The 72,089-nt window shown below is 39.8% G+C and overlaps 1 pseudogene; it reads left to right on the top strand.

The window, feature by feature from the left end:
* Nucleotides 1-15,443: 15,443 nt before the first annotated feature.
* On the top strand, nt 15,444-66,597 carry LOC142167988 (S-adenosyl-L-methionine:benzoic acid/salicylic acid carboxyl methyltransferase 3-like; annotated as a pseudogene).
* Nucleotides 66,598-72,089: the final 5,492 nt, after the last annotated feature.

Below are 72,089 nucleotides of genomic sequence, written 5' to 3'. Positions count from 1 at the left end.
AAACTTTGAGGTCAATCGGACGTGATTTGATAGGTTTTGGCATCGATTGTAGAAGTTTGAAGTTTCAAAGTTCATTAACTTTGAATTGGAGGGTGATTCGTGTTTTTAGTGCTGTTTGATATGAGTTGAAGGCTCGACTAAGTTCATATTTCGTTTTAAGACATGATAATATAATTGGTTGAGGTCGCGAGGGCGTCAGGTGGATTCCGGGTAGTAAACGGATCGAGTTTGGGCTTGGAGGAATGCTGGAGCTGATGTCATCTGGTGTAACCGCACCTGCGAGGTTTTGGCCGTAGGTGCAGAGTCGCAAAAGCGGCCAGGAAGTCGCAAAAGCGAAAAGGGAGTGGGGGATTGGCAGTCCGCAGGTGCGGACGATTTGCTGCAGAAGCGGATGCGCACCTGTGGGGAATTTAGCGCAGAAGCGGGTTGGGCAGCTGGGGGACTTCCCCAGAAGCGGAACATTTTGCCGCACCTACGAAACGGCAGAAGTGGTCCAATGAGCGCAAGTTCGGAGGTCGCCTGGGCAGAATACATAAGTTGGCCAAATCGGGTTTTGGCTCATTTCACCTCTTTTCTCTCGTTGGAGCCGACCTTGGGGGCAATATTGGAGTGCCATTTTGTCTTCCTTCATGAGGTAAGTGATCCCCACATATTGTGAGTTAAATATATGGTTTATGCATGAATTTGAGCATGAAAATTTGGGAAATATTATAGGGTTTTTTGTAGAAAACCTAGAATTGGTATTTTTGGATTTTGACCACGAATTAGGGTATGTAATTCAGAACAAATCATATATTTGAGTTCACGATGTTATGGGTAGTGGTTATGTTCGAATATTTTCGGAATCCGGGCACGTGGACCCTGTGGTGAATGTTAGGAATTCTTCAATTTGGGTTGGAAAAATTACTTTAATAGCTAAGATGTGAACTCTTGCGCATGTATTGACTATTTTATATAACATTTGACTAGCTTCGATTGTTTGGCACCGAGTTGACGATTCAAAGCACAATTTTGGACCGGAAAGTAAGCGTTGAGACGAAATAAGTCTCCTGTCTAACTCTATGAGGGGGGAAATACCCTTAGGTGTTTTATGTTGATCTGTGATACTTGTTGTGGGGGATACGTACGCGCAAGGTGACGAGAGCCCGTACGTAGCTACATTCATGTTATTGTTCGGGTAGGCTTAGGTTCACATCATGATGTAGCTGCACTATTTGAGCATTTTGTCGCCTATTAAATTCCCCTATGTTACATTTCTACTTGAGACTAGACTTGCTATTGTAGAGACTTCAGGAGTTCATGAATAGTCACCAAATAACTTTACTCCTCTTACGGCATGTTTCCGTGATATATATATATATATATATATACACACACACTTCATTGAAAGGTTTTCGTTAAAGAAATTACAACTCATACATTTATTCGTGAGTGGGGTCAAGGACCCATCAAAGCTTCTTATTCTAATGGGATCGGGCCGTTCGCCTCGACGGGATTATGTATTTCACTCTTATGTGATCGGGATGTTCGCCTCGGCAGGATTATGTATTTAACTCTTGTGGGATCGGGCCGATCTCCTCGGCAGGATTTATGTACCACACTCTCATGGAAGCGGGCCGTTCGCCTCGGCATTTCCTAAATCATATCCTAATAGAATCGTACGTAATATTTGGCAAGAAGCCAGTGTATCTGTGAGTTTTTCCGATTTGAGTGATGACAATCTATCTGATGAGATCCACAATATCTATATATATGCTCCGGTTAAGGAGGGAATTTTTAATGGAGAGCTTGAGTTCCTCGTAAAGAGGGGGATTTGTACCACGTGATTTATCTCATTTATTTACTCTGCCTCGTATTTACTTACCTCTTTACTGTACCTGATGTTATTGGACCACTAGTGAGTGTCGATGTCGACCCCTCGTCACTACTCCTCCGAGGTTAGGCTAGATACTTACTGGGTACACGTTGATTACGTGCTCATACTACACTTGCTGCACATATTTTGTGCAGGTACATATGCGACTAGTGGCCTTGTGAGAGCAGAGGCATGTATGCATGCAGGGACTTACATGAGCTGGATTCCATATTACGACCCGCAGCCGGCAAAGTCTCCTTTAGAGTATTTATATTTTTTCTGTCCAAATTTGTATTCCGGACAGATGTTGTATTTTATATTACATTCCTAGTTGATGCTCATGCACTTGTGACACCGGGTTTTGGGGTGATTATGGGTTGTTCTATATTGAAATTGTTAAGAATATTATTATTTACACTGTGAATTCCATCTTTTACTATTTAATTGAAGGAAAATATGACTTCAAAAATATTAAAATGAGAACTAAATTAAGTATTTATTTTTAGCTTGCCTGACAGCGGTGTCCGGCGCCATCATGACCTTTAATAGATTTTGGGTCGTGACATGAAATGCAGCAATAATGAAATCAATGTACCCTTTCAGAGTAATAGTCAATCAGTCCCCCCCATTCACTCCAACCTCACAGTCATTCTTTCCTCACAATCACTCGTTCCTCACAGTCACTCATTCCTCTGAATCACTCAGCACTCGTCACTAGACACTCACACTCAGTTGGTACATGCGCTCATTGGGGGTGTGTACAGACTCCGGAGGGACTCCTTCAGCCCAAGCGCTATATCAAGCCAATCATCGCAAATAACAATGAAACATGCTGCGGCGCGCAGCTCGATTCCATAAATATCCTCACAATTAGGCCCTCGACCTCACTCAGTCATCAACCTCTCCAGTCTCTCGGGCTCAAGATGTCATGAAAATCAGCCCAAAAATGATAATATGATGTATCAATAAATAGCAACAGAGACTGAGATATGATATGAAATGAATGAATATGACTGAGTGTGAAATTATAATTTGAACATATAATTCAACCACAGAAATGACCCCAGTGGGTACAAATAATAACAACATATGTCTAAGCATGATTTTTAATACGAGTCTCAGCTCAATTTTCTCAAACACGTAGAGAATGTACGGATATCAACAGATTATTCAACTACACAGTTCCATGAAATTTGACCAAGTCACAATTCCTATGGTGCACGCCCACACGCCCGTCACCTCAAAACCAATCACATAACACATAAACAGGGGGTTCATACCCTCAAGACCAAATTTACAACTGTTACTTACCTCAAACCGTGTAATTCTTTATTTCGCTATGCCTTTGCCTCGTGAATTGGCCTCCAAACGCCTCGCATCTAGCCACAAATAATTCGATTCAGTCAATAAAATTTATTATAATTAATTCCATAAGAAAATGCTAATTTTTCAACAAAATCCGAAATTTAGCTCAAAAATCTCCCATGGGGCCCACGTCTCGGAACCCGACAAAAGTTACAAAATCTGAAAGCCCATTCAACCACTAGCCTAAACATACCAATTGTACCAAAATCCGACTTCAACTCGACCTCCAAATCTTCAAATCTTATTTTCAAATCCCTAAGTTCAAATCCCTGATTTACCTCTCAAAAACATGTAATCTAGTCGGATTATTCGATAATAATTTAATATTATGGAGTAGAAATAATCACAAGTGACTTACCTCAAGATTTCCCGTGATTTCTCGCTCAAAAATCGCCTCAACCCGTGTTGGAAATGTTAGAAATGACAAAAATCTCAAACTCCTCTGTTTTTAACATTCTGACCAAGATTTTCGCTTCTGCGGGCACTTAGCCGCTATTGCGGCACCGCTTCTGTAGTCAAAATCGCGCTTTTGTGGGTGCGCATCTGCGCGAAAGCATCCACTTCTGCGGACCAGCGGCTCCCAAGCCAAATGCCGCTTCTGCGATCCTCCACGCGCAGGTGCGGACTCGCACCTGCGAAATTCCTTCCGCATCTGCGCTCTCCGCTTCTGCGCATGCCAGCTCGCACCTACGACCAATGTTCCGCAGGTGCGATTGCACCAGAAGGCTTCAGCTTCTGCAGTCTTCCAAATTCAAAAAAATCTATCCGTTAATCATCCGAAACTCACCCGAGGCCCCCGGGACCTCAACCAAATATACCAACAAGTCCTAAAATATCATACGAACTTAGTTGAGTTTTCAAATCACATCAAACAACACTAAAAACATGAATCACACATAGATTCAAGACTAATGAAACTAATAAATTCTAATTTCTACATCCGAAGCCAAAACCTATCAAATCAAGTCCGATTGACCTCAAAGTTTGCACACAAGTCATAAATAACATAACGGAGATATTCGAATTTCCAGAATTGGATTCCGACCGCGATATGAAAAAGTCAACCCCCCGGTCAAACTTCCCAAAAATTTAATTTTTACCATTTCAAGCCTAATTCCACTACGGACCTCCAAATAATTTTCCGGACACGTTCCTAAGTCCAAAATCACCATACGGAGTTATTGGAATCATCACAATTCAAATCCGAGGTCGTTTACGTATATGTCAACATCCGATCAACTTTTCCAACATAAGTTTTCAATTATGAGACTAAGTGTTTCATTTCACTCCGAAATCCTTCCGAACCCAAACCAACTAACCCGATAAGTCATAAAACAACTGTAAAGCTTAAATTGGGCAGTAAACGAGGGAACGGGATTGTAATACTAAAAACGACCGGCCAGGTCGTTACACCTATATAGAAGACCACCACCACCTCCCACCACCAACACTAATTCTATTGCCGCTAGCTTTTAAAGTATCTTAATAAAGCATATAATTTTTACAATGAAGATATGAATTTAAATTCACACATCTTAAATTTAAGAAAAACAAATGAAACCTAAATTAGCATTAAATCAAGGGAACTTTACATAAATAGCCGGTCATATTCATTTTTTTACTTTGTCTAGCCAAATACATAGGTTATATTAATTATACACAATCATACATATATAATACACAAATTACGCATATAATATACCTTCACTTGCTATTTTAATTTAAGTGGTTGGGTGAATGGCTATTTGGATTAATTCTTCTTAAATTATCAATATATTATTTTTATGCCTACCGGAAACAACCTCTCTACCTGCACAAGGTAGGAATAAAGTCTATGTTCATATTACCCTTTCTTATTTTTACTTGTTGGATTATACTGGATATATTGTTGTTGTTGCTGTTATTGATATTCATAAGTAAAATAATGAATGCGGGGATCAATAGAAGAAGAGAAAGTGGTTGCATTCAATATTCCTATATACCACCCATCTCCTGAAGAAGTGAAGTATATAGTTGAAAAGGAGGGATCTTTCACCATTGATGTCTTGATAACTTCAGAAATTCATATGGATTCTTCTGATGAATACAATGTGACACAGTGCATGAGAGCTTTTTTGAGCCTTTACTTGTCAGCCATTTTGGTGATGAATTGAATATGGATCAAGTGTTCCACAAGTGCAGAGAGATCTTTGTCAATGGCATAGCAAAAGAGAAGACTACGTGCACAAATGTTATTGTATCCTTGACCAAAACAAACTAGGGCAATTAGTTCATGCCCTCCAACCTACCCTTAATTATTCTCTTTTATAATCTAAATAGTCGTCTATCCAACCGCTTAAATTAAAAATAGTTGGCGATATATATATATATATATAATCCATGTATTAGTGCATAAAGATATGTGTATGCCAGCTAAAAGGAATAAATATTGAATCAATCCAGTTGTTTCTGTAAATGTTCCTTATATATCCTGAGTTCCTCAAGTGTGGAGAGATCATTGTCAATGGCATAGCAAAAAGAGAAGACTACATTTACAACTGTCGTTGTCTCCTTGATCAAAACAAACTAGGGCAATTAGTTCATGTCCTCAAACCCTACCCTTAGTTACTCCCTTGTTTAACCTAAATAGACATCTATCGAATTACTTAAATTTTAAAAAATCCGGCGATACCTAATATATATATATATATAATCCATATATAGTATGTGTATAACTGTTTACAATTGGTGCACAACGATATATGATGCTGGCTAAAAAGAATATACAGTGAATCGAGCCGGTTATTTCTGTAAATATTCCTTATGCATCCCGAGTTCCTCAAGTGTAGAGAGATCTTTGTCAATGGCAGAGCAAATGAGAAAACTACGTTCACAAATGTCGGTGTCTCCTTGACCAAAACAAACTAGGGCAATTAGTTTACGTCCTCGAACACTACCCTAATTTAATTCCCTTAAATAACCTAAATAGTCGTCCATCCAATAACTTAAATTAAAAATAGCCGACGAATATATAATATATAGGTATAATCCATGTATACCATGTGTATAACTATTTACAATCAGGGCACAACAATATATGTATGCTGGCTAAAAAGAATAAACAATGAATCAAGCTGGTTGTTTTTGTAAATGTCCCTTATACATCTTGAGTTTCTCAAGAAGAGATATCTTTGTCAATGGCATAGCAAAATAGAAGACTACGTTCACAAATGTCATTGTCTCCTTGACCAAAATAAATTAGGGCAATTAGTCTATGTCCTCGAACCCTACCTTAATTTAATTCCCTTAAATAACCTAAATAGTCGTCCATCCAATTTCTTTAATTAAAAATAGCCTTCAGATATATAATATATATGTATAATTCTAGTATATATATAACCATATATAATTAGTGTATAACTGCATATACCGGTTAGAAAAAGTAAAAAGTGAATCAAGCTTACTACTTCCGTAAAGATCCCTTACACTTTTTGAGTTTTAATCACTTGCCATTTAATGGTAAGAATAACGAAATATTTGTGTATTAAGAAAGCTTTTCGATTTTGTTCAAGTGATAAGGATCCTCCACCTTTAACCTTAATATTGCGGATTCGAGTCCCAAGGGAGCAAAAGTGAGGAACTCTTGTGAATGATTAAAAAAACACATTTCCAATTTTACAACATAATTTGAGCCTCCTTTGTATTAATCAACGAAATTTTGGAACTGTTACATTAACAAGTATAAAATGATTCAATATATAACATGTATCTAGTCCACCATTAAACTATTTCTTCAGCCCTCAACCATGTGCCTCTTAAAAGAATAGTAATTTTCAGAATTAGATAGGAACTTTTACTCTCTGAAAAAAGAGGTTATGAATTTATGTTCTATACTCCAATAAAATTTATTTCAAAAGTAATTAAATTTTTTCCTATGAAAAATATTAAATGTAATAACATGATGAAATAGTAATTAATCTGCTCTAAAAGCTTAAATTCCAGTAACAATGTAATAGAAACTTTTTTGCCAATATATAAAACTTAAATCAAAAATATTTGCACAATACTAGATATACTTTATATTATACTAGTATCTATTAAGAGGGAATAAGCACGCAGGATGTCCAGAAGCTTTCAAAATGAAAATATACTAATCTCTTTTTTGCTTAACGTGAAGGATTAATAATAGTGGGCAATGGTCAAAGTGTGTGCGCGAAAGATATTGAATATGTATTTAAGAATAATCTGGATCTTATTATATGCAGCCATGAAACGATTTAATCAAAGGCGGAACTAGAATTTTGAGTTTATATGTTCTGGATTCTAAAAGAATAGTTTATTGGATTCTGAATAAATTATTTATATATATTAAATAAATTTTAATGTAAATCCAGAGTTAGAGCCAGAGCTATTGGGTTCAACCGAACCCGTAAGTAGGCTTGTGTGTCCGACCTAGAGGCGAAGGTAGGGAATCATTTACGGGTTTGGTCGGACCCAATAACTTTTGCTTACATCTTTTATTTGTATTAGGAATTTATTAAATTTATATAAATAATTAATTGTCAACCCACTGACTAAGACGTGCTATAGGTTTGAAGTCAAGTTCAGAACCCATAAACTTCAAAGAAAATATTACACGACACATCAAACATATATACCGTATTTACCATTCATAGTTATACTTTCAGGAAATTATCATTCATAGTTATTTTTGAATTTTATAGCAAATTCACGTGCAGTACTGAAAGAAGAGATCAATTGTTTTGGACTGAAACAAGAGAGCTAAAAGCTCTCGTAGCTCATTTGGTTAGAACATTTTCTTAGTAAGCGAAGGTCTTGATTTCGACTCTGAACGAGAGCATTCTATTTTTTTGTATTTATGTATTTCTCCTTGGTTGTATTCGTTGTGAGAACGAATATAGTCGTTACAGATTGTATCTGTATTTTGCCTTGGTTTCGATACAGGTTTTATCTATATTTTGCCTTGGTTGAATACAATTGATACAAGTTGCATCTATCGGTATTTTGCCTTAATTGGTTGTATTCGTTGCGCGAACGAATACTCGATGCACGTATGAATACAAATGATACAAGCTCATAACAATTGAACAGTAGCTACGGAGAGTAATTAGGTAAACTATAGTCGTGTATGGTAATTAGACAGTAAACTGTAGTGCTTTATGAAAAATCATCAACTTTAAGTGCAGGCGACCCAGCTGAAGTCCCTCAAACTGCTTGTGATACTCCTCTCTCAGGGTGACCGGGATAAACTTCTATAGAAATAGCTGTGAGAACTGATCCCAAGTAAGTGCAGGTGACCCAGGAGTTCCCCTCCACTCTAATCGAGGCAACCCCGGCATGGCTAAGTTCACTGTCTTGGCGTGACGGTCCAATATAGCATGATAAGGTGACAACCAATCCATACTCAAGATGACTGTCACGACCCAAAATCCGATTAGTCGTGATGGCACCTAACCTAACCCGCTAGGTAAGCCAGTTAACCACTAACCAATTCCAACAAAAATTAATAAAGCAATTAAGTAAATAAATATCTGAATCTAATACATTTCCAAGAACTGGTAGTACAAATCATGAGCTTCTAAGAATAGAGTTTACAAAGAGAAATGAAATATATACATAGTCTGTTTCAAAAGTACATAAACAGAGTTTTATAGATCTAAGGCTACCACGAACAAGAGGAAGCTACAACCGGGACGCAGGTATGTCTTTAAATCCAACTCTCGTCGATCACAGAAACATCTGCATCCAATATCTGCACGAAAGGTGCAGAAGTGTAGTATGAGTACAACCGACCCCATGTACTCAATAAGTAACAAATCTAACCTTAGGTTGAAAGTAGTGATGAGCTGGAACACAGGTCGGGGTCCAACACCAATAGCCAACAATAATTCATAACAACATAATGGAAGTACTAAAAGAAGTAGCTCAGAGATAAATTGCTCAGCTCATTCACAGTTTCAGAAAAATAAATATTTTCTTTTCAAGTATAACAGTAAACAACCCAAATCCTTTACCGAAATCACCAATTTATAAGTAAATTTTAAAACTGTGATTTTTTCCAAAACCCTCAACAGGTAATTGTTTCATTTTTAAATAACATGAGGAAAATACATCTCTATGCCTACGTGTCAATATGTAGGAGAAGTCATGAATGACGCAACATCGTACATCATGAGGAAAAATGCATCTCCATGCATGTATGTGAAGTGTGCATACCAATGTGATGCAACTCAGAAATAAAACCATATGCATACTCTCAGAGTATCATTTCATTCATTCCTACCAGTCACCCAGTCCTCACAATCACTCAGTCCTCCCAATCACTCAGTCTTTACAATCACTCAATCCTCCCAATCGCTCGGCACTCGTACTCAGTAGGTACCTGCACTCACTGGGGGTGTGTACAGACTTCGGAAGGGCTCCTTCATCCCAGACGCTATAACAATCCAATCATAGCATAAATCAATAAAACATGCTGCAACGCACAACCCGATACCATAAATATCCTCACCATCAGGCCCTCGGCCTCACTCAGTCATCAATCTCTCCAGTCTCTCGGGCTCACAATGTCATGAAAATCAGCCCAAAATGATAATATGGTGTATCAATAAATGGTGACAGAGACTGAGATATGATATGCAAATGATTGTGTATGACTGAGTATGTAATTGCAATGTAAGCAAATAATTCAACAGTAGCAATGACCTTGGTGGGTCCCAAAAGAATAAGCATGTTTTCTAACATGTGTCACAGCTAAGTTTCTCTAACACATAAAATGTCACGACCCAAAATCCCGCCACAGGCGTCGTGATGGCACTTAGTCTCTAAGACTAGGTAAGCCGATTACAATTACATTTCAAGCCATTTTTTTAATTAAATAGGTAATCAAAACTAATAGCGGAAACAACTATGAAAACCTCCCAAGACTGGTAATACTGAGTCACGAACTCTAACTAAATACATGAAATGGTCTCAAAGATAGAATACTCAATACTGTTTGAATAATATTTAACAGTACAATAAAATAGAAAAACTCGAAGGAACTGCGATGACCAAGCAACTCTACCTTGAATCCTTGAGATCTCACTTTAACTATGTCCGAGTCCGATGCCTCCAATACCTGGCTTTGCACAAAAATATGCAGAAGTGTAGTATGAGTACACCATAGTCGGTAACCAGTTGTAACGACCCGATAGGTCATTTTGTATATTACAACCCCGTTTCCTCATTTACTGCTCAAATTGTACTTTACAGTTGTTGTGTGAATTGCCGAGGTAATTGTTTCGAGTCCGGTGAGGTTTTAGAATGAATTGGAACACTTAGTTCCAATGTTTAAAGCTTAAGGAAATATTTTGCCGGAAAAGGGTCATTTCTGCGGCTCACTATGCAGTCGTAGAATCACTCTGCGGACCGCATAATGGCCGCATAGTGAATCAGGAGTAGGGAAAGTATGGAAGAAAGTTTGTGGCGCATTATGCTATCGCAGATCAGTTTTGCGGTACATTTTGCGACCACAGAACAGGTTTGCGGACCGCAGACTGAGGTAGCCTTGCCCAGTTTCGGAGGCCACATTTCACGGCTATTTCGTGAGCCGCAGAAGCATTATGCGACCGCACAGTGAGTGTCAGGGCTTCATTTTTCAGGTTTTATAAACCCGACCCTATTCTTATAAAACACTATTGAGGGTCATTTTGAAGGGTTTCATATGATATTTTAGAGAGAGGTGAGAGCATTTTAGAGAGAGAAATTGAATACTTAGTCATTTATCCATCAATTCTTGTTCAAGGTTTGAAGATTTCATAACGATCTTGCTAGGGCTTCAAAGAGGTAGGAATTTCTTTTCCCAATTCTTCAATTTCAGGTTTGGAGTAAAAGATGGGTGATTAAGAGTATTATTTATACATACACATACCAATAAGGTTTGTGGAAAGATTGTTGAGTTCAAATGGGTAAAGATTGAGTTGAAAATGGTAGAAATCTTCAAAGATTTTAACTTAAGATTTGAGGGTCGAGTTGGCGTCAGAATTTGGTGAAATATATATGGTTGGACTCGTGGTTGGATGGGCATTCATATTTTATAACTTTTGTCGGGTTCTGAGATTGGGCCCCACGGGTGATTTTTGAGTTAATTTCGGATTTTTATTGGAAAATTAGTATTTCCTTATGGTATTAATTACAATAATTAGTATTGACTGAATCTCCTCAGGTATTGTATTCCCTGTTGCTATTATTTGGTACTACTTATCTTTTATCTCTCCCTTTTTCTTTTCTCTTCCTTCTTTCTTCCTTCCTTGCTTTCGTCTTCTTCTTCTTGCCCTTCCTGAGCCGAGGGTCTATTGGAAACAACCTCTCTACCTGCATTAGGTAGGGGTAAGGTCTGCGTACAGACTACCCTCCCCAGACCCCACCTGTTGGGATCATACTGGCTTTGTTGATATTGTTGGTATTGACTGAATCGAATTAATTTGGCTAGATACGAGGCTTTCACAGACCAATTCTCATGGCAAGGGCATAGCGAAATAAAGAATTACACGATTTGAGGTAAGTAACAGTTTTAAATTTGGTTCTGAGGGTATGAAACCCCGGATTATTGTATCATGTGAGTATTTTGGAGGTGACGCACATGCTAGGTGACAGACGTGTGGGCGTGCACCGTAGGAATTGTGACGTGGTCCATTCCATAGAACTGTGCAGTTGAATAAGCTGTTGTTATCTGTACATTCTCCATATAGTAGAGATATTGAACCACAAATCATGTTTAGATTATGTGTTGGCACTGTAGGTACCCACATAGGTCGTGTACACATGTTGAATTATCTACTAAATTGTTGTTTTGTACTCAATCACAGTGTACTTATTTATTTTATTCAGTCTATATTGTTCCTTAATGATGCATCATATCATTGCTGTTTGGGCTGATTTTTCATGATTATTGATAGCCCGAGAGACTGAAGAGATTTATGACTGAGTGAGGCCGAGGGCCTGATTGTGAGATATTGATAGTATAGCATGTGAGTTGTTCGTGCAGCACGTGAATTGTCCGTGCGGATCCAGATATTGATATTATAGCACGTGAGTTTTCCGTGCAGCACGTGAGTTATCCGTGTGTATTATAGCGCGTGGGCTGAAAGAGCCCCTCCGGAGTCTGTACACCCCTAGTGAGCCCAGGTACCTATTGAGTATGAGTACTGAGGGCATAGAGCCGAGTGATTGAGTTGTTGTTATGAGTTGAGTGACTGTTGCCCTGAGAGGTTGTACTTGCTTTTTATTTGTTATTGCACTTAGTTTCTATCTATCATTGTTGTAAAATTTCTGAAAGATTTTTATATCCGGATTACCTGAACTTGAACTGTATAAAACTGATTTGACTTAAACTGCCGGATTTGAAAGCATGTCTATTCTTTGCTGGAACTACTGAAAATGAACTATAACTCTATAGCTCGTCACTACCTTCAGTTCCTTAATTATTATTGTTACTTACTGAGTTGGTTATACTCACGCTACACCCTGCACTCCATGTTCAAATCCTGGTGTTTCCGGTCACAGAGGACTTTGATCTCGTGCGTGGTTGAGTATCGGAGATTCATGAGGTAGCTGCCGGCGTTCGCAGTCCTTGTCTCTCCTTCCTCATTATCTTTTATTTTCTCTATTGCTATTTTGACACAGACTCTTGTAGACACTGTTTCTTAGACTGGTTGTTTAGATGCTCATGACTCTGTAACACCCGATGTTGGGGTTATTTTTCCGCACTGTATTTTGAGTTTAACTTCTGTTGTTACAAAAACTCTATCATGTAAAAACTTTGACTTATCTTTTGTGAAATATTGGAAGTGTCTTTGAGAATCGGCTTGCCTAGTACCATCGATAGGCGTCATCACGACATGTTAGGAATTTGGGTCGTGACAAAAAGTCGCCAATGATACTAATTAGTAGCGGCATTTGGGTCGCTCCAAGTAAAGCCATTACTGAATGTTATTTGTGATGACTCCTAGAGTATACTTTCAGTGGAAGCTCTTATCTCCACTATAGTATGAGATTTAGTAGCGAGATTAGTCGCTACAGATACTAATAGTTCATGTGACAAAGTTTGGTCGCTACCAAAACTTTTTTTTCACTAGATATTATTTTTCTAAAAACAATTAAGTTGCAACAATATTTCTATTTAAATTACGCATATGTATTAGAAGAGATACCATTCAAAGCATTTGTCAAATAAAATAATCAAGTATTCTGTTTATAAATTCACAACATATAATTTGTGAATACACATAAAACGTCAAAAAAAAGCAAAAATAAATTCTTGCTAGCATCATTTCCTCCGGAAAAATATATGGCCTCAAAATGCAGACAAAAGCTCTGTCATGGGCTGCTTTCCATCATCGACCCATGACCCCTTGGACGCGCCCCGTGGCGTCCCGGCAAGCCTCCCAACGCCTAGCGCCACGGTCGGCCCCGTGGTCTCGGCCGCGCCAAGTGACAAGCGAGCATGCGCCTCTGTCGCCCCACCGATAATCAATGCCAGCGCCCAGCGGCTGGCCAATGCCATCAGTGCCGCGCGCACCGACAATGCCGCGCGCACAAATCATCATGTTGCCATCAGCGCCGCACACCCAGACAGTGCCCCGCGCGCAGACCCAATGCCAAGCACCAGCGCCCAGCCGCTGGCAGATCCAAATAGTGCCGCGCGCGCCCACAGCAATGCGCGCGCAGACCCTGCTGCTCAAGACAAAGTTGCTGCCATCGGACTTGCTTCCATAGAAGACTAAGTCCTTTTCATTGTAATTATAGAGTAGTTTTACTTCATTCATTTTCAGTGTGCTTCTACAGCTTTCTTAGGTCAACTCATGTAACTTTGGTTTATTTTTTTTAAGCATTATTAAGGGGGACCAAAGCATTCAAACAATTCTCTGTACTGGTGTCTCTCCCCCGACACCGCATTGCATCTTGTAATAGCTTTCATCATCATCATCAATACAATCATCAACTTTCAACATCAGTTGCTCATTTTTCGCTGCTCAATTGCTCACGACATTGGTTTTCCCGTACGGCACTGACAATCTAGTCTAGCGTACGGCGAGGACCTCAGTTGGCGCATAGCAACCGCACTGACATCGGTTTCTTAGCCTTACGTCGCCCTTCCAAGGAACTTCAGGAAGGCGCCGCGTGACAGTTGGTATCAGAGCCTAGGCTTGACATCGGACGAGGGAACTCATTGGCATCATCATCACCATTTCTGACCATGGTGAACCCCGGGGATCGCATCACGACCCTAGAAGAGACGGTTGACGCATTACGGCCCATTGTGGATACGTTGCCTGATCTAAAAACCAGCCTAGTGCAAAGGTTGGACGACCTGGACCGCAGAATGCGGCAGGCCGAAAATGACATAGCAAACATCAGTCAAGACTCTGAGGAAGACCGGCAAATGGCTGCCGTCGAGGCAACCAAAATTCACGGCCAATTCGAGGACCTCCAACAGGAGCGTGCCGAGGATTTAGCCCATCGGGAACTAGAGGCAGATAGACTGACAGTCATGCAGCAAACCATAGACAACTTGACAGGCCAGCTCAATGTTGTCAATGCTGCCCTTCAAAGCCTGCTCAAAGGAGGCGAAAACCACATCAGGGGTGCCACGAACATTGCCCCCATGCCACAAAAGCTGAAAATTCCGGAGCCCAAGCCATACAACGGAGCCCGGGATGCTAAAGAATTGGAAAACTTCATCTTCGACATCGAACAATACTTCGATGCCGTTGGACATTTGGAAGAATCCAAAAAGGTAGCAACTGCTGCCATGTATCTTCAAGGCGATGCAAAACTCTGGTGGCGAGTCAAATACGAAGCCATCAGGGCCGGTGAAGATACTCTCCAGATATGGGCAGAACTGAAGGCCGCCATACGCCTGCAGTTCTTCCCCGAAAATGTGGAATACAATGCACGGAGAAAGTTGCGTGAACTCCGCCACACCAGGTCGGTGCAGGACTACGTGCGTGAATTCTCCGCACTCATGCTAAACATACGGGATATGGGGGACAAAGACAAACTGTTCGCATTCATAGAAGGTTTGAAACCTCATGCTCGTATGGAGCTGCAAAGACAACGGGTAGATACCCTGCCCAAGGCCATTCAAGCTGCTGAGTGCCTTGGGGATTACCAGTTGGAAACTCAGAAGGATAGGCCCCACCGCCTGTCCGAGGGGGATACAACGGGAGCCAACCTAGCAATGGTGGCCCCAACAGAAACGGAGGAGATCGAGGTACATCCAAATCCAAGACTCCTTCCTCAAGCAGTAACACTACTACATCAGTCAACAACAATCAGGGGAGAAAGCCCCCATCAAAATGCCGTCATTGCGGTGGGAAACATTGGAACAATCAATGCCCCAATACCCAAGCCAATGCTCAACAAACTGTTGACGATGATGAGACAGATACCGACGACTCAGACGGCGCCGATCAAGTAGGTGCCTTCAACGCATTTGTCGGCTCCATTCATGATACCTTGGCGGGAACCAGTACTGGCAACCCCAAGAAGAAGGCATTCCCAATCGACAAGAAAGGGAAAGGAAAGGCGGACGAGAGGCCTCCCACATCACAAAAGAGGACCTTAATATTCGTTGACATGAAAGTAAACGGCAGACCTATTCGGGCATTGATAGACACGGGTGCTAGCCACAACTACCTGGCCTCAACTCAGGTGCAACGCCTCGGTCTAGCAGTGCAAAAATGCAAGGGTCCTGTCAAGGCTATCAACTCTCCATCTCAGCAAGTGAGTGGAATAGCCAAAGAAGCGCCAATCCAACTTGGCCCATACAAGGGAATATTCGACCTACGCATAGCTATCATCGATGACTTCGAACTGATAGTGGGATTGGAATTCCTCAGGCAGACCAACACCATCCCGGTACCATATGCCAACATGCTCCTAATGATGGGAGACAACGGGGCCAAACCCCACACCATACCGTGCATATCTAGGAAGATGGCCGCTAGAAACATCACGGCCATGCAGTTTAAGGAGGGAACCAATAGACCTGAACCCATGGTTCCGGCTGCCCTCAACATCATCAAACAGGCATGACATCATCGGGGTCCAACAGCTCATGGCGCCCCTCATTGTGTGAAGACTTGTCAAGGATTCCAAAAGGACAAGTCAGATCACTCAGCACAAGCGTGACTCTTGGAGCCGCTACCTGTCCCACAGAGACCTTGGGAAAGCATTTCCCTGAATTTCATCACAGGATTACCCAAGGTCGGAAATCATGCAACCATCATGGTGGTAGTAGACCTGTTTTCCAAGTATGCTACCTTCATCGCAGCCCCACAGAACATGTCGGCAGAAGAAACAGCTCGACTCTTCTTCTCCCATGTTGTCAAACATTGGGGTATGCCCAGCAACATCATCAGTGACTGCGACCCTCGCTTCACTAGCAAGTTTTGGACCCAACTCTTCAGTTGCCTCGGATCCAAACTGAGTTACAACTCAAGCCATCATCATCAACAAACACATGATCAAACAGACCGGTTCAATGACATGCTGGAGGAATATCTCCGCCAATTTGCTACCGGGTCACAAACACATTGGGTGAAGCTTCTGGATGCTGCTCAGCTGTGTTTCAATTCACAAAAGTGCGCCCATACAAACAAAAGTGCTTTTGAAATTGTTACCGGACAGCAACCGCTACTCCCACATAATGTGAATGCACCAAACATGCCATCATCTCATCGAGCTGCCAGTTTCTCTACATAATGGGAACAAACTTTGAAGATAGTGCGGAGCTATCTTGTCAGGGCCCAAGACAGGGCAACGAGGCATGCCGAACAAAACCGTTATTTTGCCCAACATCAAGCAGGGGACAAAGTGATGGTAAGAATCCCGAGACGGAACTTGTTTACAAAGAGGACCCAAGATCCTCGCCTATTGCAAAACTACATCGGGCCTTTTTCCATTGAAAGGCGCATCGGGAAATCCACATACAAGCTGAACACACCAGCCTGGTGAAAAATTCATCCAGTCTTCCATGTCAGCCGCCTCAGGCCATTTCAGAAATGCATGGAAGATCATTCAGAAAGACATCTCACAACACTGAGGGGAACAAACCTCCTAGCCATCAAGAGCCTGACCAATCATCATCATCCTGCAGGTAAGGCTCCGAGGACGTCGCCAACTCAGGTGGGGGAGAATGTCATGGGCTGCTTTCCATCATCGACCCATGACCCCTTGGACGCGCCCCGTGGCGTCCCGGCAAGCCTTCCAATGCCTAGCGCCACGGTCGGCCCCGTGGTCTCGGCCGCGCCAAGTGACAAGCGAGCATGCGCCTCTGTCGCCCCACCGATAATCAATGCCAGCGCCCAGCGGCTGGCCAATGCCATCAGTGTCGCGCGCACCGACAATGCCGCGCGCACAAATCATCATGTTGCCATCAGCGCCGCACACCCAGACAGTGCCCCGCGCGCAGACCCAATGCCAAGTACCAGCGCCCAGCCGCTGGCAGATCCAAATAGTGCCGCCGCGCGCCCACAGCAATGCGCGCGCTGACCCTGCTGCTCAAGACAAAGTTGCTGCCATCGGACTTGCTTCCATAGAAGACTAAGTCTTTTTCATTGTAATTATAGAGTAGTTTTACTTCATTCATTTTCAGTGTGCTTCTACAGCTTTCTTAGGTCAACTCATGTAACTTTGATTTATTTTTTTAAGCATTATTAAGGGGGACCAAAGCATTCAAACATTCAAGCATTCAAACAATTCTCTGTATTGGTGTCTCTCCCCCCCGACACCGCATTGCATCTTGTAATAGCTTTCATCATCATCATCATCAATACAATCATCAGCTTTCATCATCAGTTGCTCATTTTTCGCTGCTCAATTGCTCACGACATTGGTTTTCCCGTACGGCACTGACAATCTAGTCTAGCGTACGGCGAGGACCTCAGTTGGCGCATAGCAACCGGTTGCTTAGCCTTACGTCGCCCTTCCAAGGAACTTCAGGAAGGCGCCGCGTAACAGCTCTCATGTCCTAGAATGCAGCCAAATTAGGGAGCAAAAATACCCCTAAGTAAAATTAGAAGAAAATAATATTAGCCGCTCCCAAGTGTGGCTCCTTTTGTATTGTTCCATAAGAAGGCACGTTATTATCTTTTTGCGTAAACATTGGACAAATTAGTTACTACCTACAAAAGAAATTAGGAGAGATTTATTAGAAAACACATTAGATACCATGAAAATGAAATGATGTAATCATGTCAATATATTTTAGAAAAGCACGTTAACAATGATTACTAAAATTACTCTATTTCATATGTAGATGCCCAAACTATTAAAATTGTTCACCACATACAACCAATGATCGACATATAAAATATGAACTTTCTTTACTGCTTATACACTAATCATATTCTATGTAAAAGAACAAACCTCATAATGCCATATCATAGTTTTGTGATGGAAGAATTGTCACGACCAAAAAGTCTCACCACAGGTGTCGTGATGAAATCTAGTCTCTAAGACTAGGTAAGCCGATTTCAATTATATTTTTAGAGTCATTTTTTTTGAATTAAATAAGTAACCAAAACTCAGAGCAGAACAAATATGAATGTCAACCTCCCAAGACTGGTAGTACTGAGTCACGAACTCTAACTGAATACATGGAATGATCACGAGGACTGAATATACAATACTGTTTGATTACAAATTAACAGTACAATGAAATAAAAACACTCAAAGGGACTGCAACGATCAAGCAACTCTACCTTGAATCCTTACGATCCCGCTTTAACTCTTCTCAAGTCCAATAACTCCAATACCTGGCTCTACACAAAAATGTGCAAAAGTGTAGTATGAGTATACCACGGTCGGTACCCAGTAAGTATTAAGACTAACCTCGGTGGAGTAGAGATGAGGTACAGTCAAGACACTCACTAGTCTAATAGCCTGTGTAATATAATATACAAAATAATAGGAAGCAGATAACAATAAGGGCAATATAAGACAACCAGTAATATGCACATCAGATAATAAGAATACCATTAATATCTCTCAACAATTAATAAATACAATTACACACAATAAATCAAATCCTTCAAATAAATGTCTTTCACATATAATTCTTTCAAATAACGCTCTTTCAAATGTAATTTTCTCAAATAATTACCTTTTAAATATAATTCTTTCATATAATACCTTCTACATAAAATCCTTTCAAATAAATATTTTGAGTATAATTCTTTCAATTAAAAAGTCACCATGTGACACCTCGTTTCATAATCATAAAAATACGGGTCTCAGTCCATTTCCATATTTTTCGTAAATACGGTTCTCAACCCATTTTTCATATTTCCACGGCACCTCGTGCCCATAATTAAATCATAATATTTTTCCGGCACCTCGTGCCCTCATTTCATATCACAACTGCATGGACAATTCACGTGCCAAATATCATTATCATTTAATCACAGCACCTCGTGCCCACAATTCACGTGCCAAATATCATTATCATTTACTCACGGTACCCCGTGCCTACATTTCATTTTATAATCCGTCTGGCAATAGCCACATGCTCTCAATTTCAACATAAATCAGATTTTTATCAATTTACCAACAACAAAAAAAATTGCACAAGGTATAAAAATAAACACAAGAATATCACAACATCACATGAAAATCATCAACTCCATAAGCCCGCATTATCACATATCGTCCCTGACAATAGCCACCCTTATCGCTCCTATTGCCATCCTTATCACTCCTCTAGACACCCTTATCGCTCCACCCAGATAATTTTAATAGCCACTCTTATCGCTCCTATTGCCACCCTTATCGCTCCGCCCAGACAATATTTCAGCAAACACAAACACAGTGAAATGCCACCCTTATACCCACATAATATCAACGGTAAAATGCCACCCTTATATCTTCAAAATAATAATTAACAAAACACAACAATTTACACGGAAAATTATCACTGCAACATAACAAAATCAATTCTATCACAATTTGCCCAATGGCTACAACCAAAATTTCAAAGATACAACCAAGTCAATTAATTTCACAACAAATATCCGAAGGCTCCACACAATCTGTACAACACCTAAAAACAATCAACAGAGATAAAAATTACTCAATATAAAGCAAAGTCTTCATTAACTCTAAATTTTTAATAATTATATAAACACCTCTTCTTAAGCTCATTTAATTAATTATTTGCAGATGGAAAAATCCAAAATAAAATCAAATTCCAATAATTATCAAACCAGCAAATTCACGAAATTTCACAAATAATCGAATAAAAATCACATCAAATTGTCATATAACAACAAAATCAACAACAAGGATTTAGGCACGACAATAAAAGATTAAATATATGCCAACAATTATCCAATTTACTACACAATGTGCTCTCAAGACTTTAACTCAATAAAATTTGCACATATAAACCAAGTACGTACTCGTCACCTCGCGTACATGGTTTTCAATTACACAAATTACACATAAGACTCAATGCCTAAGGAAAAATTCCCCTACTCTAGGTTAAGAAAGACACTTATCTTTTTGAAGTTAGGTCGATATTCGAAAATAGCTTTCTCACTCCAATCTTTCTTGAGCCTTCCTTACATTACTACGAGGTTCCGAAAATCCTAGCAATTTCAATCTATTTAGAAAAATAACAAAAGTGAACCATAACTAGGAAGATTTTCATGGTTTCAGCTTATTTGAGCATTTTATCAATCACTAGGTATGCAAATTTGGCTACAAGATTCTTCTAGAAGATTTTCTTCACTCCTTAACCCAATCTTTACTTATTTTAGCCCAACAGTCTTTCCACAAATCTTATTGGTACATACTTGTATAAATAAAATTCCCATACCCAAGAATCATACTCCTAATCAACCATCTTCTATCCAAATTCTAAATTGAAAACTAGGGTATCGAACCTTACCTCTTAGATGAAGAACTTGTGAGATTTCCTTGTTGGATTTCAAAGTTTGAACAAGATATTGATGAACAAATGTCACGACCCAAAATTTTCCACCGACGAGACCGTGATGGCGCCTAACATTTCACTTGTTAGGCAAGCTGTAACGACTCAAAATCCCATCACAGGAGTCGTGATGGCACCTAGTCTCTAAGACTAGGTAAGCCGATTTTTATTGCATTTTTGAAGCCATTTTTTTTTGAATTAAATAAATAATCAAAACTAACAGCGGAAATAATTACAATATACAACCTTCCAAGACTGGTAGTACTGATTCACAAACTCTAACTGAATAAATGGAATGATCATGAGGACCGAATATACAATACTATTTGATTACAAATTAATAGTACAATGAAATGAAAAGACTCCAAGGGACTGCGAAGACCAAGCAGCTCTACCTTGAATCCTTACGATCCGGCTTTAACTCTGCTCAAGTCCGTTATGTTCAATACCTGGCTCTACACAAAATATGCAAAAGTGTAGAGTGAGCACACCACAACGGTGCCCAGTAAGTATCAAGACTAACCTCAATGGAGTAGAGACGAGGTACAGTCAAGACACTCACTAGTCTAATAACCTGTGCAATATGATATACAAAATAACAGGAAGCAAATAATAATAAAGGCACGATAAAACAACCAGTGATATGCACAACAGATAACAAGAATGCCATTAATACCACTAAACAATTAATAAACACAATTACACCCAATTAAGTCAAGCCCTTCAAATAAATGTCGTTCACATAGTTCTTCCAGATAACTCTCTTTCAAATATAATTTTCTCAAATAATTATTTTTCAAATATAATTCTTTCAATAAATCTTTTCAAATACAATTTCCTTAAATAAATATCTTTCAAAATACAATTCGTTTATATAATACTTTCTAATTAAAAATCCTTCCAAATAAATATTTTGAATATAATTCATTAAATTAAAAACTTACCATGTGACACCTCATTTCAAAATCATCAAAATATGGGACTCAGCCATTTTCATATTTTTCGTAAATACGAGTCTCAGCCCATTTTCATATTTCCATGGAACCTCGTGCCCATAATTAAATCATCATACTTCCCCGGCACCTCGTGCCCTCATTTCATATCACAAATGCACGAACAATTCACGTGCCAATTATCATTATCATTTCATCACAGCACCTCGTGCCCACATTTCATATCACAACTGCACGGACAATTCAAGTGACAGATATCCTCATTATTAACTCACGCTACCTCGTGCCCACATTTTATTTCATAATCCGCCTAGCAATAGCCACAAGCACTCAATTTCAACATAAATCAGATTGTTATCAATTTACCAACAACAAGACACATTGCAGAAGGTATAAAAATAAACACAAGAAAATCACAACATCACATGAAAATTATCAACACCACAATCCTCACATCATCACATATCGTCCCTGACAATAGCCACCCTTATTGCTCCTATTGCCACCCTTATCACTTCTATAGCCACCCTTATCGCTCCGCCCAGACAATATCAATAGCCACCCATATCACTCCTATTGCCACCCTTATCGCTCATATAGCCACCCTTATCGCTCCTCCCAGACAATATTCCAACAAACACAACAACGGTGAAATGCCACCCTTATCTCCTCAAAATAATAACTCACACAACACAACAATTTACACAGCAACATAATAAAATCAATTCATATCATAATTTTTCCAATAGCTACAACTAAATTCTAAAGATATATCAAAATCAATTAATTTCAGAATATATAGCTTAAGGATCCACACAATGTATATAACACCGAGAAACATTCAATAGAGATAGAAATTTCTCAGCATAACGCAAAGCCTTCATTAATGCAAATTTAGATAATTATGTTAACACTTCTTCTTAAGCTTGCTTCAATTAATTATTTGCATAAGAAAATTCATATTGGAATTAATTTCCAAGAAATATTAAACCAACAGTACTCACGAAATTTCATAAATATTTCAAGTAACAATCACATCAAATTATCATATAAAAACAAATTCAACAATAAGGATTTAGGCATGGCAAACAAATGATTTAATATTTTTCCACAATTTCTCAATTTACTACACAATAATACCTAAGAATTTAATTCAATGAATTTTGCACGTATAAGCCCTAGTACATACTCGTCACCTCGCGTACACGGCTTTTCACATTTTACAAATGGCACATAAGACTCAATGCCTAAGGGGTAATTCCCCCACTCGAGGTTAAGCAAGACACTTACTCTTTGAAGGTAGGCCGATATTTCAAAATAGCCTTCTTGCTTTAATTGACCTCCGGACAGCTCAAATCTATCCAAATTAATTGTATAACTTCATTGAAATTTATCGGAAATAATTCCGGATAATAATACGTCGACTTAAAATTTTATTCCAAAAAGTCAACAAAAGTCAACCCTCGGAACCCGACAAAAGTTTCATGAAATCTGAACACCCATTCCGATACGAGTTCAACCATACCAATTTTATCGATTTCCAATAACAACTCGACCTCCAAATCTTAACTTTACGTTTTCAGATCCCTAAGTTCAAACCCCCGATTTACACCTCAAAAATATGTAATCTAATCGGATTATTCGATGATAATTCAATATTATGGAGTGAAAATGATCACAAGGGACTTACGTCAAGTTTTCCCATGAAAACCATGCTCAAAAATCGCCCAACCCAAGCTTGAAATGCCCTAAAATGGCAAAAGCTCGGAACCCCTCTGTTTTTGTATTGCCCAGGGGTTTTCGCACCCGCGGTGATTTCTTCGCACCCGCGGCTTCGCACCTGTAGTTAATTTCTTTGTACTTGCGGCTTCGCACCTGCGGTACAATTCTTCACACCCGCGGTAAAATTCTTCGCATCCGCGGCAAATTTTTTGCACCCGCGGTGCCTGGCCAGCCCATGGATTTTTCGCTTTCGCGACTCATTTCTCACATCCGCAAACTCGCACCTGCGGCCCTTTTTCGCGCAGGTGCGATCATACCAGATGCTCAGCAACTTCAACTCCTCCTCCAAACTCAAATTCGATCCGTTATGCATCCAAACTCACCCGAGGCCCCTGGGACCGCAACCAAACATAACATCAAGTCCTAAAACATCATACGAACTTAGTAAAATTCTTAAATCACATCAGACAATATCAAAATGACGAATTGAACCTCAAATCAAAATCTATGAACTTTGAACTTTCAAATTCTTTATCTTGTGCCGAAACACATCAAATCAATTCGGAATGACTTCAAATTTTGCACACAACTCATAAATGACATAACAGACCTATTAAAATTTCCAGAATTGGATTCCTACCTCGATATCAAAAAGTCAACCCCCCGATCAAACTTCCCAAGAATTTAACTTTCGGCATTTCAAGCTTAATTCCACTGCAGACCTCCAAATAATTTTCCTGACACGCTTCTAAGTCCAAAATCACCATACGGAGCTATTGACATCATCACAATTCCATTCCGGAGTCGTTTGCTCAAAAGTCAACTCTCCGGTCAATCTTTTCCATTTAAGCTTCAAATTAAGGATTGTTCTTTTAATTTAATTCTGAATCTTTAGTAAATCAAACTCGACCACACCCGCGGGTCATAATAAATATTGCGAAGCTGCTCGAGACCTTAAGTCACTGAGCGGGGCGTAAATTCTTAAAATGACAAGTCGGGTCATTACATTCTCCACCACTTAAACAAACGTTCGTCCTCGAACGTTTTAAGAATTATTGTGAGGTTACCAAATTGATGATTTTTCGTTTACACATATACTCACGGTTGATTCCACGTTACCGCCTTTGAGATAAGCCCGACAATGTCATCTCATTTGAGATTATTTCTTTTATCCATATTTGTAGACTTTACGATCAATTTCTTACACTCCAACATTTCAAAGATCTGATTTTTCACAACAACGCACAGTATTAGTCTCAACTGGATATAGCGACTCATGCCTATGAACACATCAATTTTGCTTGATTATGTTGAAGTACTTAAAAAACAAATTGTTTCTGGGGTGTTTCATTCTTCCCCGCTTAGGGTCATTCGCCCTTAAACACATAACATAACTTATCTCTTCCTTTGCAAATCTCAATCCTCCAAATTTTACTAACTCCCAAATTTTTCAGAATTTTCGGCAGAGTCTCCCCTGTAATTGGGCCTATCCACCTGCCAGAGTAACACCCAAACACCCCCTAACAAAATATCCACAACCCAACAAAATACCACAGGGTATATATCAATAAAATTAATCTCAGCATTGCCTTAGCATAATGATATCAAGACATAAAGAACATCATATGTATGCTCATCACCAGATCTCTGGTCTTAAAACCTGTTCACAATTAATTCCAGCATCATCAATTAATCTCATATTAACCATCACCTCGTTTCGAAGTTTCACAATACTGGCAACAGAACGTGAGGCATGAAGACCTCATGATTACTTACTCGGATTAATGAGTCACATTTAACGCCACCTAGGCTAAAACTCAATATTTACAGCACGAAAATGGCTGAATATGAACAGAAAATATACAAGCATTATCAGATAAGCCTAACCGGCATGACTCCCTATTAATATTATTGCACAAATTAAATTTCACAAGGGAGAATTTTAAACTCATAAATATTTCACCACAAGGATCTCGTTCTTATATAACTTTCATCGCGTCTTGCAGCCCGGTTTAAATATTTCACATCATGTAAAAATGTGAGGATCTCATCCTCAAATCCGAATCACAATTATGTTGAACATTGTGCCAACTGAAATTTTTAATTTACTTTATTTCTTCTTTTCAATACATTTCATAAATAATTTTAACAACATATAATGAACCCTCATACCGGTAGGGCGTATAATTCATAAAAATTGGAATTAATTATTTCGAAACACATTAAACCCACTGTAATGAATAATAAAAATTATTTTTGTACTTATAGCCCTCAATGGTGTACAGAAATAAAATAACAGACACGGACTCACATCTTTAAATCTCCCAACAGGGATAAACATATAAGTGGGTCACAAATTTACGAAGCTTACCATAAGTGGAGCATAATAGGAGGATTCACCTCACTATTCAGAAGCAAATCAATTTAAGGAAAATATTCTTTTATAATAAAAATCAGGATCGTACCTGCAACGACACCATCTGGTGTATTGGCCTAAGCCAAATCATAGTGATTAAATCAACGGGTCGGGCCTCCACCTCTTAGGCTCCCACTACCCGCCTGTCCTCCACCTCTAGCTGACTATGCATGTGGAGTATCAACTGGAATAAAGCTTGTAGCTGGAGTGTTCTGATGAAACCCACCCCTCCCAAGTTTGGGACAATCTCTCATGATATGCCTAGTATCACTACACTCATAACAACCCTTGTGAGGTCGCGGCTGCTCGTACTGAGTTTGTGCCGGATAACTGGAATAACCACTGTAAGAATTTCGTGTCAGTGGTGCACTATAAATTGGAGCACCCCGAGTAATCCGATTTGCAGACTGAGCTGACCGACTGCTCGAGCCTCCGCTATAATGGGTTCTAGCTGAAGAGTAAAATCCATTGAACCCTCTAGATCTTCGAGACCTTTTGGCCTCTTTAGACTCCCTTTCCTCGCCTAAAACACCCTCAATCTTCCTTGCAATCTCCACTACTTGTTGAAATAAAGCATCAGTTTGCAATTCTCGAGCCATGCATATTTTAATATCATAATCGAGCCCCTCAATGAATCTGCGGACCCGTTCTCTGATTGTAGGAACTAAGATAGGTGCATGGCGAGCTAACTCATTGAACCTGATAGCATATTCTGACACTGTCATAGTGACCTGACGTAACCGTTCAAGATCTGTGCGCCACGCATCTTTGAGAGTCTGGGGAACAAACTCTTTCAAGAACATTTCCCAAAATTGAGCCCAAGTTGGTGGTGTGGCATCGACTGGTCTACCTTCTTCATAGATTTTCCGCCACAGATAAGCTGCGCCTGACAGTTGAAATGTAGTAAAGGCAACTCCGCTCACCTCCACAATACCCATGGTGCGGAGAATACGTTGACAATTTTCTAGAAATTCTTGGGCATCTTCTATAGCCGTGCCACTGAAAGTTGGTGGATCATATTTCTTAAACCTTTCAAATTTCTTTTGTTCTTCTTCTGATGCCTCGGGCCTGACCTCAGGCCGAACCGGAATAACAGGTTGTATACTAAACCCGGAACCTGACCAACGTGAGCCTGCTGCTCTGGAGTTTTGGTAGGAGTCTGAGCTACTCCCCCAATCTGCGGAATGTTTGGTGCAACATAGATCAATCCCGCCTGAGTTAATATACCAAATAAAGTCAGGAACTGTGCCAAAGTCTCCTGAAGTCCTGGGTTAACAACAAGTGCTTTTGGTACCTGTCCCCCAACTGGAGCTACTAGTGGCTCCCCAACTGTTGTTCTGATAGGTGCTCTAGTCGCAGCACGTGCCCTCCCTCGACCTCTACCTCGGCCTCTATCTCAGCCCCGGACTTTTGCAGCCCTAGCAGTATGTGCGGATGCCTGCTCAGCTAACCCAGTGGCACGTGTTCTCACCTTCTGTGAGAGAATGGAGATACAAAGGTTCAAATTCCAAATTCAACAAATTCCGCACTCCAGGAATGAATGAAATGGAAATTTCCTAACAGTTCTGTAGCCTCTCGAAGATAAGTACAGACGTCTCCGTACCGATCCGCAAGACTCTACTAGAATCGTTCGTGACTCGTAGAACCTATGAACCTAGAGCTCTGATACCAAGTTGTCACGACCCAAAATCCCACCACAGGAGTCATGATGGCACCTAGTCTCTAAGACTAGGTAAGCCGATTTTCATTACATTTTTGAAGCCATTTTTTTTTTGAATTAAATAAATAATCAAAACTATAAGCGGAAATAATTACAATATACAACATCTCAAGAGTGGTAGTACTGAGTCACAAACTCTAACTGAATAAATGGAATGATCACGAGGACCGAATGTACAATACTGTTTGATTACAAATTAACAGTACAATGAAATAAAAAGACTCCAAGGGACTGCGACGACCAAGCAGCTCTATCTTGAATCCCTACAATCCCGCTTTAACTCTGCTCAAGTCCGTTATCTTCAATACCTGGCTCTGCACAAAATGTGCAGAAATGTAGAGTGAGCACACCACAGCAGTGCCCAGTAAGTATCAAGACTAACCTCAATGGAGTAGAGACAAGGTACAGTCAAGACACTCACTAATTAATAGCCTGTGCAATATGATATACAAAATAATAGGAAACAAATAATAATAAAGGCACGATAAAACAACCAGTGATATGCACAACAGACAACAAGAATACCATTAATACCACTCAACAATTAATAAACACAATTACACCCAATTAAATCAAGCCCTTCAAATAAATGTCGTTCACATAGTTCTTCCAGATAACTCTCTTTCAAATATAATTTTCTCAAATAAGTATTTTTCAAATATAATTCTTTCAATAAATCTTTTCAAATACAATTTCCTCAAATAAATATCTTTCAAAATACAATTCGTTTATATAATACTTTCTAAGTAAAAATCCTTCCAAATAAATATTTTAAATATAATTCTTTCAATTAAAAAGTCACCATGTGACACCTCATTTCAAAATCATCAAAATACGAGTCTCAGCCCATTTTCATATTTTTCGTAAATATGGGTCTCAACCCATTTTCATATTTCCACGGCACCTCGTGCCCATAATAAAATCATCATACTTCCCCGGCACCTCGTGCCCTCATTTCATATCACAAATGCACGGACAATTCACGTGCCAAATATCCTCATTATTTACTCACGGTATCTCGTGCCCACATTTTATTTTATAATCCGCCTGACAATAGCCACAGGCGCTCAATATCAACATAAATTAGATTGTTATCAATTTACCAACAACAAGACAAATTACACAAGGTATAAAAATAAACACAAGAAAATCACAACATCACATGAAAATTATCAACACAACAATCTCCACATAATCATATCGTCCCTGACAATAGCCACTCTTATCGCTCCTATTGCCACCCTTATCACTCCTATAGCCACCCTTATCACTCCACCCAGACAATATCGATAGCCACCCTTATCACTCCTATTGCCACCCTTATCGCTCCGCCCAGACAATATTCCAACAAACGCAACTACAGTGAAATGCCACCCTTATCTCCTCAAAATAATAACTCACACAACACAACAATTTACACGGCAACATAATAAAATCAATTCATATCATAATTTGCCCAATGGCTACTACCAAATTCCAAAGATATATCAAAATTAATTAATTTCACAACAAATAGCTTAAAGCTCCACATAATGTATATAACTCCCAGAAACAATCAATAGAGATAGAAATTTCTCAGCATAAAGCAAAGCCTTCATTAATACAAATTTAGATAATTATATTAACACTTCTTCTTAAGCTTGCTTAAATTAATTATTTGCATACTAAAATTCATATTGGAATTAATTTCAAAGAAATATTAAACCAACAGTACTCACGAAATTTCATAAATATTTCAAGTAACAATCACATCAAATTATCATATAAAAACAAATTCAACAATAAGGATTTAGACATGGCAAATAAATGATTTAATATTTTTCCACAATTTCTCAATTTACTACACAATAATGCCTAAGACTTCAACTCAATGAATTTTGCACGTATAAACCCGAGTACGTACTCGTCACCTCGCGTACACGGCTTTTCACATTTCACAAATGGCACATAAGACTCAATGCCTAAGGGGTAATTCCCCAACTCGAGGTTAAGCAAGACACTTACTCTTTGAAGGTAGGTCGATATTCCAAAATAGCCTTCTTGCTTGAATTGACCTTCAGATAGCTCAAATCTATCCAAATTAATTGTATAACTTTATTAAAATTCATCGGAAACAATTCCGGATAATAATACGTCGACTTAAAATTTTATTCCAAAAAGTCAACAAAAGTCAACGCGAGGCTTGCTCCTCGGAACCCGATAAACTTTTCATGAAATCTGAACACCCATTCCGATACGAGTTCAACCATACCAATCTTATCAAATTCCAATAACAAACCGACCTCCAAATCTTAACTTTTTGTTTTCAGATCCCTAAGTTCAAACCCTCGATTTATACCTCAAAGACATGTAATCTAATCGGATTATTCGATGATAATTCAATATTATGGAGTGGAAATGATCACAAGGGACTTACCTCAAGTTTTCTCGTGAAAACCTTACTCAACAATCACCAAACCTGAGCTTGAAATGCCCAAAAATGGAAAAAGCTCGGAACCCCTCTGATTTTGTATTGCCCAGGGGCTTTCGCACCCGCGGTGATTTCTTCGCACCCGCGGTACAATTCTTCGCACCTGCTGTACAATTCTTGTCACCCGTGGCTTCGCATCCGCGGCAAATATTTCGCACCCGCGGTGCCTAGCTAGCCCATGAATTTTCCGCTTCCGCGACTCATTTCTCGCATCCGCGAGCTCGCACCTGCGGCCTTTTTTCGCGCAGATGCAATCATACCAGATGTTCAGCTGCTTCAACTCCTCCTCCAAATCCAAATTCGATCCGTTTGGCATCCAAAGTCACCCAAGGCCCCCCGGGACCTCAGCCTAACATACCATCATGTCCTAAAACTTCATACGAGCTTAGTCAAATTCATAAATCGCATCAGACAATATCAAAACGACGAATCGCACCTCATATCAAAATCTATGAACTTTGAACTTTCAAATTCTTTATCTTGTGCTGAAACACATCAAATCAATTCGGAATGACTTCAAATTTTGTACACAAGTCATAAATGACATAACAGACCTATTCAAATTTCCAGAATCAGAATCCGACCTCGATATCAAAAAGTCAATCCCCGGGTCAAATTTCCCAAAAATTCAACTTTTGGCATTTCAAGCTTAATTCCACTACAGACCTTCAAATAATTTTTCGAACATGCTCCTAAGTCCAGAATCACCATACGGAGCTATTGACATCATCAAAATTCCATTCCAGAGTCGTTTGCTCAAAAGTCAACTCTCCAGTCAACTCTTTCTATTTAAGCTTCAAATTAAGGATTGTTCTTTTAATTTAATTCTGAATCTTTAGTAAATCAAACTCGACCACACCCGCGGGTCATAAATACATATTGCGAAGCTGCTCGAGACCTTAAGTCACTAAACGGGGCGTAAATTCTTAAAACGACAAGTCGGGTCGTTACACAAGCCAACGTTAGAAAATCGTTAAACCAATTCCTTATTTTCATTCAGTAAATAACAATGATTAACTAAGATGAAATATAAGAGGTGCGGAATTTTATAAAACTGTATTAATTACTACCACCCGGATCTGGAGTCACGATTCACGAGCATTCTAGAATTTACTACAAGTAATAATCTGAAAAAATTACAATTGTCTGAATGAAGGAAAACAACAGTGACATAAAAGGTAGACGGTGACTTCAAGGTCTGTGAACGCCGACAGATCTACCTTGAGTCTTCGGATAGCGGACCAATAGCAAAATCTCGATCAACCTGAGCCGGTATCAAAGTTTGCACAGAAAGTGCAGAGTGCAGCATCAGTACAACCGACCCTATGTACTGGTAAGTGTCGAGCCTAACCTCGGCGAAATAGTGACGAGGCTAGGACAAGACACCCACATATAACTTGAACAGTATAATCATGCTAGTGGCAATAATAGTAAATAAAGAAATAACGCAGAAATAATGGGAAGGGAACATACAGTGGGGGAAATACAACATAAAGAGTGAGAATAATGAAAAGACAGGATTAAACCGAAAATCCTTAAATAAATTGAGCAATTAAAACAGCAAGGAAAATTGCACGACATCACCCTTCGTGTTTTTACTCTCAACCTCACCAAATAAATAAATAGAACGGCACGACATCACCCTTCATGCATTAAACCTCTCATAATATACATGGCATCACCCTTCGTGTTTTAAACCTCTCATAATATACACGGCATCACCTTTCGTGCTTTAAACCTCTCATAATATACACGGCATCACCCTTCGTGCTTTACACTCTTCCTCACAATATAAATAATGCATGCACGGCATCACCCTTCGTGATTTACACTCTTCCTCGCCATATAAATAACTCACGCACGGCATCACCCTTCGTGCTTTATACTCTTCCTCATAATTCACATAATCAATAACAACGGATAGAGAGAAGTTTCACAAAGAAATCAATATTTCATCAATAATTACTTTCACAATTTAACATCTCAACCTCGAATCAATATTCACAATTTTATCAACCTTGGTGGAACCGGATACAAGTCTCCCAAAATTTCAACAACAACAATAAGCATGGATAACAAGATTTAAGACTACAAATTTGCAAGAATGGAATTTCACTCGCATGCTATGACTCAACCACAACGCATAGATGCTTGTCACCTTAACTATACATCGTATTCAACAACAAAACACGTAGCAATTACTCACACAATACCTATTCCCTCAAGCCAAAGTTAGACACAACACGTACCTTGCTCCGAAGACCACTAAACTCGTAATCAAAGCTTTCCTTTGAAATTCACCTCCAAACCATTCGTATCTATTCAAAAATGACTCAATAACATCAAATATTGCTAAAGGAATCAATTATATTTCATAAAATAAATTTCATAAATTTTTCTCCAAAAGGTTGAAAAATCGACCCCGGGCCCGCTTGGTCAAAACCCGAGTTTCGAACCAAAATCCTTTGACCCATTCACCCCCGATCCCGAATACGTAATTAGTTTTGGAATCCGACCTCAAATTGAGGTCTAAATCCTCAAATTTCTAAATTCCTAACTTCTACCCAATAATCTTAATTTCACCATAAAAATTCTAGATTCTAGGTTTAAATCTTGTTATAAGATGTAAAAGATTAAAAGAAAAGAGTTAGGAATCACTTACCTATGAATTGGGGAAGATTTGGTCTTTGGAAAATCGCCTATTAAGGTTTAGGGTTTTGAAAATATGAAGAATGAATGAAAAATCCCGTCTAAACCCCTTTTACTCGGCTGCAGGTGTCGCAATTGCGACCTGAGCTTCGCAAATGCAAAGTTCGCAATTGTGAAGTAACAATCGCAATTGCGATGCCCTTCACAATCCCGCTCCATTCTCAAATGCGACGAAAGTGTCGCATTTGCGACCACTGAACCTCGTAAATGCGAGTAAATGTTCGCATTTGTGAGCTTGCCCTTCCTAGACTCCCTTCGCAATTGCGAAGGTAACCTCGCAAATTCGAGAACTGCTGGCCTAGGCTTCTGATCAAAATTGCGATGAAAGCCTCGCAATTGTGGACCCTGTTATGTTCGCATTTGCGATGCCTGATCTCGCAATTGCAAGATCAGAGGCCTGCAACAGGTTCAGTTATACCAGCAAAATTTCTAAGTTCAAAACATCTCGTGGCCTATCCGAAACTCACCCGAGCCCTCGGGGCTCCAAACCAAACATGCACACAAGTCTAAAAACATCATACGAACTTGCTCGCACGATCAAATCGCCAAAATAACACCTAGAACTATGAATTTAGCACCAAATCAAATGAAATTCTCAAGAACACTTTAAAATTCATATCTTCTCAATTGGATGTCCGAATCACGTCAAATCAACTCCGTTTCTCATCAAATTTCACATACAAGTCTTAAATATCATAATGAACATGTACCGATATCCAGAATCAAAATACGGACCCGATACTAACAATGCCAAATATCAATCAATTCTAAAAAACAAATAATTTCCAGACTTTTAATTTTCATCAAAAATTCATTACTCAAGTTAGGGACCTCCGAATTCAATTCCAGGCATACGCCCAGGTCCCATAATTCAATACAAACCTACCAGGACCGTCAACGCACGGATCCCGGCTCGTTTACCAAAAATGTTGATCAAAGTCAACTAAAATCGACTTTTAAGGTAAAATTTTTTATTTTCATTAGTTTTCAACATAACAGCTTTCCGAAAACCTTACCGGACTGCGCATGCAAATCGAGGAGGGTAAAAATGAGATTTTTAAGGATTAAGAGCGCAGATTCGAGTTTTAAAACATAAGATGACCTTTTGACTCATCACATTCTCCACCTCTAAAATAATTGTTCGTCTTCGAACGGACATAGAAAAGTACCTGGGCTGGTGAAAAGGTGGGGATATCTACTCCGCATATCGAACTCGGACTCCCAAGTAGCTGCCTCAATAGGCTGACCTCTCGTACGTCAAATCCTTGTCCAACTGGACAGAGCTGAAATCTAACACGTGGGACGGGTCACCATGATATTTTCGGAGCATAGACACATGGAATTCCGGATGAACTGTGGATAACCCTGGAGGTAACGCAAGTCTATAAGCTACCTCCCCCATTCTCTCGAGGATCTCAAATGGCCCGATATACCTAGGGCTCAACTTGCCATTCTTCCCAAATCTGATAACACCCTTCATGGGCGATACCCGAAGCAATATTCTTTATCCAACCATGAATGCAATATCACGAACATTATGGTCGGCATAACTCTTTTGCCTAGACTAAGATGTGCGAAGTCGATCCTGAATAATATTGACCTTATTTAAGGCATCTTGTACCAAATCGGTACCCAATAACCGAGCCTCTCCCGGTTCGAACCAGCAAACTGGCGAACGGCATCGCCTTCCGTATGATGCCTCATATGGAGCCATCTGAATGCTCGACTGGTAGTTGTTATTGTAGGCAAACTCCACTAATGGCAAGAACTGATCCCAAGAACCTGCAAAGTCAATAACACAGGCGCGGAGCATATACTCCAAGATCTGAATAGTACGCTCGGACTGCCCGTCCGTCTGAGGATTGAATGATATGCTCAACTCAACCGGCATACCCAACTCACGTTGTACTGCGTACCTCGATCTAAAATAATAGACACGGGCACCCCGTGAAAGCGAAAAATCTCACGAATGTAAATTTCAGCTAACCTTTCTGAAGAATAGGTAGCTGCCACTGGGATGAAATGTGCTGACTTGGTCAACCTGTCCATAATGACCCCCAAACTGCATCAAATTTTCTCTGAGTCCGTGGGAGTCCAACAACAAAATCCATAGTGATACACTCCCATTTCCATTCAGGAATTTCTAACTTCTGAAGCAACCTACCAGGTCTTTGATGCTCGTACTTAACTTGCTGACAATTCAGACACCGAGCTACATATGCAACTATATCCTTTTTCATTCTCCTCCACCAATAATGTTGCCGCAAATCTTGATACATTTTGGCGATACCTGGATGAATAGAATACCTGGAACTATGTGCCTCTTCAAGAATTAATTCACGAAGCCCATCCACATTAGGCACACAAATACGACCCTGCATTCGCAGACCACCATCTTCCCCCACAGCAACCTGTTTGGCTTCACAGTGCCGCACTGTGTCCTTAAGGACAAGTAAACGAGGACCATCATACTGCCTCTCTCTGATGCGCTCATATAAAAAAGACCGAGCGACTGTGCAAGCTAGAACTCGACTGGGTTCTGAAATATCTAACCTTATAAATTGTTTAGCCAAAGTCTGAACCTATGTAGCTAATGGCCTCTCACCAACCGGAATATACGCAAGACTGCCCATACTCTCAGCCTTTTTACTCAAAGCATCGGCCACCACATTGGCCTTTCCGGGGTGTTACAAAATGGTGATATCATAGTCTTTCAACAACTCCAACAAACTTCTCTACCTTGAATTAAGATCTTTTTGTTTGAACAGGTACTGAAGGCAACGATGATCAGTAAATACCTCACACGAGACACCGTAGAGGTAATGCCTCCAAATCTTCAGCGCATGAACAATGGCTGCCAGTTCTAAGTCATGAACAGGATAATTCTTCTCGTGAACTTTCAATTGCCGCGACGCATATGCAATTACCTTGCCATCTTGCATTAATACTGCAGCCCAATGTAAGGGGCGTCACAATATACCGTATATGATCCTGAACCTGTGGGTAATACCAACACTAGCGTTGTAGTCAAAGCGATTTTGAGCTTCCGAAAGCTCAACTCACACTCGTCTGACCATCTAAATGGGGCACCCTTCTGGGTGAATCTGGTCTTAATAGTTGTTTATAATCAATTACCGAATCGTCAATTAACTTCATGTTAACAAAAATCTCGTTCCAAACCTTCACAATACTAATAACGAGATGTGAGGCATGAAGACCTCATAATTATTTACCTGAATTAACGAGTCACATTAAACGCCACCTGGGCGGGCACCTACCTCGTAGGTTACAACTCAATATTACAACACGAATTTGGCAAGTATGCACAAAGAATTTCATACAAAAAATTTTCAAATAAGCCTAGCAGGCATGACTCCCTATTAGTACTATAGTACAAATTTAATTTTCACAAGGGAGAATTTAAACATAAGAATTTTTATCAGAAGGATCTCGTCCTTATATAACTTCCACCGCAGCTCATACCCCGGTTTAAACATATCAATTTATTTTAAAATACGAGGACCTCGGCCTCAGTTCTGAATCACAAGTAATATGCACATCTTGCCAATCGAAACTTTCCATTTTCTCCTTTTAAATAACTTTCATTAAATAAAATCACAACACATAATGAACCCCACACCGGTAGGGCGTATAATTCACAATTTGTAATCAATTATTTGGAAATACATCAAAACATACCGAAATAAGTACCAGAAAGACACATTTAGCCTTACAGATCTTATTAGAGTCCATCATGGAATGATAGGTGTAGTTATCTCCATAAAACCTCCCAACAGAAGTAAACACATAAGTAGATTACAGAATTACGAAGCTCATTCATAAGTGGAGCACAATAGGAGGACTCGTCTTGATACTCAGAACCGAATCAAGTTAAGGAAATTATTCCTTTATTTTAAATCGAGGTCGTACCTATAACGACACCATCTGATGTAACGACCTCCACCATACCATAAAACAAATATAACAACGACTGGGTCTCCACCTCTAGGACGCCTTCTACCCGCCTGTCCTCCACCCTTAACTGATCGTGTGGGTGGTGTAGTAACTGCAATGGGGCACGTAGCCTGAGTGCTTTGATGAAATATGCCTCTCCCAAGTTTGGGACAATTTTCTCATGATGTACCTAGTATCACCGTATTCATAACAACTCCTTTGTGTGTTTGGCTGCTCATATTGAGTGTGTGCCAGATAACTAGAATAACCATTGTAGGAAACTCATGTCAGTGGTGCACTAAAAGAACTAACTGGACCACCTCGATTAATCCGATGTGCGAACTGGACTGGCCGACTACCTGAGCCCCCGCCATAATGATTTATACTCGCAGAGTAGAATCCACTGAATCCCCCAGAACCTCGCGACATCTTGGTCTCCTTAGTTTCCTTTTTTTCCTCACCCCGAACACATTCTAATATCTTTGCAATTTCTACCACTAGTGGAAATGAAGTATCAATCTATAGCTCCCGAGTCATACAAAATTTTACGATCATAATTAAGTCCTTTTAATGAGTCTGTGGACTCGCTCTCTGGTTGTAGGAAGGAAAGTAGGAATATGACGGGCTAACTTATTGAACCTGATGGAATATTATGACACTGTCATGGTGACCTGACGCAATCGTTCAAACCATATGCGCCATGCATTACGGAGAGTCCGGGAAACAAACTCTTTCAAAAGTATTTCTGAGAACCAATCCAAGTGGGCGGTGTTGTATTGGCTGGTCTGCCCTTTTCATAGGCTTGCCACAGACACTTGTGGAAAATTATCTCTCCCAAGGCCAATTTCTTCTTTTGTTATGCTGACTCAACACTGTTGAGCTGACCCATTTCTTAACATACTCTTCGATTCTTCTTTTGGGTAAACTTAACCCCTATTTATATACGATGATCACAAAAGTAGATATCCATACAGACAATTCCTAGTCCAGAATCTCATCAACCACTGTACTTCCTCCGAAGCACCCCAAAATTCGCAAGCATGACGTCCACGCTGAGTAGACCTTCTATAAATTTAATGTTGTTTCTCTAACTCCTTTGGTACTGAAGTATAAGATTATTACAGAGGCGGACATACCTCAAGTCCCAACCTTATCCTCTACAAAATCTCAGGCCTTAAACACATGTAAATTTTGGGAGAACCTTTCAGTACCACATATATACATTTCAGGCCAAAACTGATATAACACATGACTCGCAATCCATTCATTGATATTGGACTCCCCCACTTGGCGCGACGTCATAGTTCACCACATCCGATGGTCCACAATATTAACCTTCACAACTCGTATAAATCAACCAGATGACAAGGTCTGTTGCACCCCTCACATGATTTACTGGTCGATCTCTCAATACGCCCGCATCTTCAGTTGGAACCACACGTTGAGCATCTATGGCTCTCTCGTAGTCCACCTGCGGCATCATGAACCATCGACGCACAACCAAAACCGAGTGTGTAATGTCATACACGAGTGGATACAAAGGAATTATGAGATATATGTATCAAGATAAATCAATGCCGCACGATAAGGAATGAAAGAAGTAGAATTATTCCTAAACTCTGTAGCCACTGGAAGACAAGTACAGACGTCTCCGTACCGATCCTTCATACTCTACTAAGCTTACTCGTGAATCGTGCGACATAGAAAACCTAGTGCTCTGATACCAACTGTCACGACCCAAAATTTTCCACCGACGTGACCGTGATGGCGCCTGACATTTCACTTGCTAGGCAAGCCAACGTTAGAAAATAGTTAAACCAATTCCTTATTTACATTCAGCAAATAACAATGATTAACTAAGATAAAATATAAGAGGTGCGAAATTTTATAAAACTGTATTAATTACTACCACCCGGATCTGGAGTCACTATTCACGAGCATTCTAGAATTTACTACAAGTAATAGTCTGAAAGAAATACAACTATCTAAATGAAAGAAAACAACAGTGACATAAAAGGTAGATTGGGACTTCAAGGTCTGTGAACGCCGACAGATCTACCTTGAGCCTCCGGACAGCGGACCAATAGCAAAATCTCGATCAACCTGAGCCGATATCAAAGTCTGCACAGAAAGAGCAGAGTGCATCATCAGTACAACCGACCCCATGTACTGGTAAGTGTTGAGCCTAACCTCAGCGAAGTAGTGACGAGGCTAGGACAAGACACCCACATATAACCTGAACAGTATAATCATGCTAGTGGCAACAACAGTAAATAATAAAATAACGCAGAAATAATGGAAAGGGAACATACAACGGGGGGAATATAACATAAAGAGTGAGAATAAAGAAAAGACAGGATTAAACCGAAAATCCTTAAACGAATTGAGCAATTAAAACAGCAAGAAAAACTGCACGGCATCACCCTTCGTGCTTTTACTCTCAACCTCACCAAATAAATAAATAGAACGGCACGACATCACCCTTCGTGTTTTAAACCTCTCATAATATACACGGAATCACCCTTCGTGCTTTAAACCTCTCCTAATATATACAGCATCACCCTTCGTGCTTTATACTCCTCCTCACAATATAAATAATACATGCACGGCATCACCCTTCGTGCTTTACACTCTTCCTCACCATATAAATAACTCACGTACGGCATCACCCTTCGTGCTTTATACTCTTCCTCACAATTCACAGAATCAATAACAACGGATAGAGAGAAGTTTCACAAAGAAATCAATATTTCATCAATAATTACTTTCACAATTTAACATCTCAACCTCGAATCAATATTCACAATTTAATCAACCTTAGTGGAAACGAATACAAGTCTCCCAATATTTCAACAACATCAATAAGCATGGATAACATGATTTAAGACTACAAATTTGCAAGAATGGAATTTCACTCGCATGCTATGACTCGACCACAACGCATAGATGCTCTTCACCTCAACTATACATCGTATTCAACAACAAAACATGTAGCAATTACTCACACAATACCTATTCTCTCACGCCAAAGTTAGACACAACACTTACCTTGCTCCGAAGACCGCTAAATTCTCAATCACAGCTTTTCCTTTGGAATTCACCTCTAAAACACTCGTATCTATTCAAAAATGACTCAATAACATCAAATATTGCTAAAGGAATCAATTATATTTCATAAATTAAATTTCCCAAATTTTTCTCCAAAAGGTTGAAAAATCGACCCCGGGCCTGCTTGGTCAAAACCCGAGGTTCGGACCAAAATTCTTTTACCCATTCACCCCCGAGCCCGAATATGTAATTAGTTTTGGAATCCGACCTCAAAATTCTAGATTCTAGGTTTAAATCTTGTTATAAGATGTAAAAGATTGAAAGAAAAGAGTTAGGAATCACTCACCTATGATTTGGGGAAGATTTGGTCTTTGGCAAATCGCCTCTTAAGGTTTAGGATTTTGAAAATATGAAGAATGAATGAAAAATCCTGTCTAAGCCCCTTTTACTCCGCTGCAGGTGTCGCAATTGCAACCTGAGCTTCGCAAATGCGAAGCTAGCAATTGCGAAGGAACAATCGCAATTGCGATGCCCTTCACAATCCCGCTGCCTTCGAAAATGCGAGAAAAGTGTCGCATTTACGACCACTGAACCTCGCAAATGCGAGTAAATATTCGCATTTGCGAACCTGCCCTTCCCAGACTCCCTTCGCAATTGCGAAGGTAACCTCGCAAATGCAAGAACTGCTGGCGCAGGCTTCTGATCGCAATTGTGATGAAAGCCTCGCAATTGCGGACCCTGTTATGTTCGCATTTGCGATGCCTGATCTCGCAATTGCGAGATCAGAGGCCTGCAATAGGTTCAGTTATACCAGCAAAATTTCTAAGTTCAAAACATCCCGCGGCCTATCTGAAACTCACCCGAGCCCTCAGGGCTCCAAACCAAACATGCACACAAGTCTAAAAAATCATACGAACTTGCTCGCGTGATCAAATCGCCAAAATAACACCTAGAACTACGAAATTAGCACCAAATCAAATGAAATTCTCAAGAACACTTTAAAATTCATAGCTTCTCAATTGGACGTCCGAATTACGTCAAATCAACTCCGTTTCTCTCCAAATTTCACAGACAAGTCTTAAATATCATAATGAACTTGTACCAGGCTCCGAAACTAGAATACGGACCCGATACTAACAATGCCAAATATCAATCAATTCTTAAAAACAAATAATTTCCAGACTTTTAATTTTCATCAGAAATTCATAACTCAAGCTAGGGACCTCCGAATTCAATTCCGGTCATACGCCCAGGTCCCATAATTCGATACGGACCTACCGAGACCATCAACGCATGGATTCGGGTACATTTACCAAAAATATTGACCAAAGTCAACTAAAATTAACTTTTAAGGCAAAAAATCTTATTTTCATTAGTTTTCAACATAAAAGCTTTCCGAAAACCTGCCCGGACTGCGTACGCAAATCGAGGAGGGTCATCACAAAAAAATACTTCATCCACTTTCTCTCTCTAGAACACTCTCACTTCTCTCTAAAAAACCTCAGATAATTGCCCCAAAATAAATCTCAAAGCATATTTATCAAAATGAGGTCGAATTATGAAAATAGAAAACTTAACCCTTCGAACTCAGTTATGCCATCGCATAATGGACCACATAATTGGTGTGCGGGTCGCAAAATGATTGCATAAATTGGTGCCCAGAACTGGGCTGTTCTGGACCATTTTGCGGTCGCAAAACCATTTTGCGATCGCATAGTGGTCGCAAAATCGCATTCTAGCAGCTTTTGGTAATTTGGTCATAACTTCTTGTAGGAATGTCCAAATGAGGAACGGTTTAAAGCGTTGGAAACTAGACACATAGACCTTTCTTATGAGAGGTAACAAACCGTATAAATTGTCATATCAAGAGAGGTATGCTCGTTTGAATTTTGGTTTTATGCGAACTCACCTGAAACTTTAGTCTATTATGAAATTTCGAACTTAAACATTCAATGCCGAAACCTATCGAATCAAGTCCGATTGACCACAAATTTTGCACATAAGTCATAAGTGACATAACGGACCTATTCCAATTTCCAGAAACGGATTCCGACCTCATTATCAAAAATTCAACCTTCGATCGAACTTTCCGAATAACGTCTATTTTCCAACTTTCGCCAAAATGCATCGAATTGTCCTACGGACTTCCAAATCCAAATCCGAACATGTGCCTAAGTCCAAAATCACCATACGAAACTATTAACATCATCAAAATTCTATTCTGAGGCCGTTTGCTCAAAAGTCAACTCTTTGGTCAACTCTTTCCATTTAAACTTCAAAATAAAAATTTTTCTTTCAATTATGAAACTCGACCACACCCGCGGATCATAATACATATTATGAAGTTGCCCGAGACCTTAAGTCATTGAACGGGGCGTTAATTCTTAAAATGACAAGTCGGGTCGTTACAAGAATAGTTTGACAACATACCATTTGAAATAATTCTTGAGTAGCTGATATAAATTGAGTCATGTATTCCTAAGACTGTCCCAATTTGCACTATGTTCTCTATGTTTCTTCTTCTAATAGGTGCTTTTCCAACTATAATTTACTAATTTCAAAGTGAAACTACTAGATGAAGAGTACAAAGTGAACTTTCATATGCATGCATATAACTCTATCTTTCATAAGAGTACAAACTACCACATGAAGAGTTAGACTTGCCATTACTGCTTCCATGCTGTTGGTGGACTCTCTCATTTTCCCAGATATTTCCATGTCTCTTAACTTTTCCAAGTCTTCTGCAATTTCGATTCAGTGTTTTGTAGTTACAAATCTAAAATAAATGATAGTAGCTATTTTCAATAATTACAGACTAAACAATAACTAGCTCGTGCTATTACCGGGATTGACCTCACTAAGTGAACCTCCTCAACTTGATTGACTCGCAAATTCTATGATAAACTTATTCGCACCGAGTGTTTACACCAAATTGTACCAATTTACCATGGGTAAGTGATTCTATTTGGTGAAAAACATATATTTCTTAACCATAATTAAGTAAGAGAAATTTATTTACAAATAGTGTGATATATTTATTGATGTGTCATCAGTTGTAAGTAAATGGTTGTCCAAATTCAATTCATGGACCCAACACGTGATGGTACAAGCCAAGATGTGATGACACTAAAACAAACGTGCTATGATTTCTTAACCATAACTGAGTGAGAAAATTTTATTTACAAATACCTGTGATATATTTATTGATATAGTATAAACACCCGATAAAATTAAATATTATCCAAATTCAATTCATGGACCCAATACGTGATGGTACAAGCCAAGATGTGATGACACTAAAAAACGTGATATGATTTTTCTCGATGAGTCATTGCAAAATCATGATTTTCTAAATATATGATAAAAATCTCCTCCCCTCCCCCCTCTTTGTCTGTGTGGGGGGTGGGGGAGGGATGGGGGTTATATTTATGCCAAGCTTTGTTAACCGCGATCGTGAAGAAGGAGGGCTGGCGATCACGAAGAAGGAGGCCGCGAACGCATGGCTTATTTTGTCGTAAAATTTTCATATAAAAATCTTAACTTTTAGACAATTGGAGATATTTGTGTCTCGAAAAATTAAACTGAAAAACTGAAATTCAGGATATACTTGCTAATTCCTAAATAGCAGCCTTTTAAAGTGGCTATCTAGTGTCAATTTCTACTAGTTTTAATAGGTTTGATCAAGTCATAATACTTATAATTAAGGTACACAAATAGGAAAATAGGCTAGTTACCCTTAACGATTCCAAGAGTCTGCACTTTTCACTCCTCTTACAGTCTCCACTGGCTTTCCCAAGTATGTTTTTGTATTGTTAAGTACTAATGAATTCATCTCATCTACAAGTTTAAAATATTAGAAAGAGTATATTTATTTATTTAATTATATTTTTAACACACTCCTGACGTGCGAGCTTAATTCAAGCAAAGAGCTAGTGAGGACCATAATGGAATATTGTATGTAGTGTTGAATCCAACCTGAAGCTCTTTCGAACAAGCGAGCTTTTTGATGATCCCATCATGTAGTTTTTTTATATAATGGGTGACAGCGTTACTCAAACCCTGGACCTCAACCTGCTTTAATGTCGTGTTGGAGTATGTCAGCAATTTGCATATGGATTCTAGGAGATGATGATGCAATTTTTCTTATTTTGCGGTACAAAATAATTTTGTGAGCAAACTTGAAGAAAAAGAACTTAAAAATTTATATAAAATCATAATCCTATAGTATTTGTTTCTTTTTATAATATTGTTTATTTGAAATCAATACTATAGGTGTCAAATGCGGATTTAGGATATATAGGATAGGTTGTGCATAAGTTTAACTTAACCCTTTGCTTTCTGGGGTGGAGCTACAAGTGTAGCTAAGCTCAGACCCTATATTTTATTAAGAGATCTATTTAGTAAGTTATCTTGTCTTACATTTCAAAATTGATAAATTAAAATAATAAAGGGTAGCCCGTACATAAAGCATTCTGTATTAACGCAGGGTTTTGAAAAGACCTGCATTCCTAGGGGTGTGATGTAGACAACCTATTCTAATGCAAGCATTAGTGTGGCCGCTTCCACAACTCGATCCCGTGACCTATAGGTCACACGAAGACAACTTTAACATTATTCAAAGGCAATTAAAATATAGAGCATATATATAATATGATCATACTTATTTTGAATAAGTAATTCTAACTTTTATTTCTCCTCTAATAGGTACCTGTTGGGATACAGAATAATAAAGGAAATATTCACGTGGAAAGTACAAGCCCACTAGATGTGATTGAAGCATGTTACGAGCAATATGAAAGAGATTTTGTAAATTTTCTCAAGTTACGCTCAATAGAATTGGTGAAAGGTGGGCGTATGGTATTGACTGTGATGGGCAGAAAAAATTAAGATAGCTTTAGCAAAGCTTCTTGCTACCTGTCAGAGCCTATTGTCAGGGCTCTCAAAGAAATAATTGCAGAGGTAAAACCAGACTTTTAAAATACACATATAATTGTTAGTGGATTCTTAGCTTTCCTGTTGATCTTGATTAGTTCTAATTTAGTTTTTCCTTCGTTTTGAGTTATCTTTTTGGACCAGATTCACTTTTATATTGCAGTTTAATTTTATGTGGTAGTCCTGTTTGATTGGTGATGAAGTTTAAAAAAGAAATTAGATTGTGGTCTTAAACATGCCAACTTTCGTAGATATAAAGGCATGACATTAGAAACAGTAAAATATAAAGTTTAAAGTTAATAATTTTAAATATTGTTGTGAATGTGACTCTTTACCACTACTCTATCCATTACTAATGCTTAACCACCAACACCAATCTCTAGCGGAAAACTACCACTAGCAACCACCGCCACAACTCCACTACAACCCTATTGTCACGATCCAAAAATCACACCTCTCGTGATGGCGCATATCTCAATACTAGATAAGCTGACAACCTCAATAAATCACGATTTTCTTTTAGTTTGGAAACATAATATTCAAATACAATACTAAAAATCTCCCAAATACCGATACAAACACTCCCAAAACGCGGTGTCACTAAGTACATACATTACAAGTCTGGAAAATATGGTCTATAATGATCTGAGACCAAATACAATAAACAAGAGGATAGGGAAGGAGAGACAAGGTCTGCGAAATACGACATCTACCTCGGAATCTCCAGAAAATCAACTGTGCGAAAGAATCAACACCCGCAGTGTCCGGGATCACTTGGATCTGCACACAAGTAGTATGAGTACAACCAACTCAGTAAGTCATAATAATAAATAAAGAACTAAAGATAGTGATGAGCTTCACAACTATGTCCAAATACAGTAATTTCGAACATAAAAAGGTAGGCATGCTTTCAAGTTCAACATTTAAAACTCCACAGTAATTTCATACCAATTTCGACTGAAACAGAAAATAGTGTCTTTCAGAAATTTCCAAAACAGTGATATATGTCAGCTGAAATGTAACGACCCGACCAGTCATTTTGAGCTTTAGCGCATCGTTCGGCAGTTTGAGGACTTGAGTATCTTCACTTCGGGTATTATGACTTGTACACGTGGTCGGAATTTAATTTCGGAAAGTTCAGAGTTGATTTGGAAAGAAAATTCTAATTTCGGAAGCCTTAAGTTGGAAGAATTGACTAAAGTGTGATTGTTTGAGTAAACGACCTTGGAATCGGGATTTAAAGGTTCTAACAGGTTGATATGATGATTTTGAACTTGAGCGTATGTCCGTATCCCGTTTTGGATGACCCGGGAGCGTTTCAGCGCCTATGGTGGAAAGTTGGCACTTGGAAAAATTTCATAAAATTCGGTTGAAGTATATTTCAATGTTATTGATGTTCGTTTGAGATTCCGAGTCTGGGAATAGCTCCGTATGGTGATTCAGGTATTGGGACCACTCCCGAAAGAGGATTTGGTGGTTTGTAGGTCATTTCGGGGTCATTTGGCAAAAGTTAGAAATTCGAAGCTTTCTGAGAAGTTTGACGGGGAGTGGACTTTTTGTAATTGGGGTCAGATTCTGATTCCGGAAGTGGGAATAGGTCTGTAATGTCAATTATGACTTGTGTGCAAAATTTGAGATCAATCGGACGTGATTTGTTAGGTTTCGACATCGATTGTAGAAGTTTGAAATTTCAAAGTTCATTAAGTTTGAATTGGAGGGTGATTTGTGTTTTTAGCGCTGTTTGATATGAGTTGAAGGCTCCACTAAGTTCATATTGTGTTTTAAGACATGATGGTATAATTGGTTGATGTCCCGAGGGCCTCGGTGGATTCCGGATGGTAAACGGATCGAGATTGGGCTTGGAGGAATGCTGGAGCTGCTGTCATCTAGTGTAACCGCACCTGCGATGTTTTGGCTGCATGTGCGGAGCCGTAAAAGTGGCCAGGAGGTTGCAGATGTGAAAAGGGAGTGGGGGAATGGCAGTCCACAGGTGAATTTAATGCAGAAGTGGGCTGGGCAGCTGGGAGACTTCCGCAGAAGCGGAATATTTTGCCGCACCTGCGGAACCGCAGAAGAGGTCTAGTGAGCGCAGGTGCGGAGGTTGCCTGGGCAGAATACATAAATTAGCTAAATCGGGTTTTGTCTCATTTCACCTCTTTTCTCTCGTTGGAGTCGGCCTTGGGGGCGATTTTGGAGTGCCATTTTGTCATCTTTAATGAGGTAAGTGATCCCCATATATTGTGAGTTAAATACATGGTTTATGCATGGATTTAAACATGAAAATTTAGGAAAATTTGTGGAATTTTCGGTAGAAAACCTAGAATTGGTATTTTTGGATTTTGACCACGAATTAGGGCGTGGAATTGAGAACAAATCATATATTGAGTTCATGATGTTATGGGCAGTGGTTATCTTCGAAAAGTTTCGGAATCTGGGCATGTGGGCCTGGGGGTGAATTTTAGGAATTCTTCAATTTGGATTGGAAAAATCACTTCAATAGCTAAGATGTGAACTCTTGAGCATGTATTGACTATTTTATATAACATTTGACAAGCTTCGATCGTTTGGCACCGAGTTGAGGAGTTAAAGCACAATTTTGGACCGGAAAGAAAGCTTTGAGACGAGGTAAGTCTCTTGTCTAACTCTGTGAGGGGGGAAATATCCCTAGGTGTTGTATGTTGATGTGTGCTACTTATTGTGGGGAATATGTACGCGCGATGTAACGATAGCCCATACGTAGCTACATACATGTTATTGATCGGGTAGGCTTAGGTTCACATCATGATGTAGCTGCACTATTTGAGCATTTTCTCGCCTGTTAAATTCCTCTGTTTTACATTTCTACTTGAGACTAGACTTGCTATTGTAGAGACTTCACGAGTTCATGATTAGTCACCGAATAACTTTACTCCCCTTACATCATGTTTCCGTCATATATATATATACTTCATTGAAAGGTTTTCGTTAAAGAAATTACAACTCACACTTTTATTCGTGAGTGGGGTCAAGGACCCGTCAAATCTTCCTATTCTAATAGGATCGGTCTATTCGCCTCTGCGGGATTATGTATTTCACTCTTATGGGATCAGATCGTTCACCTCGGCAGGATTATGTATTTCACTCTTATGGGATCGGGCCGATCGCCTCGGCAGGATTTATGTAGCACACTTTTATGGGAGCGGGGCATTTGCCTCAGAAGTTTAATAGATGTATCTATGGTTCGTGTCGTTCGACCATCGATAGTGCACAATTTAAATATTTATATTGGATCGAGCCGTACGCCTCGACATTTCCTAAATCATATCCTCATCGAATCGTGCGTAATATTTGGCGAGAAGACAATGTATCTGTGAGTTTTCCTGATTTGAGTAATGATAATCTATCTGATGAGATCCACTATATCTAAATATATGCTCCGGTTAAGGAGGAAATTTCTAATGGAGAGCTTGAGTTCCTCGTAAAGAAGGAGATTTGTACCACGTGATTTATACTTGTTTATCTCATTTATTTACTCTGCCTCATATTTACTTACCTCTTTACTGTACCTGATATTATTGGACCACTAGTGGGTGTCGATGTCGACCCCTCGTCACTACTCCTCCGAGGTTAGGCTAGATACTTACTAGGTACATGTTGATTACGTACTCATACTACACTTGCTGCACATTTTTGTGCAGGTACATATGCGACTAGTGGCCTTGTGAGAGCAGAGGCGTGTATGCATGCAGGGGACTTACGTGAGCTGCATTCCATATTACGACCCACAGCCGGCAGAGTCTCCTTTAGAGTATTTATATTTCTCCTGTCCAAAATTGTATTCCGGACAAATGCTGTATTTTATGTTACATTCCTAGTTGATGCTCATGCACTTGTGACACCGGGTTTTTGGGTGATAATGAGTTGTTCTGTATTAAATTTGTTAAGAATATTATTATTTACACTGTGAATACCATCTTTTACTATTTAATTGAAGGAAAATATGACTTCAAAAATATTAAAATGAGAACCAAATTAAGTATTTATTTTTGGCTTGCCTGACAGCGGTGTCTGGCGCCATCACGACCTTTAATGGATTTTGGGTCGTAATAACATGGTATCAGAGCACTAGGTTCACTAAGGTCTCACGAGTCATGAGCGATTCTAGTAGAGTCTTGCGGATCGGTGCGGAGATGTCTGCACTTAACTTCGAGAGGCTACAAGGTTGTTAGGTGCACTTCCCTTCTTGATTCCTCATCGTGCAAATTGATTCTTTTGAGGTTTGTACCTTTATTTATTTCCTATTCAATCTTATGTGACTTGAAGCGCTTGTTATAGATTGGGAATCGAGGAATTGTCATGGTAATAAAGAGGTGGTGCAGTATGTTTCTGTCTGTGTATTTGATTGGGCTATTACTGTCGCCCGGCGAAAGGCCGTCCTATCCTTTCATCTCAGCATCAGTATTTCCTATGGTTTTGAGATTTGTTATTGATTGTTATGACAATTCGTGCGTTGTTATCGCACTATGTTGGTGTAATGGTAGGGTGCTTGTTTATGTGTCGAGGCAGTGAATGACTTGAAAGGAGGTTTTTCTCAGTGCATGATTCAGAAGTTAAACATTTAGAAGGGCCTTCCTCTGAACCCGTTCCCCTTGCTGAACTGCTTTGTCCTTTAATATGACATTTATAAAGTTTTGAGAACAGGATCCATGGACACTAGACAACCCTTAAGCAGGCACACCAAGAATGGATCCCAACAGGGCAGAGTCCATCACCATATCAACTCCATTTTTTCTCCCATTTTTATTTGGTTTGGGCGATTTTGGAGAGCTTCAAGGGGTAATTTTCTTCAAGCATCAATAGGTAAGTTGTTCCCACTTGTTATAAGTTAAATACAAAGGTTGCGTAAGGATTTAAACATAGAAATTACGGGGTTTGGGTAAGGTATATATAATTTACCATCTGATCAGAGGTTGCCCAATAGGGGCCTGCCCACCGATTATAGCTCGATGGTGGTGAAAATAGTGTAATACTGTATATATATATAGACCCTCTTCTCTCTTGACTGAATAAAGACAAAACTAAACTGAATATGAAGTCTCGATAAGGAATAATATTGTAACTTATGAAACTAGAATAATGTGAATAAATTCATGAATACGAACTTCTCTTTATGTCTCATTATTAACACATGTAGCTACGAGATCATGCCAAAATGAAGGAAGGGCTTAGCCTTAACATACCTTATCACAATCTTTCCAATCACCAAGTTGAACTCACCTCTTCGCACCTTAATCTACAAGAATGATAATAATACTATCGTTAAGTTACGAAAGGTACAACTATCGCACAACGAACGACAAATTTATTTTGTATTAAAACGGGCAGCATCTCCCCTATAATCCTTACTTCCTCCAAATTCAAGATAAAACCAACAATACAAGAACAGAACAATAACAATATACATACACAATTTTTCAGCCCTATATACGCCATCAAATACTATAAAATAGCCCAACACACCCCAATCTCTTCATACATAAAACGACCACCGTAGTAGTGTCAAACGACCCGGAAATGTTATGACGAACGACCAGCCAATCACCCTACATTTATATGGTGTTTCTACACCCCCTTCCTCCTCCAAAACTCCACAAAACAGTAGTAAAACACGCAGCCCAACAGCAACACAAAATAGTCCACAAAACAGTCCGCTACAAGTGAATAACTCGAACTCACGGCTTCCGATCACCGTCCCGTGAGTTCTTACAAGTATAGAACGACTTACCATGAATTTACAGAATAAAAAATGGATGAAATATATCAGTAAACTCACCTTATTTTGGATGGACAGACTCCAATTCTGAGGGCAACTCTAACTCATAAGCTACTTGGCCCACTCTCTGAATGATCCTATAAGGCCCAATATACCGTGGGCTAAGCTTGCCTTTCTTGCTAAACCTCATCACGCCCTTCATAGGTGATACCTTTAAGAATACCCGGTCATTAATCCTGAACTCTAAGTCTCATCGCCGCACGTCAGAATATGACTTCTGACGACTCTGAGCTGTCAACAGTCGCTCCCGGATAAGCTTTACTTTCTCTATGGCCTGCTGAACCAGGTCTGGCCCATGTAACCCAGATTCTCCAACATCAAACCACCCTATAGGAGATCTGCACTTACGCCCATACAAAGCCTCGTACGGAGCCATCTGGATACTGGAGTGGTAACTGTTATTATATGCAAACTCGATAAGAGGTAGATGTTCATCCCAACTTCTTTTAAAATCCAACACACATACTCGTAACATATCCTCGAGCGTCTGAATTGTGCGCTCGGCTTGTCCATCAGTCTGTGGATGAAAAGCTGTGCTGAGATTCACCTGAGTCCCTAGACCTCTCTGAAATGACCTCCAAAAATGTGCTGTAAACTGAGCCCCACGGTCAGATATAATAGAAACCGGTACTCTGTGTAGCCGCACTATCTCCTTAATATATAACTTTGCATAATCTTCTGCTGTATATGTAGATCTGACCGGTAGGAAGTGAGCTGATTTCGTGAGCCTATCGACTATCACCCATATGGAATCGAACTTACGATTAGAACGAGGTAAACCCGTGATAAAGTCCATGTTTATCGCCTCCCATTTCCATGTCGGGATCTCTATAGTCTGCATTAGCCCTCCGGGCTTCTGGTGCTCTACCTTCACTTGCTGGCAACTAGTACATTGGGCGACAAACTCAGCAATGTTCTTCTTCATATCATTCCACCAGTACATATCCTTAATGTCATGATACATCTTCGTCGATCCAGGATGGATGGAATACCATGAATAATGTGCCTCTGACATAAGCTTGTCTCGTAGCCCTGCTACATCTGGAACACACAAACGACCCCTGTATCTGAGAGCCCCATCTCCCTTGAGCTCTAACAATGGCTTCTTCTGCTGCGGAACTCTCTCTCTCAACTCGACCAACTCTGGGTCCTCGTACTGCCTTTCCTTGACTTCAGCTATGAGGGATGATTTTGCAGTGTTTTGGAGTACAACTCCACCATCCTCAGAATCTACTAACCGAACCCCCAACGAAGCCAATTGATGAATCTCTCTAGCTAATTGTCTTTTTTCGGGCTCTACATGTGCTAAGCTACCCATAGATCGGCGACTTAAGGCATCTGCCATAACATTAGCTTTCCCTGGATAGTAGAGAATGTTTACATCGTAATCTTTCAATAACTCAAGCCATCGCCTCTGTCGCAAATTCAACTCTTTCTGCTTGAAGATATATTGTAGGCTTTTAGGATCAGTAAATACATCAACATGAACACCATATAAATAATGCCGCCATATCTTAAGTGCATGGACAACCGCAGCTAACTCGAGGTCGTGGGTCGGATAATTCCTCTCGTGCTTCCTCAACTGCCTTGAAGCATACGCAATTACCTTCCCATGTTGCATCAGGACACATCCTAACCCGACACCTGATGCATCACAATACACGGCATAACCCTCTAGACCCTCTGGAAGTGTTAGAACTGGAGCTGAGGTCAACCTGTTCTTAAGCTCTTGGAAACTCCGCTCACAAGCCTCTGTCCATTGAAACTTAGTTTCTTTCTGTGTCAACTTCATCAATGGTGCCTAAAAGGAATAAAAACCCTCTAGGAACCTCCGATAGTATCCTGCTAAGCCTAGAAAGCTACGAACCTCTGTCGGAGTGGTAGGTCTAGGCCAAGATTTCATGGCCTCAATCTTCTGGGTGTCCACCTTTATACCTCCATCTGATACAATATGCCCCAAGAATGCTACAGACTTCAACCAGAACTCACATTTAGAAAACTTAGCATACAACTTACGATCACGGAGGGTTTGGAGTACCGCTCGCAGGTGGTCCGCATGCTCATCCTCTGAACGGGAATAAACCAGAATATCATCAATAAATACTATCACGAACAGATCTAAAAATGGCCGAAATAGGCTATTCATCAAGTCCATAAATATGACGGGTGCATTAGTCAACCCGAAGGACATGACAAGGAACTCGAAGTGGCCATATCGGGTCCTGAAGGATGTCTTCGGAATATCTTTTTCCCGAACTCTGACCTGGTGGTACCCCGACCTCAAATCTATCTTTGAAAAGCATCTAGCCCCCTGCAACTGATCAAACAAGTCATCGATCCTTGGAAGTGGATACTTATTCTTAATAGTTACCTTGTTCAGCTGCCTATAATCGATACACATCCTTAGCGAGCCGTCTTTATTCCGCACAAATAGTACCGGTGCACCCCAAGGTGAGGTACTGGGCCTGATGTAACCTTTCTCCAACAAATCTTTTAACTGCTCCTTCAACTCCTTCAATTCGGCAGGTGCCATTCTATACGGAGGGACGGATATTGGTTGAGTTCCTGGAAGCAAATCGATGCTAAAATCAATCTCTCGCTCTGGAGGAATACCTGGAAGCTCATCTGGAAACACATCTGCATACTCTTTGACTACGGGAATAGACTGAAGTGTAGGTATCTCAGCATCTGCATCTCTAACTCGCACAATATGATAAATGCACCCTTTTGCGATCATTTTCCTCGCCTTAAGATAGGAAATAAACCTACCTCTGGGTGTTGCTGTATTACCTACCCATTCAAGGACTGGCTCACCCGAAAAATGAAATCTGACTGCCTTTGCTCGGCAATCAATTGTGTCATAGCAAGCTGCCAACCAGTCCATGCCCATGATAGCATCAAAATCCATCATCTCTAGCTCAACTAGGTCAGCTGAGGTCTGACGACTACAAATTGTCATCGTACAACCTCGGTAAACCCGTCTAGCAATAAGCTGACCGGTGTAGATACCGCAAATGGATCACTTAGTATTTCAGGCACTATACCAAACTTCCTCGCGACAAATGGGGTAATATACGATAAAGTAGATCCTCGGTCTATCAAAGCATAAGCATCGTGAGAGCAAATGGTTAATATACCTGTCACAATGTCTGGCGAAGACTCCTGGTCCTGTCGACCCGCTAAAGCATAGATACGGTTCTGATTACCACCTGAACTGGAACCTCTACCTCTGCCTCGACCTCTACCAGCCAAAGACTGAGACCCGCGCCCTGAAGGATGCACAGACATAGATGATCCTGTTGCTGAACTCGCTGGTTGTACCATTCCCCCAGAATCTCTATTTGGGCAATCTCGCATCATATGCCCCGGACGCCCACATGTATAACAAGCATCAGAACCTGCTCGGCATTGGCCCAAGTGTCCTCTACCACAGATGTCACACCGTGGAGGAAATGACCATGTCTGCGCAGATCCTCGCTGTCGCTGCAAACCCGATGCCCGTGAGCTCTCACCTGGTCCTGACTGAGTATAGCGGTCATACCTGTAACACTGTAACTGAGGTGGCGGAGGCCTAGGTGGCCTTTCGAAGTATTGGGTCCTATAACTACCCTGAGATTGCTCCTGAGACCTGGGAAATATCATCCTCTTACGTTGCCCTTGCTCAGCCCTCTCTGTACCCTGCTGCCGATGCCTACCCCTTTCTATATTCTGGGCGAATGCCTGAATCCGGGAGATATCCATACTATCCTGCAATGCAGCGGTGGCACATGCCTCGGTTAACATCTGGGGCTAACCCTGCTATAAACCTGTGAATCCTGTCCCGCATAGTAGCAACTATGGATGGTGCATATCTGGCCAATGAGTCAAAACGGAGACTATACTCTCGAACACTCATATTACCCTGCTTGAGGGCTAGAAACTGATCGACTCGAGCCTGTCGGATCTCCCGCGGTAAGTACTGGTCAAGGAAGGCATCTGAAAAATTCTCCCAAATAGCTGGAGGTGCATCACGTCCCCTGGACCTCTCCCATCCCTCGTACCAAAGGATGGCTATATCTCGGAGTCAAAAAGCTGCTAGCTCAACTGCCTCTTTCTCCGTGGCATGCATAACACGAAAGATCCGGTGAAGTTGATCTATGAAATCCTGCGGGTCCTCCCTCTGATCTGTCCTCGTGAACTCTGGGGGACTCAAAGCAATAAACTCTCGGACCCTTGAACTCCCAGACCCCTCAGAAGTTCCTGCACTAGCTGATGCCCTAGCCTGTTGCTGGGTAGCTACCAACTGTGTCAACAAATGCACCGCACTTCTCAAGTCCTGATCTGATGGAAGTGGGGGGGGGGAACTGGATGTGCGGTTTCCCTAGGAATCTCCGCAGTTGGTGGAGGAGCCGGTAATGGCTGAGTAGGGGTCTCGCCTTGAGCCTCAGACTGGGCCCCATCTACTGGGGGTACCCTGCTGGTCCCCTCACCTACTACTGTATCTCTCCTCTGGCTAGCCGTAGTCTTCCTAGTCACCGTCATCTGTGCATGCAAATACCAACACATAAGTTTAATTCAAATTTCATATAACTCAGTTCTATAGCACGATTTAGATTTCAAAGAAGGGTAACTAACTCCTAAATGCCCCGTAGTTCCCTGCTTATATAATGTGGTGCACAACACATCTATAAACAAGACTCTACTAGACACGGCTTGTAGACTCCCTAGGACAGAACTGCTCTGATACCAAGTTTGTCACGCCCCGAACCTAGGAGCGAGACCAGCACCCGGTGCCTCACCTAACCTGGCGTATCAAATTGCGACTAATGGACTCTGAAAATATAATGTCATACTTTGGCCATGGGGCCACCTTGCAAGACAATTTGCGAAGCAAAATATAAAACTGAATGGAAACTATCGCTAACTAAACATTAATATAAAGCTAGGCCGACAAGGCCGTCATAGCTACTACAGCTGACAAACCATCAAATATACATACCAGGCCTACAAACCCAACATACTGCACTAACCAACAGGATATGTTTACAAGCCTCTGCTGATAGATATATTGTGATCGGAACAGGACCCTGACTTACCCATAACATATATACAGATGTACATAAGATGTACACAAAACTCTAGACCTGGCAACTTCGAAAGACGTGGAGCTTACCGATCAGGCTGAACTCGGGAAACACCTACTGAGAAGGTCTACCCGTCTGTCTGTCTGAACCTGCACGCATGAAATGCAGCACCCCCAGAAAAGGGACGTCAGTACGAAATAATGTACCGAGTATGTAAGGCAATAAAATAACTGAAATCTAAAACTGAACTGATAATATGATAACTGAAATTAACTGGGAGTCAAAGATGGTCTGGAGATATACTTACCTACTGATAGTGACTAAACTCCTTCAATATAGTAAGTAAAATAAATGTCCGACCCTATAAGGCTCGGTACGTGTAACTGCTCGGCCGTAGTAGGCTCGCTCATAGGCGCTCGGCCATACTGGGCTCTGTACTTCGGCCATCCTGGGCTCGCTCATAGGCGCTCGGCCATAGTAGGCTCGGTATATATATAACCTACCATCTGATCAGAGGTTGCCCAATAGGGGCCTGCCCACCGATTATAGCTCGATGGTGGTGAAAATAGTGTATTACTGTATATATATATAGACCCTCTTCTCTCTTGACTGAATAAAGACAAAACTAAACTGAATATGAAGTCTCGATAAGGAATAATATTGTAAGTTATGAGACTAGAATAATGTGAATAAATTCATGAAATGGACCATTTTTGGGCTTTCATTTAAGCAAGTAGGTGACACACCTACTTGTCACCTAGCAGCTTGTGCAGTATCGCAAAAATACCCATATCTCTCTACTCCGATGTCGTATTGACAAACGGTTTAATGCGTTGAAAAATAGACTCATAGATCTTTAATTTTATGGGTAGAACACCCCATAACTCTATGTATATTGGGAGAAAATTGCAGTTATATTTGACCCAAAGTTTCAGTAAAACTTATGAATGTAACTTGTGATGACTTTCATCAACTTTTGTTCCACAACTCGCTTGACTTCATAACATAACACACGGATGTCATACGACTAATATAAATCATAACATAATCTCCTTATCATGTTAATCACCCTAGTCTCTCCCCAAAGGTACATGTTATAACATTCCCAACTTGTCGACTTTCGACGAAACATTATTTTATTTAATTGCTTTAGCTTCTGAACTGTCCAACCCTCTTTGTACTTGTTGTTCATGATCTTCAATATTTGTAACCTCAGAGGTAACATGATTAACTTACTTTATATACTTTTAAATATTATCTCATTTTTTGGTCCTACATTAGCGTGCTTACGACGCATTTTTACGTACGAAAATATAGGGTGTAACAGTTATGGTCTTCTTCTATTCACCTTTGGGGCAGGGTATTGTGGAATAGTGTCGGGGAAGTGGCTGCCAGAGATCGCACTGTGCAGAGATTTAGGATCGAATCGATGTTCCTAGTGTTGATGGTTCGAGAAGGATGATGTTCAGAGAGGCTTTAAAGTTGGCAGCGATCTATTGGTTCAAGTGCTACAGAGACGGATTTTGATTTAATGCAATAACTGGGCAGTGTAGGATGAGGAAGGACATGTGGAATGTATCTTGTAGTGGTTAAATTTCTAGAAGGCCAAGTATGAGAAGCGAAAGTCGGGTAGTTGCTTAAAGAAGAGGGTTTGACCAAAGTGGGAGAGTGGCAGAGTATTATATGGGTTATGTGGTAGGATAGCTACACGCCTTGGGGAAAGTTTAGAGTGATTTAGGATTTATGGTGGATAGTCACTAGGTCTATGGACTAATTTAGAATATTGGTTGCTATACTGAGGAAGGTTGGATACGATAGAAATGAGTTGCTTGATATGAAGAGGGATGCAACATGACTTCGGATTTGAAGTGTATTATTGCACCTTTAGTTGATGTCAATGGGTACTGAACAGACTTGTACAGCTGGTGAATGAGCACGGGCTCAGGATGGTTTACTGATTTCGTGGTGTTGATAGAGCTTCTACGAAGAATTCTACTGGCTACCCAGTAAGAGGTCGAATATGTGAATGTGGCTAGTGAGTCAGAATGTTAACGAAATGTTTAACAGGAGGATTTCGAGAAATTTGGCAGGTCTATTACGTAGGCTCATGTCTATGTGGAAGGAGGAATATTGGTGGGTTCCGGGGTTATGTAACTGTAGCTTCGAGCTAAGTGGGAGAGCCCCACTGTCTACGATTGGATTGCATAGTTGTCTACTTGTGAGATTTCTGGTTATCGGCATATTAGTGGGTTATTACGACTAAGGAAAGAAAACCTCAATGGTAATTTGAGAAAATGATTGGAGGAATGTGTGCTATACTTGGGCCTTATCGGTTCATGTTCAGTTTTGAGAAGACTCAGAGTTTCTGCTTCTGGTGGAAGTAATGTACAAGGGAAAAGAATTCAGTTGGGTGCTTCTTTGATAGGATGTGCACGTGCTGGCAGAGATCGAGAGTTTGACTTATACTCGGGACCAAGACAATGTGGGTGACTCTCAACAGTCGTCCTGGTGGGTTCAAGATTTTGAGTATAGTGCCTAAGGACTTGGAATGTTCTATGTTATCATTGGGTATGTGGTGCAGTATTGGACAAAGGGAATAAGTATCTTCGGATTCAGGGAAGGTCTTGCAGAATGGGTGTACCAGTTGGCTATGCTATGGAGTGCTTAAGGAGAGTATGAGACGGTTCATGGGTATTGAGACGATGTGGTCTCGTGGATTGGTTCACTCGGGATGAATATTGTTGGGTTTCGTTACGTTAATGAATGGAACTATTATTTTTTCTAAGGCAAGTTGAGAATAAATTGGAAGTTGAGTATCAAGGTTGCAGTTGATGTCGACAAGAATGTCGAGAGCTCGGATGAGCATGGAAGAATTCAGATTTTTAGAGTAAGCTGGTATTGTCTTTATCGTCATCTGAGATCAGTGTCATGTGGAAGAGGCTTTGTGTAATGACTTGCAGATTTTTGACTCACTCTACAGAATTAGAACGGCTGGTGCTATGGATGTGCGGACCTTGCTATCTGAGCGGAATGGTCGTGGGAGCATGCCCCACAGGGATATTTGTGTAAGTGTGACATGTCAGTCACTTGATTGTTAAAGATTGAGGCTGAATATGGAGGCCATGGTAATATCGCAAGTGCGAGAGTTTATGCCTGAGAGGCATTCAATTCCTTGGGTTGTGGACCATGTGAGTTCGTTTTGGATTTGACGGCTGTTCTTATGTGTCGTGAATAGGTCATTGTGGGTCCTTGAAGGGTTATTAGCCCAGTGCGGTACCATCATAATCGACTTGAGGTTCGTGGATAGATCTACATGTGAATATGGGCTCTATATCAAGCTGGATGTGCTCATTTCAGCATAGCGTTGTTTTTGGAGGGGTCTTCGGGCCTTGGATTATATTTCTGTTGTCGACCCTTCCGTGTAGTCTCTATTGTGCCATGTGGGTTATGAGGCGGTTTGATTATTCGCACTCGTATTAATATCCCGTATAGTTTGTGGTGTTATCTGAGCAAGATGGCTCTCGAGATGTAGATCATGTATCGCACCCGTCTCCCCAGGATTTGTATTATGCACTTGGCGTGCTTATTATTGATATTCAGGCATTTCGTGAGTATAAAAGTTAAGACTCGATGTGTGTTTACTTTAGATTATTATGTGTGGACCGGATGGCACGCCGCCATGGGTATATGGTTGGATCGGGTGGCACGCTGCCATGGATATGTTATTTGGATTGGGTGGCATGCCGTCACGGGTATCATGGTTGGATTGGGTTGCACGCCGTAATGGTATCATGTGTGGATCGGGTTGCACGCCACACCAGTGTGATATTGAGTAAAGATTGTCATAACTTATTGTGTGTTTGCTTCTTGTTTCCTGAGAAAGGTTCATAACATCTTTTCGGTTGTTTAAATTAGTTGCGTGGGTTGAGTACAACTTTCTAGAGTTCGTTTCCTTGTGTATCAAATTCGAGTTTGTAGCTTGTTGGCACATTGTGGCATCATATGATACTTTTGGTAGTGTCTGAGGTGGCTTATTACCTGAGCAGCTTGTACTGGGTGAGACGAGATTATTGGATCTGGGATCAGTGCGATCAGATTTATTTGAAGCATATTAAAGAGTAAATATTGTTGTTCAGTCCAGAATGAAGTAATGGTTCTTGTCGGGATGAGAGACTCCATAAATTATGATTTGGCAGGTGGTTATGAGTTTTACACATCTTCTCTGTCGTGAGAGTATTGCGAGAGTGAAAGCAAAGCTTAATTGGTCATGAGGTACACTATAGGCTTTGGTCAATGCAAATTTTAGCTGTTGTGCTTTGGAAAGATTGCCTTGGGCAAATGAGTTACGCGGTGCATGGTAAGAATTCAGTAAGGGTATACAATCGTGTTTGGTGCAGTGTGTAGTGATTGATACGGTGTTCGTATGTTGCAAACATGCCGGGTGGAGAGTCTCGGATGTTGGAATTTAGCACCAAGGCTTATTTGACTAAATAAAAGGTAGAGTCTTCAGATTGACTCGAGCTAATGTGCCCAATTGGGTTGTTGACCAGTGATTTCGGACAACTTCAAAGCAGTTCTTAGCATGTTCGAGGACGAACGCATGTTTAAGTGGGAGAAAATGTAACGACCCTACCGGTCGTTTGTGAGATTTAGCGCGCCATTCGGCAGTTTGAGACTTTCAGTAGCTTCACTTCGGGTATAATGACTTGTACGCGGGGTCGGAATTTAATTTCGGAAAGTTCGGAGTTGATTTGGAAAGAAAATTCTAATTTCGAAAGCCTTAAGTTGGAGGAATTGACTAAAGTGTGATTTTTTGAGTAAACGATCTTAGAATCAGGATTTGAAGGTTCCAACAGATTCGTATGATGATTTTGTACTTGGGCGTATGTCCGGATCCGATTTTGGATGACCCGGGAGCATTTAGGCGCCAATGATGGAAAGTTGGCATTTGGCAGAATTTCATAAAATTGGGTTGAGGTGTATTTCAATGTTATCGATGTTTGTTTGGGATTACGAGCCTGGGAATATCTCCGTATGATGATTCTGCTATTGGGAGAGCGTCCGGAAGAGGATTTGGAGGTCCGTAGGTCATTTAGGGTTCATTTCGGTCAATGTATACTGAATTCTTACCATTCAGTTTGATCGGGATTGGACTTTATGATATTGGGGTCAGATTCTGATTTTGGAAGTGGGAATAGGTCCGTAATGCCAATTATGATTTGTGTGCAAACTTTGAGGTCAATCGGATGTGATTTGATAGGTTTTGGCATTGATTGTAGAAGTTTGAAGTTTCAAAGTTCATTAACTTTGAATTGGAGGGTGATTCGTGTTTTTAGTGCTGTTTGATATGAGTTGAAGGCTCGACTAAGTTCATATTTTGTTTTAAGACGTGATAGTATAATTGGTTGAGTTTGCGAGGGCGTCAGGTGGATTCCGGGTAGTAAATGGATCGAGTTTGGGCTTGGAGGAATGCTGGAGCTGATGTCATCTGGTGTAACCGCACCTGCGAGGTTTTGGCCGCAGGTGCAGAGTTGCAAAAGCGGCCAGGAAGTCACAGAAGCGAAAAGGGAGTGGGGGACTGGCAGTCCGCAGGTGCGGACGATTTGCCGCAGAAGCGGATGCGCACCTGTGGGGAATTTAGCGCAGAAGCGGGTTGGGAAGCTGGGGGACTTCCCCAGAAGCAGAACATTTTGCCGCACCTACGAAACGGCAGAAGTGGTCCAATGAGCGCAAGTTCGGAGGTCGCCTGGGCAGAATACATAAGTTGGCCAAATCGGGTTTTGGCTCATTTCACCTCTTCTCTCGTTGGAGCTGACCTTGGGGGCAATATTGGAGTGCCATTTTGTCAACCTTCATGAGGTAAGTGATCCCCACATATTGTGAGTTAAATATATGGTTTATGCATGAATTTGAGCATGAAAATTTGGGAAATATTATAGGGTTTTTGGTAGAAAATCTAGAATTGGTATTTTTGGATTCTGACCACGAATTAGGGTATGTAATTCAGAACAAATCATATATTTGAGTTCACGATGTTATGGGTAGTGGTTATCTTCGAATATTTTCGGAATCCGGGCACGTGGACCCGGTGGTGAATGTTAGGAATTCTTTAATTTGGGTTGGAAAAATCACTTTAATAGCTAAGATGTGAACTCTTGCGCATGTATTGACTATTTTATATAACATTTGACTAGCTTCGATTGTTTGGGACCGAGTTGACGATTCAAAGCAGAATTTTGGACCGGAAAGTAAGCGTTGAGACGAAATAAGTCTCCTGTCTAACTCTATGAGGGGGGAAATACCCTTAGGTGTTTTATGTTGATCTGTGATACTTGTTGTGGGGGATACGTACGCGCAAGGTGACGAGAGCCCGTACGTAGCTACATTCATGTTATTGTTCGGGTAGGCTTAGGTTCACATCATGATGTAGCTGCACTATTTGAGCATTTTGTCGCCTATTAAATTCCCCTATGTTACATTTCTACTTGAGAGTAGACTTGCTATTGTAGAGACTTCAGGAGTTCATGAATAGTCACCAAATAACTTTACTCCTCTTACGGCATGTTTTCGTGATATATATATATATATACACACACACTTCATTGAAAGGTTTTCGTTAAAGAAATTACAACTCATACATTTATTCGTGAGTGGGGTCAAGGACCCATCAAAGATTCTTATTCTAATGGGATCGGGCCGTTCGCCTCGACGGGATTATGTATTTCACTCTTATGTGATCGGGATGTTCGCCTCGGCAGGATTATGTATTTAACTCTTGTGGGATCGGGCCGATCTCCTCGGCATAATTTATGTACCACACTCTCATGGGAGCGGGCCGTTCGCCTCGGCATTTCCTAAATCATATCCTAATAGAATCGTACGTAATATTTGGCAAGAAGCCAGTGTATCTGTGAGTTTTTTCGATTTGAGTGATGACAATCTATTTGATGAGATCCACAATATCTATATATATGCTCCGGTTAAGGAGGGAATTTTTAATGGAGAGCTTGAGTTCCTCGTAAAGAGGGGGATTTGTACCACGTGATTTATCTCATTTATTTACTCTGCCTCGTATTTACTTACCTCTTTACTGTACCTGATGTTATTGGACCACTAGTGAGTGTCGATGTCGACCTCTCGTCACTACTCCTCCGAGGTTAGGCTAGATATTTACTAGGTACATGTTGATTACGTACTCATACTACACTTCCTGCACATATTTTGTGCAGGTACATATGCGACTAGTGGCCTTGTGAGAGAAGAGGCATGTATGCATGCAAGGACTTACATGAGGTGCATTCCATACAAATATTGTATTTTATATTACATTCCTAGTTGATGCTTATGCACTTGTGACACCGGGTTTTGGGATGATTATGGGTTGTTCTATATTGAAATTGTTAAGAATATTATTATTTACACTGTGAATTCCATCTTTTACTATTTAATTGAAGGAAAATATGACTTCAAAAATATTAAAATGAGAACTAAATTAAGTATTTATTTTTGGCTTGCCTGGCAGTGGTGTTCGGCGCCATCATGACCTTTAATGGATTTTGGGTCGTGAAATGAAATGCAGCAATAATGAAATCAATGTACCCTCTCAGAGTAATAGTCAATCAGTCCCCCCATTCACTCTAACCTCAAAGTCATTCTTTCCTCACAATCACTCATTCCTCACAGTCACTCATTCCTCTGAATCACTCAGCACTCGTCACTAGACACTCATACTCAGTTGGTACCTGCGCTCATTGGGGGTGTGTACAGACTCCGGGGGGACTCCTTCATCCCAAGCGCTATATCAAGCCAATCATCGCAAATAACAATGAAACATGCTGCGGCGCGCAGCTCGATTCCATAAATATCCTCACAATTACGCCCTCGACCTCACTCAGTCATCAACCTCTCCAGTCTCTCGGGCTCAAGATGTCATGAAAATCAGCCCAAAAATGATAATATAATGTATCAATAAATAGCAACAGAGACTGAGATATGATATGAAATGAATGAATATGACTGAGTGTGAAATTACAATTTGAACATATAATTCAACCACAGAAATGACCCCAGTGGGTACAAATAATAACAACATATGTCTAAGAATAATTTTTAATACGAGTCTCAGCTCAATTTTCTCAAATACGTAGAGAATGTACGGATATCAACAGATTATTCAACTACACAGTTCCATGGAATTTGACCAAGTCACAATTCCTATGGTGCACGCCCACACGCCCGTCACCTAGCATATGCGTCACCTCAAAACCAATCACATAACACATAAACAGGGGGTTCATACCCTCAAGACCAAATTTAGAACTGTTACTTACCTCAAACCGTGTAATTCTTTATTTCGCTATGCCTTTGCCTCGTGAATTGGCCTCCAAACGCCTCGCATCTAGCCATAAATAATTCGATTCAGTCAATAAAATTTATTGTAATTAATTCCATAAGAAAATGCTAATTTTCCAACAAAATCCAAAATTTAGCTCAATAATCTCCCATGGGGCCCACGTCTCGGAACCCGACAAAAGTTACAAAATTCGAAAGCCCATTCAACCACTAGCCTAAACATACCAATTGTACCAAAATCCGACTTCAACTCGACCTCAAAATCTTCAAATCTTATTTTCAAATCCCTAAGTTCAAATCCCTGATTTACCTCTCAAAAACATGTAATCTAGTCGGATTATTCGATAATAATTCAATATTATGGAGTAGAAATAATCACAAGTGACTTACCTCAAGATTTCCCGTGATTTCTCGCTCAAAAATCGCCTCAACCCGTGTTGGAAATGTTAGAAATGACAAAAATCTCAAACTCCTCTGTTTTTAACATTCTGACCAAGATTTTTGCTTCTGCGGGCACTTAGCCGCTTTTGCGGCACCGCTTCTGTAGTCAAAATCGCGCTTTTGTGGGTGCGCATCTGCGCGAAAGCATCTGCTTCTGCGGACCAGCGGCTCCCAAGCCAAATGCCGCTTCTGCGATCCTCCACGCGCTCTCCGCTTCTGCGCATGCCAGCTCGCACCTACGACCAATGTTCCGCATGTGCGATTGCACCAGAAGGCTTCAGCTTCTGCAGTCTTCCAAATTCAAAAATATTTATCCGTTAATCATCCGAAACTCACCCGAGGCCCCCGAGACCTCAACCAAATATACCAACAAGTCCTAAAATATCATACGAACTTAGTTGAGTTTTCAAATCACATCAAACAACACTAAAAACATGAATCACACATAGATTCAAGACTAATGAAACTAATAAATTCTAATTTCTACATCTGAAGCCAAAACCTATCAAATCAAGTCCGATTGACCTCAAAGTTTGCACACAAGTCATAAATGACATAACGGAGATATTCCAATTTTCAGAATTGGATTCCGACCACGATATGAAAAAGTCAACCCCCCGGTCAAACTTCCCAAAAATTTAATTTTTACCATTTCAAGCCTAATTCCACTACGGACCTCCAAATAATTTTCCGGACACGTTCCTAAGTCCAAAATTACCATACAGAGTTATTGAAATCATCACAATTCAAATCCGAGGTCGTTTACGTATATGTCAACATCCGATCAACTTTTCCAGCATAAGTTTTCAATTATGAGACTAAGTATTTCATTTCACTCCGAAATCCTTCCGAACCCAAACCATCTAACCCGATAAGTCATAAAACAACTGTAAAGTTTAAATTGGGCAGTAAACGAGGGAATGGGATTGTAATACTAAAAACGACCAGCCAGGTCGTTATACCTATATAGAAGACCACCACCATCTCCCACCACCAACACTAATTCTGTTGCCGCTTGCTTTTAAAGTATCTTAATAAAGCATATAATTTTTACAATGCAGATATGAATTTAAATTCACACATCTTAAATTTAAGAAAAACAAATGAAACCTAAATTAGCATTAAATCAAGGGAACTTTACATAAATAGCCGGCCATATTCATTTTTTACTTTGTCTAGCCAAATACATAGGTTATATTAATTATACACAATCATACATATATAATACACACATTACGCATATAATATACCTTCACTTGCTATTTTAGTTTAAGTGGTTGGGTGAATGGCTATTTGGATTAATTCTTCTTAAATTATCAATATATTATTTTTATGCCTACCGGAAACAACCTCTCTACCTGCACAAGGTAGGAATAAAGTCTATGTTCATATTACCCTTTCTTATTTTTACTTATTGGATTATACTGGATATATTGTTGTTGTTGCTGTTATTGATATTCATAAGTAAAATAATGAATGCGGGGATCAATAGAAGAAGAGAAAGTGGTTGCATTCAATATTCCTATATACCACCCATCTCCTGAAGAAGTGAAGTATATAGTTGAAAAGGAGGGATCTTTCACCATTGATGTCTTGATAACTTCAGAAATTCATATGGATTCTTCTGATGAATACAATGTGACACAGTGCATGAGAGCTTTTTTGAGCCTTTACTTGTCAGCCATTTTGGTGATGAATTGAATATGGATCAAGTGTTCCACTAGTGCAGAGAGATCTTTGTCAATGGCATAGCAAAAGAGAAGACTACGTGCACAAATGTTATTGTATCCTTGACCAAAACAAACTAGGGCAATTAGTTCATGCCCTCCAACCTACCCTTAATTATTCTCTTTTATAATCTAAATAGTCGTCTATCCAACCGCTTAAATTAAAAATAGTTGGCGATATATATATATATATATAATCCATGTATTAGTGCATAAAGATATGTGTATGCCAGCTAAAAGGAATAAATATTGAATCCCAGCTAAAAGGAATAAATATTGAATCAATCCAGTTGTTTCTGTAAATGTTCCTTATATATCCTGAGTTCCTCAAGTGTGGAGAGATCATTGTCAATGGCATAGCAAAAAGAGAAGACTACATTTACAACTGTCGTTGTCTCCTTGATCAAAACAAACTAGGGCAATTAGTTCATGTCCTCAAACCCTACCCTTAGTTACTCCCTTGTTTAACCTAAATAGACATCTATCGAATTACTTAAATTTTAAAAAATCCGGCGATACCTAATATATATATATATAATCCATATATAGTATGTGTATAACTGTTTACAATTGGTGCACAACGATATATGATGCTGGCTAAAAAGAATATACAGTGAATCGAGCCGGTTATTTCTGTAAATATTCCTTATGCATCCTGAGTTCCTCATGTGTAGAGAGATATTTGTCAATGGCAGAGCAAATGAGAAAACTACGTTCACAAATGTCGGTGTCTCCTTGACCAAAACAAACTAGGGCAATTAGTTTATGTCCTCAAACACTACCCTAATTTAATTCCCTTAAATAATCTAAATAGTCGTCCATCCAACAACTTAAATTAAAAATAGCCGACGATATATAATATATAGGTATAATCCATGTATACCATGTGTATAACTATTTACAATCAGGGCACAACAATATATGTATGCTGGCTAAAAAGAATAAACAATGAATCAAGGTGGTTGTTTTTGTAAATGTCCCTTATACATCTTGAGTTTCTCAAGAAGAGATATCTTTGTCAATGGCATAGCAAAATAGAAGACTACGTTCACAAATGTCATTGTCTCCTTGACCAAAATAAATTAGGGCAATTAGTCTATGTCCTCGAACCCTACCTTAATTTAATTCCCTTAAATAACCTAAATAGTCGTCCATCCAATTTCTTTAATTAAAAATAGCCTTCAGATATATAATATATATGTATAATTCTAGTATATATATAACCATATATAATTAGTGTATAACTACATATACCGGTTAGAAAAAGTAAAAAGTGAATCAAGCTTACCACTTCCGTAAAGATCCCTTACACTTTTTGAGTTTTAGTCACTTGCCATTTAATGGTAAGAATAACGAAATATTTGTGTATTAAGAAAGCTTTTCGATTTTGTTCAAGTAATAAGGATCCTTCACCTTTAACCTTAATATTGCGGATTCGAGTCCCAAGGGAGCAAAAGTGAGGAACTCTTGTGAATGATTAAAAAAACACATTTCCAATTTTACAAAATAATTTGAGCCTCCATTAAATTAATCAACGAAATTTTGGAACTGTTACATTAACAAGTATAAAATGATTCAATATATAACATGTATCTAGTCCACCATTAAACTATTTCTTCAGCCCTCAACCATGTGCCTCTTAAAAGAATAGTAATTTTCAGAATTAGATAGGAACTTTTACTCTCTGAAAAAAGAGGTTATGAATTTATGTTCTATACTCCAATAAAATTTGTTTGAAAAGTAATTAAATTTTTTCCTATGAAAAATATTAAATGTAATAACATGATGAAATAGTAATTAATCTGTTCTAAAAGCTTAAATTCCAGTAACAATGTAATAGAAACGTTTTTGCCAATATATATATAACTTAAATCCAAAATATTTGCACAATACTAGATATACTTTATATTATACTAGTATCTATTAAGAGGGAATAAGCACGCAGGATGTCCAGAAGCTTTCAAAATGAAAATATACTAATCTCTTTTTTGCTTAACATGAAGGATTAATAATAGTGGGCAATGGTCAAAGTGTGTGCGCGAAAGATATTGAATATGTATTTAAGAATAATCTGGATCTTATTATATGCAGCCATGAAACGATTTAATCAAAGGCGGAACTAGAATTTTGAGTTTATATGTTCTGTATTCTAAAAGAATAGTTTATTGGATTCTGAATAAATTATTTATATATATTAAATAAATTTTAATGTAAATCCAGAGTTAGAGCCAGAGCTATTGGGTTCAACCGAACCCGTAAGTAGGCTTGTGTGTCCGACCTAGAGGCGAAGGTAGGGAATCATTTACGGGTTTGGTCGGACCCAATAACTTTTGCTTACATCTTTTATTTGTATTAGGAATTTATTAAATTTATATAAATAATTAATTGTCAACCCACTGACTAAGACGTGCTATAGGTTTGAAGTCAAGTTCAGAACCCATAAACTTCAAAGGAAATATTACACGACACATCAAACATATATACCGTATTTACCATTCATAGTTATACTTTCAGAAAATTATCATTCATAGTTATTTTTGAATTTTATAGCAAATTCACGTGCAGTACTGAAAGAAGAGATCAATTGTTTTGGATTGAAACAAGAGAGCTAAAAGCTCTCGTAGCGCATTTGGTTAGAACATTTGCTTAGTAAGCGAAGGTCTTGATTTCGACTCTGAACGAGAGCATTCTATTTTTTTGTATTTATGTATTTCTCCTTGGTTTCGATACAGGTTTTATCCATATTTTGCCTTGGTTGAATACAATTGATACAAGTTGCATCTATCGGTATTTTGCCTTAATTGGTTGTATTCGTTCCGCGAACGAATACTCGATGCACGTATGAATACAAATGATACAAGCTCATAACAATTGAACAGTAGCTACGGAGAGTAATTAGGTAAACTATAGTCGTGTATGGTAATTAGACAGTAAACTATAGTGCTTTATGAAAAATCATCAACTTTAAGTGCAGGCGACCCAGCTGAAGTCCCTCAAACTGCTTTTGATACTCCTCTCTCGGGGTGACCGGGATGAACTTCTATAGAAATAGCTGTGAGAACTGATCCCAAGTAAGTGCAGGCGACCTAGGAGTCCCCCTCCACTCTAATCGAGGCAACCCCGGCATGGCTAAGTTCACTGTTTTGGCGTGACGGTCCAATATAGCATGATAAGGTGACAACCAATCCATACCTAAGATGACTGTCACGACCCAAAATCCGATTAGTCGTGATGGCACCTAACCTAACCCGCTAGGTAAGTCAATTAACCACTAACCAATTCCAACAAAAATTAATAACGCAATTAAGTAAATAAATATATGAATCTAATACATTCCCAAGAACTGGTAGTACAAATCATGAGCTTCTAAGAATAGAGTTTACAAAGCGAAAATGAAATATATACATAGTCAGTTTCAAAAGTACATAAACAGAGTTTTATAGATCTAAGGCTACCACGAACAAGAGGAAGCTACAACCGGGACGCAGGTACGTCTTTAAATCCAACTCCCGTCGATCACAGCAACATCTGCATCCAATATCTGCACGAAAGGTACAGAAGTGTAGTATGAGTATAACCGACCCCATGTACTCAATAAGTAACAAATCTAACCTTAGGTTGAAAGTAGTGACGAGCTGGAACACAGGTCGGGGTCCAACACCAATAGCCAACAATAATTCATAACAACATAATGGAAGTACTAAAAGAAGTAGCTCAGAGATAAATTGCTCAGCTCGTTCACAGTTTCAGAAAAATAAATATTTTCTTTTCAAGTATAACAGTAAACAACCCAAATCCTTTACCGAAATCACCAATTTATAAGTAAATTTTAAAACTGTGATTTTTTCCAAAACCCTCAATAGGTAATTGTTTCATTTTTAAATAACATGAGAAAAATACATCTCTATGCCTACATGTCAATATGTAGGAGAAGTCATGAATGACGCAACATCGTACATCATGAGAAAAAATACATCTCCATGCATGTATGTGAAGTGTGCATGCCAATGTGATGCAACTCAGAAATAAAACCATATGCATACTCTCAGAGTATCATTTCATTCATTCCTACCAGTCACTCAGTCCTCACAATCACTCAGTCCTCCCAATCACTCAGTCTTTACAATCACTCAATCCTCCCAATCGCTCGGCACTCGTACTCAGTAGGTACCTGTGCTCACTGGGGGTGTGTACAGACTTCGAAAGGGCTCCTTCAGCCCAGACGCTATAACAATCCAATCATAGCATAAATCAATAAAACATGCTGCAACGCACAACCCGATCCCATAAATATCCTCACCATCAGGCCCTCGGCCTCACTCAGTCATCAATCTCTCCAGTCTCTCGGGCTCACAATGTCATGAAAATCAGCCCAAAATAATAATATAGTGTATCAATAAATGGTGACAGAGACTGAGATATGATATGCAAATGATTGTGTATGACTGAGTATGTAATTGCAATGTAAGCAAATAATTCAACAGCAGCAATGACCTTGCTGGGTCCCAACAGAATAAGCATGTTTTCTAACATGTGTCATAGCTAAGTTTCTCTAACACATAAAATGTCATGACCCAAAATCCCGTCACAGGAGTCGTGATGGCACTTAGTCTCTAAGACTAGGTAAGCCGATTACAATTACATTTCAAGCCATTTTTTTTAATTAAATAGGTAATCAAAACTAATAGCGAAAACAACTATGAAAACCTCCCAAGACTGATAATACTGAGTCACGAACTCTAACTAAATACATGAAATGGTCTCAAAGATAGAATACTCAATACTGTTTGAATAATATATAACAGTACAATAAAATGGAAAAACTCGAAGGAACTGCGATGACCAAGCAACTCTACCTTGAATCCTTGAGATCTCACTTTAACTATGTCCGAGTCTGATAGCTCCAATACCTGGCTTTGCACAAAAATATGCAGAAGTGTAGTATGAGTACACCATAGTCGGTAACCAGTTGTAACGACCCGATAGGTCGTTTTGTGTATTAAAACCCCGTCTCCTCATTTACTGCTCAAATTGTACTTTACAGTTGTTGTGTGATTTGCCGAGGTAATTGTTTCGAGTCCGGTGAGGTTTTGAAATGAATTGGAACACTTAGTTCCAATGTTTAAAGCTTAAGAAAATATTTTACCGGAAAAGGGTTATTTCTGCGGCCCACTATGCGGTCGTAGAATCACTCTGTGGACCGCATAATGGCCGCAGAGTGAATCAGGAGTGGGGCAAGTATGGAAGAAAGTTTGCGGCGCATTATGCGATCGCAGATCAATTTTGCGGTACATTTTGCGACCGCAGAACAGGTTTACGGACCGCATAACGACCGCAGACTGAGGTAGCCTTGCCCAGTTCCGGAGGCCACATTTCACGGCCATTTCGTGAGCCGCTGAAGCGTTATGCGACCGCACAGTGAGTTTCAGGGCTTCATTTTTCAATTTTTATAAACCCGACCCTATTTTTATAAATCACTATTGAGGGTCATTTTGAAGGATTTCATATGATATTTTAGAGAGAGGTGAGAGCAATTTAGAGAGAGAAATTGAATACTTAGTCATTTATCCATC

The sequence above is a fragment of the Nicotiana tabacum genome, chromosome 13, assembly GCF_000715075.1.
Source record: "Nicotiana tabacum cultivar K326 chromosome 13, ASM71507v2, whole genome shotgun sequence".
NCBI classification, from domain to species: domain Eukaryota; kingdom Viridiplantae; phylum Streptophyta; class Magnoliopsida; order Solanales; family Solanaceae; genus Nicotiana; species Nicotiana tabacum.
This window is presented reverse-complemented; position numbering and strand designations above follow the sequence as displayed.